This window comes from Saccopteryx leptura, chromosome 2, assembly GCF_036850995.1.
Source record: "Saccopteryx leptura isolate mSacLep1 chromosome 2, mSacLep1_pri_phased_curated, whole genome shotgun sequence".
NCBI classification, from domain to species: Eukaryota; Metazoa; Chordata; class Mammalia; order Chiroptera; family Emballonuridae; genus Saccopteryx; species Saccopteryx leptura.
In genome coordinates, this window is record NC_089504.1 from 98404264 (window position 1) to 98461918 (window position 57655).

Here is a 57655-nt window from a genome sequence, read left to right on the forward strand (position 1 = left end):
TGCTGGTCATTGCAGAGCTCAACCCACAACATGGAAGAGCAGCAGGCCGCTGACGGAGACCCCCACCCCTTTCCACCAGTTATGGGCAATTGGGCCACAGCACCGAGGTCCAGAGCAGGCTCAAAGTGAATGTGGCCACTTGGGTGTTTGGGGATCTAGGGCCCCTGGATGGCCAGAGAAGTACTTCTCCCCGTAAGCAATACAATATCCCACCGCAGCACATAATTTCAGACATGATATTGGGAGCATGATGCCCAAGTGGAAGAAACTGGCCAGGAGGACCTGGTGGCCAAGAAGGCAGAACCCACAGGTGTGAATGTGGGGGAAGTAGGGTGGTGGGGGGTGGGGATGTATGTGAACTGATGAGGAGGGGTCAGTGCCAGACACACAGGGAGCACGCACAGAGGCTGACCAGGAGCAGACAGGACTCAGACCACCCTTCTGCAGGACTGTGGGCCAGTAGGACATCCTGTGGTGGGTCCCATGCTATGTCTTCTGTGGAAGGCTCTGGCTGTGCTCTGTCTTTGGGGGCACATGGGGGATCTTTTCTCCTCTCACAACTCCAGCACCAGCCCAGGAGACAGAGCCAGCAGCTTCCACCTCCTCAGAAGAGCCAGACGCAGGGGAGGGCCTGTAGACCGCTCCAGACCTGGAGGGGTGTCGCCTGCAGTAGTCACTCCAGCTGCAGCTCTGGAGCCAGGTGGCCTGTGCAGCATCTGCCGAGTTACCCGAGGCCCCGCCACCGCCGACTGAAGAGCCCTCTGCAGAACCTGCCCTGGTTCCTGCGACAGAGCACCTGCTTCTGGACCACACACCAGGTCAGCTCAGGAGCTGTCTGCTCTCGAACCCGCACTCCTCTCATCAAAAGAATTGGTTTTATCCCCACTCTGTGACCATTCTCTTCACTTTTCTTTCATTGTGATGTTTTCCTTTCCTCCTCGGAAATAGGAACTGCACCAAATATTTTAAAATCTTGTACAGATTAGAACAAGAAAAGTGAAAAATGAGTAATGATCTGGGTTCTACCACAGGGAGCTTTGGAAATTCTGATGTGGAGTCATAGAAAATGTCAGCAACTCTGACTGGCAGCGTCCACCCCTAGAGAAATAAGGGTTTGGAAGAGCACATGCACAGGAATCCTACCTGCCAGACACCCACAGGTGCACACACTCACACATGTGAACACACACAGGCACACACCAATGCACACATGGGTGCGAGAAAACAGAAGCACACACGTGCACATGCCAACACTGTGTGCAGAATCCTGGAAAGAACAGGCACGGTGAGACCCCTGTATCAGGGCTCTCCTCCTGGGAAGGACTTTGTTCTTTATTTGTTTCTGAATTCCTTTAGAATTCAATATGATACTATAACTAACCTTTATTTTCCTTGTTATAAATTCTTTAACAATAAAAACTAAATAATGTACATTATAGATGAGTGATACACAGATAACACTGGACATATAACTTTAATATATTTAGAACTGGCACAGTCACACATGCATTACAACAAATTAGACATCACATCAAGGAGAAGGTCAGAGATTGTTGTCTCCACCCCACAAATGAGCATCATGCGTGGCTTGGTTGGTATCTCTAAGGGTCCGCTCTTCTCACTTGGTCCATTTTGTTTATGTTACAATCAGACTGATTTTCATAAATGACCCTTTACCAGGTGAAATCACAAGATCGTGCTCTAAGAGATGAGATCATGGATCCAGATGTTGGGCCACATGTCTCATGTGAGAGGACCCCTGATCCCTTTTTCTGTCAACACGTGGAGACCCCTGCCCCAACTCTAGCTGCTGTCCAGCTTCCATCATCCGTGTGGGCCAGGATTGGTGGGTCCCATCACTGTCCATGGAGAGTTTTGTTTTTCTCAGTTACTGGCTATTTCATCAGTGCTCTGATGGGCAGTCTTGAATATAGATCTTTGAGAAGCCGTGCAAGGATTTCTTTGGGATAACTCCCAAGGGCAGTGGTAGTCACCCTGGTCCCTACCGCCCACTAGTGGACGTTTCTGTTTTCATGGTTGGCAGTAGCAGAGCAACCAAAGAATAAATAAAAAGATACATTTAACTATAGTAAGTTGTGTTATAAAGATTTATTCTGCCAAAATTAGCAAAAATCTGAATTAAAGTACTTGGTAAGTGATCATTATTATATGCTTTAACTTGCTGTAACTCTGCTTTATAAATTTTATAAAGTTACTTCCCTACTTTATAAATCACCATTGCTGTGGAACCAGTGGGCGGTTAGAAAATTTTATTACTAACGGAGATACGAAAGTGGGCGGTAGGTATAAAAAGGTTGAATACTCCCCCCCTAGGGTGAGCACTGCCAGATGAAGTTGAGTACATGTGGAATTTGATGGGTCTTACACACTGTCCTCCCAGAAGAGGGGCCATTCTTACTTCTTTTCAGGGAGCTGTTGGCGCCTCTCCATCCTCACATTGTTCCTCAGGCTGGTCACCACCAGACCAGTAACCTTCAATCTGATGGGGACAGGGCCCTCCCACTAGCACTTACAGTGTGTGTGTCCTCATCAGGGTGGTGGGAAATATCTGACTTGCACTGGTGTGTGCACTGCGCCTTATTGAAAGTGCAGGTGTTTGCCCTCTGTCCCTTTAGAGGACACCAACTTTGCATCGACCAGCTGCCTCAGGAGTGGAGCAGCATCAGCCTGGCTTGTGGATGTCCCGGGTTTGGTTCCCAGTCAGGGTACACAGGAGAAGTGCCCATCAGCTTCTGCACCCTTCATCCTATTCTTCCTCTCTGTCTCCTTCCTCCCCTCCTGCATCCAAGGCTCCTATGGAGCAAAGTTTGCTCAGGCATTGAGGACGGCTCCATAGCATCCACCTCAGGCCCTAGAATGGCTCTCTTTGCAACGAAGCAATACCCCAGATGGGCAGAGCATCGCCCCCTGGTGGGCATGCTGGGTGGATCTCGGTCGGGTGCTTGTGGGAGTCTGTCTGACTGCCTCCCCACTTCTAACATCAGAAAAATAAAGAAAAAAATAATAAAAACAAGAAAGAAAGAAAATACTAAGTTTCAGAAGTTCATGCCCCGCAGGAATGTGAAACCACTCTCTGGCCTTGCCTTGTAAGGAATATTTTCCAGCTTGTGGTTTGACTTAGCAGATTTCTGCATTATTCTTGTGTTTGTTTTATGCCCAGGAAGGTCAAGCTGTCACCTGACTATGTTCTGGCCCTGGGATCACATTTAGCAGAGTGGTCGCTACCCATAGATAAAGCACAGACTTACTAAAAAGTTTTCCTTTTATATCTGTCTCTCTATTCGACCTGGGATTTCTATTTTTAATGACAAAAATGTTATTTCAGATAAAAACAAATAAGTATGGGAGCGCAATGAAACAGCACAATGGTAAGATTCCATTGATAGGAAATGTCTAGAATAGGTAAAGGAGCAGAGACAGAAAGCAGGTGAGGTTTTGCAGGGATAGGAGGAGTGAGTCTTTTTGGTGCAGGGTTTCCATTCAGGGCGATGGAACATTTTTCAACAAGTTAGAGGTGATGCTTGCACAGCATCATTAAGGGACTTCAAGCTGAGGAATGGCACAAATAAAAATCTAAATAATCACTTTTATTTTATTACTTATAATGAATTACTCTGTACAGAAAAAAGATATAAGCAGAACAAGAAAAATAACAAAATAAAAGAAAACAAAACAATTCCAAAAAAATTAATAATATAGAATACTCTGTAACGCCAGGGCAAAAATAAAAATTTAACGATAACAGAGAATAAAAGAAAACTATCCAAAAGGGGTGGGAAAATAGATTCTTCGGATGTGCTAGGGACAGCTGATTGGACAGGTGGCTCCTGAGCTGGCCCTGAGGTGTTGTGCAGGGACAGCTCTTCTCCTGTGGGCAGAGTCAAGGCAGGTTTGTCGGAGGCTTCTTCCGGCAGCTGATTTCCCGCCTCAGTGTGGTCAGGAGGCACAGTGGAGGCCGGCCCCAACTCCATAGCTGCACCTGGAAGAACTTCATAAGGTGAAATGGCCACTGGAGTCAGGCACCCGTCCAGATCTGGGTCGGCCTCCATGTCTGTTTGTGCAGCCGGCTCCTCCAGATGTTCCTCAGGTGGAGCAGGAGCCGGCTCTGCCTCCTGGGCTGGTGCTGGAGCTGCTAGAGGAGAAAAGATCACCCATGTGTGTGTATTTGCTTGTTTTCTCCAAAGGCAGAGCACAGCGAAGGCCAGGACCCACCACAGGATGTCCTGCCCACCAGCCATCCTGCACATGGGTGGTCTGAAGCCAGTCTTTGCTCCTGGCCAGCCTCTAGGAGTGCTCCCTGTGTGTCTGACACCGACCCTTCCCTTCCAACCCTCCCCCACCACCCCACCATGTCCTCAACCACCTTCTCACCCTTGACATCTCCTTCCTTGGGCTCCAGGGGGTTTGGCTCAGTTCGATTAACTTGGGCCCGCTGCTGCAGGCTGGATTCAGATGTTGTGAGCCAGGGTGCATGGAGCCTGGGCGGCTTAGGGGGAGGAGTCCTCTGGACCCTGGGTGTCATCAGGGGAGGAATCCTCGGGACTTTGGGTGTTGTAAGGGGAGACCTCCTGACCCTGGGTGACGTTGGGGAAGGAGACCTCCTGACCTTGGATGACGTTGGGGGAGGAGACCTACTGAGGTCATCCACAGGCCCCAGGTCCCCGGCCGCCCAGGTGGCCACACACTTTGCAGGCCTGAATTGATCTTCACTACTAGGGTGCACCTGACCCACAGTGCTGGAGATGATGTGAGGGTCTCCTTCCTCCAGCTGCTGCTCCTGAGTGTTTTTGAATGAGCTCTGCAATGACATGACCAGCAGCGGGTCAGGGTGCCTCAAGCCCAGCCTGGCCCTAGTCGCTGCTGCTTTTGCCCACTGCACCTTCTGCTCCCAAATCAGACCCAACGATGTTTGTGCTGACACCTCCTATCAGTGGAAATGAAATTCACCTCTCGGGCTCAAGATAAACCTGGGGCAGAGGGTGCCGCCCACACTTCCAATCCAAACAGGCAGCGGTGTGAATGTGCTGGTTCACAAGGCTTCTGACCCACGTGCTCTGCCCGTTCTTCCTAAGGGCAGGCTCCTCTGACATGAATCCCTCTTACACATATACATACACTCACACTCAAAACACACACACACACACACACACACACACACACACACACGTAGGGGACATAGACCTGCTCAGGTGAAATCACAGTGGTGGCCTGGCCCGGAAGCACCACCTCTGAGCCTCCATGGGTTATTTCTCGGTTCCTTCGAGAAAACGGCTACAGGCGTCTCGGCTGAGTCTGGACCCAGCGGCGTCCACGGCGGAAAAAACCATCAGGGCTGTTTCTTTGGTTGCCATGGCCTTGGGACCGGGGAAGACAACACAAGAACATATTCACTCAACTAAAGTCTCTGGCCAACTGAGCTGGCTAGTGGTTGTTCTAGAATGTGGTTCCCTGGTTACCAGGATTCTGAGTTCTGTTGGTCTGTTCCATCAGGTAGTGAGGACATTGTGTGGTGAGGTCATTGTCCTGGCCAGGAATGATGTCACTGCTCTTGTCTGAGGAGATGCTCCGGGTAGGGAATCAAGAGGCAGAGTCGACTCCTGCTACACTTGAGGGACACCTGGAGGAGCCATCTGCACAGAGAGACCTGGAGGCCGACACAGACTTGGAGGGGCGCCCGACTCCAGCGGACGTGCTTCCTCCAGCAGCCACTTCAGCTGCAGCTCTGGAGCCGGGTGGCCTGTGCAGCGTCTCCTGACCACACTGAGGACCCACCACTGCTGTTTCAAGAATGTTCTACTGAATCTGCCCTGGTTGTGGCGAGACAAAAGGGGTTGCCTCTGGGCAGCACATCTGGGCCAGCTCCAGAGATGCTTGTTCTTCATCCTGCTGACCCACCACATCAAAAGAATTTGATTCACTACCTCTCTTTGACAGTTTTCTTTTCTTTTAACGTTATGGGTTTTTTTTTCTCTGTGGCATGAGTCATGTTTTTATTAATTTAATTTTATTTGTAATTGTTCTGTATTTTTATTTTATTTTGTTATTGTTCTTTTTCTCTGTTTTTCCATAGCGTGATTTATTATAAGTAAAAAATAAAGGTGACTGCTTATTTTTAAAGTTGTGCCATTCCTCAATGTGAAGTCTCTTCAAAATGCTCTGCAAACATCACCACTATATTCTTGCAAAATGTCCCATCACCCCAAATGGAAACCCTGGACCAAAATGACACTCCCCACTCCTCTTGCCCTGGCAACCCCCCATCTGCTCTGTGTCTCCTCTCTGATACCTATTCTGGACTTTTCCTATCAATGAAGTATTACAATGGGTGTGTTTTGGGGTATACTGCCAAACCTTTTCTGTATATTTATTTGAAATTCTATTTTTGTTTAAAGGGAAAGCTCAGGTGAAATACTGACCGATAGAAAAAAGAAAAAAAAAACTCTTTTAGTAAATGTGTGCAGGGGTCTAGGGATAGAGACCACTGTGCTAAGTGTGACCACAAGACCTCTTGCCGGTCAGGCAAAGGCTGGCCCGTCCTGGACCTAAAACAAACACGAGAAAAAAAGCAGAAATCTGGAAAGACACACCACAAGTTAGAAAGCATTCCTCACAACTTAAGGCCAGAGAGAGGTTTCACATCCCTGTGGTGCAGAAACCTCGTGAAATTCACTGTTTTTTAGGGTCAGAAGGCAAACACATGTGCTTCCAGTGAGAGGCATTGCACACACCAGTGTGTTTCAGATAATGGCTGACCACTCAGTGGGGAAACACACCCTGTACACACTGGCAAGAGTGCACTGTCGCTATCAGCCTGGCAAGTTTCTAGTTTGGCAGCCAGCCTGAGGACAACAGGAGATTGTAGAGGCCCCAGTAGATCCCTTAGAGAATGGTAAAAGTCCCCTTCTCAGGGACAAGAATGTGGAGGCCCTGCCACAGTCTCACAGGTGCACACCTTCACCTGGCGGTGCCCATGCTAGAATAAGAAATTCTTGTACAATTTTTAAATATGCATTTTTGAGACATCTTATCAGAGCACTGAGGAAACAGGTAGGATTTGGGGAAAGAGAAGGAAAACAACTAACATTCATGGAGAGAGGATGGGATCTACCAGCCCTGGTCCACATGCACAAGGGAAGCTGAACAGCTGCTAAAGTGGGTGCAGGGTCTCTACATGCTGACAGAAAAGACCTCAGGGTTCCCCTCACATCAGCCACATGGAAACACTGTTTGCATTCAGTATCCCATCTGTTAGACTCCACATATGTGTTTTTAACCAGCAGATATACATGTGTGAAATGGCATAATACTGTATATAGAGAACCCTAAAGATTCCACCAAAAATCTACCAGAACTGATGCTGAATTCACTAAAGTAGCAGAATACAAAATAAATATGGAGAAATAAGTTGAATTTCTTCAATATACACCAATATACACAGTTGAATTATATACACCAATAATGAACTATCAGAAAGAGAAACTATTTAACCAGTAATGTAGAAGTTCAGAAATAGGTAAGACACTGAGGAAAGAAACTGACCTAGTGTTGGCCCGAAGTCTTAGTTGATTAAAGCATCTTCCAGAATCTTAGACATTGCCGCTTATCCTCGAACAAGGCATGTACAGGAACAGATTAATAATCTTTTTATTTTTTTATTTTTTTAAATTTTTTATAAAGGGATGAGAGAGGATATGTTAGAGGAGATGTAGGTGGAGGCCAGGACATGAAACCAGTAGTGAGGAATCATTTTTTATTTTTTATTTATTCATTTTTAGAGAGGAGAGAGAGAGAGAGACAGAGAGGGATAGAGAGGAGAGAGAGACAGAGAGAGAGAAGGGGGGAGGAGCTGGAAGCATCAACTCCCACATGTGCCTTGACCAGGCAAGCCCAGGGTTTTGAACCGGCGACCTCAGCATTTCCAGGTTGATGCTTTACCCCCTGCACCACCACAGGTCAGGCCGGATTAATGATCTTGTCTCTTTCTCTCCCTTCTTTTTCTCTCTAAAATCAATAAAGCAACTTTTTAAAAAAATTGACTAAGACACAAATAAGTAAAAACATATACCATGTTTACAGATAGGAAGAATCAACATGGTTAAAATGTCCATACTACTTAAATCAATCTATAGATTCAAAGCAATTCCTATCCAGATACCAATGGCATACCTCACAAAACTGAAACAAATATTACAAAATTTTACATGAAATCTCAAAAGACCTTGAAAAGCCACAGAAACCTTGGGAAAACAAAATTGCAAGAATCATGCTTCCTGAAATCAAATTAGAAAACAAAATCATAATAATTAATACAACATGGTATGGCAAAAGAATAGGCATATAGATCAATGGGAATCAAAAAAATAGAGAGCTCAAAAGTAAACCCATGCCATTATGGTCCATTAATATCTGACAAAGGAGAGAGATCAACAATACAATGGGGTAAAGATAATCTATTCAGTAAATGGTGCTGGAAAAATTGGACTGATAAACACAAAAAGTGGAAGTAGACCACCTTTTTATGCCATAAGCAGAAATAAATTCAAAATAGAAAAAAGAATTGTTGCATAAAAGTGGAAAAATTCTGGAAGAAAACATAGTAGTAAAATTTCTACATTACTCATAGCTATATTTTTTTTCTGGTATATCACTTAGGGCAAAGAAAAAAAATTAACAAATGAGACTATTTAAAATAAAAAGTTTTTTGTGAACAAAAAAACCCCCATCAACAACATGAAATGAAAACACACAGAATAGGAGAACATATTCACCAATGGAACATCTGTGGGGATTAATATCCAAATATTTTAAAGCTTTATTAAACTCAGCACCAAAGATGCAAACACTCCAATTTAAGAAATAAGCAAAAGACCTGAATAGATACTTCTCCAAAGACAATATACAACTGGCTAATAGACATGTAAAAATATGCTCAATGTCACTAATGACCAGAGAAAAACAAGTTGAAACCACAATGAGATACCACCTCACACCTGTCAGAATAACCATCATCAGTGTATCAACAAACAACAAGTGTTGACATGAATGTGGAGAAAAAGGAACCCTCGTTCACTCTTTAGTGGAATGCAGACTGGTGCAGCCACTGTGAAAAGCTGTATGGAGTTATCTTCAAAAATTAAAAATGAAACTGCCTGTTGACGCACCAATTTCTCTTCTGGGAATATATTCAAAAAAACAAAAAACACGAATTAAAAAGAATATATGGACCATTATCTCCATTGCAACATTATTTACAATAGATAAGATTGGGAAGCAGCTTAGTGCCCATCAGTAGATGAGTCGATAACCAGGCTTTTCTTTACATTTACACAATGTAAATCTACTTGGCCATAGAGAAAAATGAAATCATACATTTCGCATAGCATGTCGGCCTAGGGTATAATTCTAAGTGAAATAAGCCTGTCACAGAAAGACAAGTACCTTATGATTTCACTCATATGTGAAATCCAGTAAACAAAAAGAGTTAACAACCACAACAGAGACAGACAGACTCATAGACACAGAGAACACACTGACAGCAGTCAGAGGGAAAGAAGGCTGGGGAGCTGAGTAAAAAAGGTGAAGGGATTAAACAACAACAACAAAATTAAACTAAAAACTCATAGAGAAAGACAAGAGGAGAGTGGTTACCAGAGAGAAAGGGGTGTTGGGGGAAGAAGAGAGCCAAGGGGAGATACATGGCAAAGGAATAAGACTTGACTTGGGCTAGTGAACACACAGTACAATATATAGATGATGTATTACATAATTGTATACCTGAAACCTATATAATTTTATTGACCAATAACACCCCAATAAATTCAGTATGTACTTAAAAACACGTAAAAAATAAAAACTTTTGTACCTCAAAAGATACCATCTAGAAAGTGCAAAGTCAGCAGAGAAATGGGGTAAAATGATTGTAAGTCTTATACCTTGAAAGAAACTTTTATCTAAGATATTTAAAAAACACTGATTAGTCAAAAATAAATAACCAGCTTAATTTTAAAAACAAGTATTGGGGCTGAAAGAGAGCATAAAATTCACAATAGCCTGACCTGTGGTGGCACAGTAGATAAAGCGTCGACCTGGAAATGCTGAGGTTGCCGGTTCGAAACCCTGGGCTTGCCTGGTCAAGGTACATATGGGAGTTGATGCTTCCAGCTCCTCCCCCCTGTCTCTCTCTCTCTCTCTCTCTCTCTCTCTCTCTTTCTCTCTGACTCCCTCTCTCTCCTCTCTAAAAAAAAAAAAAAATTCACAATAAAACACAGAAAAATATGTTCAACACCATTAGTAATTAAGAAAATGCAAATTAAAAAATAAGGTGACACTTTTGCATATCCAATAAAATGGCTAATTATTTTAAAAACAGAAAATAAAAAGTTTTGGTCAGTGTTGTAATAGAAACTTTCAGCATATGTTGATTATGTAAAATGACACATTCCCTTTGGAAATCAGTTTGGACTTATGAACTGTTCTCCCCGTAAGTCTAGTACCCACCAAGCACCATAAATACTTAGTACAGTATTATTGACTATTTTCCCTGTGCAATAATTACAGCCCCATAAATATTTTGTAACTACCAATTTTTACTTCTTATTCCCTTCACTTTTTTCAGTCTCCCAAGCACCCTTCCATCGGGCAACAATCAGATTGTTCTCTACATCTATGAGCCTGCAAATGTCTAACCACTACTTGGCACACCTGAAATTAGAATAAGTGACTATTGAATGTAAACTGTAATTTAACTATAAAATTTAAAAAATGAACAAAAAGAACATTTTGTCAGTTCCCCAAAATGTTAAGCACACTGTTACCATGAGATTCAGCAATAACACTCCTAGGTATCTACCCAAGAGAAGTGAACAAATGTTCATAGAAGTACCACTAACAAAAAAATGAAAAAACAAAAATAGCTATTTGGATGAACAAAACATGATGTCCTCATACAGAAACATTATTTGACAGTTTATAATAATATCCTGCATTTTTTTTTTTTTTTTTTTGTATTTTTCCGAGGATGGAAACGGGGAGAGACAGTCAGACAGACTCTCGCATGCGCCCGACCTGGATCCACCGGGCACACCCACTAGGGGGCGACGCTCTGCCCACCAGGGGGCGATGCTCAGCTCCTCTGGGCCGTCACTCTGTTGCAACCAGAGGCACTCTAGTGCCTGGGGCAGAGGCCAAGGAGCCATCCCCAGCGCCCAGGCCATCTTTGCTCCAATGGAGCCTCGGCTGTGGGAGGGGAAGAGAGAGACAGAGAGGAAGGAGAGGGGGAGGGGTGGAGAAGCAGATGGGCGCTTCTCCTGTGTGCCCTGGCCGGGAATCGAACCCGGGACTTCTGCACGCCAGGCCGACGCTCTACCACTGAGCCAACCAGCCAGGGCTATCCTGCATATTTTTATTGCTCATAGTCACCCCAATAAACTCAACAAAAATTAAAAGGCATAGAAATATTATTTGGCAACAAAAGGAACGATGCATTGATCCAAGTTAAGCGTGGATTCACCTTGAAAACTTAATGCTAAGTGAAAGTGTCTACTCACAAAAGGTTGTATAATGTATGATTTAATTCATATTAAATATCCAGAATTTAGCAAATACATACAAAGACAAGGTAGATTAATCATTATCCGAGTCTGAGGAACAGGACACATAGTGAGTGAGTGCTAATGCACATGGTGTTTCTCTTTAGGGTAATGATGATATTTTATAATTAAAGAAAAGTGACAGCTTTATAAATCTGTAAATACACAAAAAACACTAAGTTCATCTTTTAAATGGCTAAATTTTATGGTGTACAAATCATCTTAATAAAGCTAAAATTTCCAAAGAAATCCCTATAAACTAAATATCTAGATAGATAGATATCATAATTTCTGTATTAAATGAAAATCACTATTTCTGTACTAAAACATCACTAATTGAAAGACAAACAACTGTTACAACTATTCACCCAGTTGCACAGTGCTGTGAGGGAGCTGTGAACAGGATATACAGGGCACAACATGTCACCCAGTGAAAGTAGAGAGAGGAAGTGGAAATGGTTTAGGGACTGAGTATGGAAGGATGAACTGTCATGAGCTAATGAAAGAAGAAAGCAGTGTGTATAGCAGCATGGTTTGAAAACGAGAAATGAACAATTTGGCAAAGAGGATTACAGAAAAGGTCGAATTTTATTAAGAAATGAGAAAATTCAGTGAAGAATTTTGATGAGAGGGTGATTCTACAAATACACTCTTTAAGAAAAAACGTCTCTTGAAGTACAGAACCTGGTAAAAACAGAGACAAGCAAGTAAGCAGCATCAAAGCTGTAGGACTTAGCATGAGGATTAGAAAAGCGAGAACTAAGACCTGTTGCTTTGAAACCTTTTTTACATTATGCTTCTTCCAATAACTTTTAGTTAATGTTCACTTTTCTAATGTGGATATTTATCCTTAGTTTCCCCAACTCCAGAGAAATATGCAGAATAAATAACCCAAAATACATTTAGTAAAAAATGTCACTATTTAGATTCTACTAGAATTCCTTTTAGAAATTTTCGGTTGAATACATTTTCCTTGCTCTAAAGATATTTCTTATGAGTGTGTATACCAGTTCAATTTTACTAAAGAAAAATTGTTTCTTTGATTAAAATGACATTTAGTTAAGACTTCTTTTCTTCACTATACATTTCTCTGTACTGGCAATAGCTGACATAATTTCCATAGTTAAATAGGAAATTTAAACCAGAGAATATACTGTCAGTAAAGATGAAAATAGATCATTATAAGATCTGAATGTGTTTAAAAAAGAATTTATGTCAGGGGTTGGACCCAGGGCTCTGACAGGCCCGCTACCCCTGGTGGATAACACCCAGGGCAGGAGCTGCTGTGGGGTGGGGAGCGGAGTGCGGGCGAATGAGAGAATGAGTTTCCAGTCACAACACAGGGATCACAACAAACACAACCACCATAGAGGCATTATGGCATTACCTCTCCCATCAGCCTAGCAGTCCCCGAGGAGACACACTGCCTGCTTACACAGAAACTAATTGAGACTGAAGCCCTTTGGGATATTTGAAGAAGAAAAAGAATTGCAGCATAGAATTTTAATTTTCGGATCGTTAAATAACCTGTTAAAAGGGTGGATACGAGAAATCAGTGTAAACAAGAATATTCCACAATCTGTAATAGAAAAGGTTGGAGGAAAATTTTATGCATTTGGATCCTACAGCTTAGGAGAACACCCAAAGGTGCCGACACCGATGCGTTGTGTGTTGCACCAAGACATGTAGACCAAAGTGACTTTTTCACCTCTTTCTATATGATAAGGTGAAATTGCAGAAGTAAAAGATGTAAGAGCTGTTGAAGGAGCATTTGTGCTAGTTATCAATTTGTGTTTTGATGGAATAGAGATTGTTATTTTATTTGCAAGATTAATACTGCAGACGATTCCAGAAGACTTGGATTTACGAGGTGACAGTCTGCTTAAAAATTTAGATATAAAATGGATAAGAAGTCATAACAATTGCAGGGTAACCAATGAAATTTTAACTGAATACCCAACATTGACAACTTCAGGTTAACTCTGAGAGCTATCAAACTGTGGGCTGAATGCCACCACATCTATTCCAATATACTTATATTAGGATTCCTCAGTGGTGTTTCTGGGGCTTTGCTTTAATTTGAAAAATTATTAACACATTGTTGACCGCTCATGAGTTAATTCCTGTTTGCACTTGCATTAGCCATTTCAACTTTTGAAATTCAGGGTAATCTAGGATTATTGTATTTGTGACTCTTCGCCCTGAGGGTGGAAATTTAAAAAAGAGGACACTGTTCTATATTCTCATGTGGACTCCCTATTTTTCACTCTCCTCCAGGTGTGAGACTGCAAAATCAAAGGTATGGTAAACAAAAACCATCAGTGTTGAGCCATCTAAACTTGAACTATCTTCTAAATGCTCGCAGTTTGAACATACATATCAAGAATATTGTAAAATCTTTCTTCGTTGTGTTCAATCTAACTAGAACTTGTAAAGTGTGTATTTCAAAAAGAAAGTCCAGTGGAACCAGATACATTTACAAAACGTGTTGCTTACCATTATACGTAGGTAATAGCTATACAGTATACCACACCAGAAAAAATTACAAAAATATATAATATGTATAAAATATAATATGTAGCAGATATGCACAAAATTTTATTTAAATTCATTATAAATAAAATGTACTGACGTTTATTTAGATTCTTTCATTTTCATACACAATTATGAAAAAATAGCTGGTGACATGAGATAACTTCTGCATAAAATTGCTGGTCAACAATGTGTTAAGTTGCATATTTACAGAGGAAACAAAGAGGGTCTGACTAAAATTTATTTAGGATAATAGAAGTGTAAATTTTTCAAATGGTTTCAATTCCCTGCTTACTTTACAGCTGCTTATGATATAATCTTAATTTTCCAAAGAAAATGTTTTTTAACAAGAATATGATATTATATTATTAAAAATTAACTTGAAGGAATGTTTCACATCTTTCATATTTATTTTATATAACAAATGAGTCCTTTATTCAATCTTTTTGTTTTGTCTTTCTTCAGATCACTAGCAATTATGTAAATTTGAAAGTACTGCTGAATATATGAAAGTATATGTGTTGGAAATACATGATAGAATTCTCAAAAAACAAGTACCTTTTTAAGTACTGCATATACAACAATATAGCACATTGAAAATGCTAAAAAAAAATGATATGCAAAGCCACATGCACCCTCTTGTTTATTGCAGCATCTTTCACATTGGCCAAGACATGGAAACATTCAAAATGTCCCTTTACAGATGATTGGATAAAGAAGAAGTGATACATATATACAATGGAATACTACTTAGTCATAAGAAATAATGGCATATTGCCATTTATGGCAACCTGGATGGACCTTGAGAACATTGCTCTGAGTGAAACAAGCAAATCAGGAAAAGCTAAGAACTATATGATTTCACACATAGGTAGGATAAAAAACTGGGACTTGTGGACATAATAAAAGTGAAGTAGATACCAGGGAGAGAGGATTGGGTGGGAGGGTAAGGTGGAACAAATATATGGTGACAAAAATGATTTGAATTTTGGTGATGGATATACAACACAATCAACAGTTCAAATACAATGGAGATGTTCACCTGAAACCTATGTTCTTTTATTGATCAATGTGACCCCATTACATTTAATTTCTAAATAAAAAATAAAATACTACAATTAAGAAAATTACCCTACCAATATATTGCATATATCTAGTGCAAATATTTCTTTTAAACAGATAAACAAAGATATTCTTAAGAAAAAAAAGCTGAGTGACCTTGTTCCCAACAAATTGAGCTTGAACTACAAGAATACTAAAAGCATTTGGAAGTGAAATATATAACAGTTGAGATAATAATAAAAAAGGGTAATAAATAATCATCTTTTATTGTTTGAGATGAGATAAAAATAGAAGTTTACAATAAGTCAGCAATAATTTAATGAATTTTGAAATTTTAAGAGAAACCATTTAAAAAAAGATATAATCAAAATGACAATATAGATGGTCAAATAGAATATTAAATAAAAATTTTATTAACATAAGAGCATACAAAAAAGAAGAAAATAAGAAATGAAGAACACAGTAACGTCAGCATGGGCAACCTCAGTGGAAATCTGAGAGGTTGCATGTGACCCTGAGGTGGCCATTGAGATCTGAGCTGAAGGAGGCAATCCCAAAATTGGTCCAAACAGGCATGTGGGCATGCGTGAGCCAAACCAGGGCAGCAGTGGTAGCGGAGGTGGACTGGAGCCAGCAGCACCTGAGCTCAAAAGCCCTGGGCAGCAACAGCAGCTTTGGCTGTTAGAGAGACCATAAAATGAAAGCTAAAATGTTTCAATAGAAAAACACTTGAAGCGAAGAAGTAGGCCACATCTAATACCATAACTAATCACTGAATTACAATACTGAGCTAAACAAGTAGCCAGCAATAAAAGACAACAGAAAATGGATTTTAGGGGAACTTAAACTTTTAAAGTAACTTCTCCCAGGCCAAGAGTAGATAAAAGCAAGCATAGGAGTGCAGCTGATATTGACAACAGCACCTGGACCCAGCAGAGGCAGCCACAAGATCTGGATAACCTGTAGCTCCAAAAAGGTTGATAAGAACCAGTCATAGGCAGTGACTCCCACTGACCTGCCCCAGGCCCCAACCAGGGAAGTCCAGGGCAACACAGACAAAATGGGAAGACAGAGAAGTGCAATTCAAACGACTCAAACAAAGAGCTGTATGAGATGGATATAAGCAAACTTCCAGAGGCAGAGTTTAGAATAATGATTATTAGAATATGAAAGACTTTAGAACAACAGTGGATGGTCACAGTGAGCACATAAATAAAGAAATAACAAGTATTAAAAAGGACATTGAAATAATAAAGAACTATTCAGAAATGACAAATACAATATGTGAAATGAACACTATACTAGAAGCAATTAAAAGCAGGCTGGATGAAACAGAGGAACGAATCAGCAATTTAGAAGACAAGGTAAATGAAAACACAGAGGCAGAGCAGCTAAAAGAAAAGAGAATGAAAAAATCTAAGGAAACTCTAAGAGAGCTTTGTGATAACCTAAAGAAAAACAACACCTGCATCATAGGAGTTCCTGAAGAAGAAGAGAAAGAACAACGGTTAGAAACCTTGTTCAATTAAATTATAGCCGAAAACTTCCCTAAATCAATGCAAGAAAAAGTCACACAAGTTAAAGAAGCACAGACAACTCCATTAAAGAGAAACACAGAGAAATATACACCAAGACACATCATAATTAAAATAGCAAAGCTAAGAGATAAAGAGAAAATATTAAAAGCTGCTAGAGAAAAAAAGGCTATCACCTACAAAGTAGCCCCCATAAGAATGACGTCTTACTTCTCAACTGAAACACTTGAGGTCAGTAGGGAATGGCAAGAAATATTCAAAATAATGCAGAACAAGAACCTACAACCAAGAATACTTTATCCAACAAGGCTATCATTTAAAATTGAAGGAGAAATAAAAAGCTTCCCAGATCAAAAAAAATCAAGGAATACATTACAACCAAACTAAGGCTGCAAGAAATGTTAAGGGGCCTGTTGTAAACAGAGCAAAGGGGGAAAAGAATACAGCAAAAGAGGAATATAGCTTTAAAGAATGAAATGGCAATAAACAACTACATATCAATCATAATCTTAACTGTAAATGGAATAAATGATCTAATCAAAAGACATAGAATAGCTGCATGGATAAGAAGACAGGTCCTTACATATGCTGTCTACAAGAGACACACCTCAAGACAAAAGATACACATAGACTAAAGGAAAAAGGAAGGTAAAAAATATTTCATGCAAATGAAAATGAAAAAAAAGCTGGGTAGTAATAGTTATATCAGACAAAATAAACTTGAAAACAAAGGCTATAGTAAGAGATAAAGAAGGTCACTACATAAAAATAAAGGAAGAAATCCAACAGGAAGATATAACCATCATGAATATCTATGCACCTAATATAGGAGCACCTAAATATATAAAGCAGACTTTGATGAATATAAAGGGCAAGATCAACAGCAATACTATAATAGTAGGAGATTTCAATACCCCACAAACATCACTGGATAGATCCTGAAGAAAAAAAATTAACAAAGAAACAGTAGACTTAAAGAAGACACTAGATCAACTTGATTTAATAGATATCTTTAGATCTTTTTACCCTAAAGCAACAGAATATACATTCTTTTCAAGTACTCAGGGAATATTCTCTAGGATATACTACAAATTTAAGAAGACTGAAATCATAATGAGTACCTTCTCTGATCACAACGGCATGAAACTAGAAATGAACCAAAACAGAAAAACTGAAAAATACTCAAACACTTGGAAACTAAATAGCATGTTATTAAATAACAAATGGATTAACAATGAGATCAAAGAAGAAATTAAAAATTTCCTAGAAACGAATGATAATGAACATAAAACAACTCAAAGTTTATGAAACACAGCAAAAGCAGTCATGAGAGGGAAGTTCATAGCATTACAGGCATTCCTTAAGAAGCTTGAAAAAGCTCAAATAAACAACCTAATCCTTCATCTAAAACAACTAGAAAAAGAACAGCAAGTAAAGCCCAGAGGAAACAGAAGGAAAGAAATAATAAAGACCAGAGTGGAAATAAATGACATAGTCTAAAGAGACAATATAGAGGATCAATGAAACCAAGAGCTGGTTCTTTGAAAGGATAAACAATTCGATGAACCTTTAATGAGACTCACCAAGAAAAGAGAGAGAGAGGACTTAAATAAATAAAATTAGAAATGAGAGTGGAGAAATAACAACTTACACAACAAAAATACAAAATATTGTAAGAAAATACTATGAAGATCTTTATGCCAAAAAAATTAAACAACCTAGGTGAAATGGCCAAGTTCCTTGAAACATATAATCTTCCAAAAATCAATCTGGAAGAATCAGAATATCTAAACGGACCAATTACAACAAATGAGATCAAAACAGTTATCAAAAAGCTCCCAAAAAACAAAAGCCCTGGGCCCGATGGCTTTACTGGTGAATTCTACCAAATATTCAAAGAACTACCTCCTATCCTTCTCAAATTATTTCAAAAAATTCAAGAGGAAGAAACATTTCCAAGTTTATTTATGAGGCAAACAATTCTTATTTCAAATCTAGGCAAAGACAACACAAAGAAAGAACATTATAGGTCAATATTCCTGATGAATTTAGATGCTAAAATCCTCAACAAAATATTAGCAAACCAGACCCAGCAATGCATAAAAAAAATCATACATCATGATCAAGTGAGACTTATTTTGGGGAGGCAAAAATGGTACAACATTCGTAAATCAATCAATGTGATTCACCACATAAACAAAAGGAAGGAGAAAAACCACATGGTAATTTCAATATATGCAGAAAAAGCATTTGATAAAATCCAGCACCCATTTATGATCAAAACTCTCAGCAAAATGGGAATACAGGGAACATACTTCAACATGATAAAGGCCATTTATGACAAACCCACAGCCAACATCATAATTAATGGACACAAATTAAAAGCAATCCCCCTAAAATCAGGAAAAAAGCAGGGGTGCCCCATTCACCACTTTTATTCAACATAGTACTGGAAGTCCTAGCTAAGGCAATCAGACAAGAAGACAAAATAAAAGGCATCCAAATTGAAAGAGAAGAAGTAAAACTATTATTATTTGCAGATGATATGATATTGTATATAGAAAACACTAACATCTCAGTCAAAAAACCACTGGACCTGATAAATGAATTCAGCAAGGTGGCAGGATATAAAATTAATAATCAGAAATCAGAAGCATTTTTATACACAAACAATGAAATGTCAGAAAGAGAAATTAAGGAAACAATCCCCTTCACTATTGCAACAAAATAAAATAAGTATCTAGGAGTAAATTTAACCAAGGAGCTTAAAGACTTGTACTCAGAAAATTATTAAACATTGATAAAAGAAATCAAGGAAGATACAAACAAGTGGAAAGTATATACCGTGTATATGGTTAGGAAGAATAAACATCATTAAAATGTCTATATTACCCAAAGCAATTTATAAATTTAATACAATTCCAATTAAAATACCAATGACATGCTTCAAAGATATAGATCACATATTCCAAAAATTTATATGGAACCAAAAAAACAAAAACAAAAACACAAATAGCCTCAGCAAGGTTGAAAAAGAAGAATAAAGTGGGAGGTATCACAATTCCTGATATCAAGTTATACTACAAGGCCATTGTACTCAAAATAGCTTGGTACTGGCATAAGAACAGGCATATAAATCAATGGAACAGAACAAAGAACCCAGAAATAAACCTACATTTTTATGGACAATTGATATTTGATAGAGGAAGTAAGAGCATACAATGGAGTAAAGACAGTCTCTTTAACAAATGGTGTTGGGAAAACTGGACAGCTATCTACAAAATTATGAAACTAGTCACCAACTTAAACCATGCACAAAAATAAACTCATAATTAATAAAGTACGAAAATGTAAGTCATAAAACCATAAGCATCTTAGAAGAAAACATAGGCAGTAAGATCACTGACATCTATCGCATCAATATATTTGCTAATTTATCTCCACAGGCAAGTAAAATAAAAGACTGGATAAACAAAAGGGACTATATCAAACTAAAAAGCTTTTGCACAGCTAAAGAGATTATGAACAGTATAAAACGACAAACCACACAATGGGAGAACATATTCGACAATATGTCTGATAAGGGGTTAATAACCGAAATTTATACAGAACTTGTAAAACTCAACACCAAGAAGACAAACAATCCAATCAGAAAATGGGCAAAAGAAATGAATAGACACTTCTCCAAAAAGGATATACAGCTGGCCAATAGTCAGATGAAAAAATGTTTAACATCACTAATCATTAGAGAAATGCAAATTAAAACCACAATGAGATACTACCTCACACCAGTCAGAATGGCGCTCATTAACAAAACAACACACAACAGGTGCTGGCAAGGATGTGGAGAAAGTGGAACCCTCCTGCACTGCTGGTGGGAATGCAGACTGGTGCAGCCTCTGTGGAAAACAGTATGAAGATTTTTCAAAAAATTAGAAATTGAACTGCCCTTTGGCTGAGCCATCCCACTTATAGGTATATATCCCAAGGACACCATATCAACAACTGAAAAGACGAAATGGACCCCTATGTTCATGGCAGCATTGTCCACAATAGTGAAGATCTGGAAACAGCCCAAGTGTCCAACATTGGTAGAGAGGATTAAAAAGCAGTGGTACAATGGAATACTATGGGGTCATGAAAAAGAGGGAAATATTACATTTTCAACAATATGTATGGACCTGGAAACTATTATGTTGAGTAAAATAAGCCAGGCAGAGAAAAAAAATATCATATGACCTCACTCATTTGAGGAATCCAAGGAAAAATGTGAACTGAGGAATGGAATTAAACCTGAAGGGAAGTGGGGAAGGATCTGTTGGGAGGGGGGTAAGGGCAATGTTGAGGGAAATTCGGGGGAGAGGGATGCTTTTGGGGAGACACTAGAATCTATGTAAACACAATAAATAAATAAATAAATAAATAAATATTAAGAAAATAAGAAATGAAGAACAGATATGACAGATAGAAAGCTAAAGGGATTAGGCAAATAAATTATAGACACAGACATTAGTATGGGGATCACAAGAGGAAAAGGGAGTGGTGAGGGGGTATAGAAGAGAGTTAGGGGGCAATAAATGATGATGGAGGGAGACCTGACTTGAGGTGCTGAACACACAATACCATACACAGATGATATGTGATTAGATAATTATATACCCGAAAGCTATATAATTTTATTAACCAGTATCACACCAAAATATTCAATAAAGATTAAAAATAAATAAGTAAATTAGTAAAAATGAACAACAAATATCATGATGGAAGATGAAAATTATCAATAATAACAGTAAATGTGAATGGATTAAGGATCCAACTGAAAGACATAGACAGAATAAAAAGAAAGGAAGAGAAAAAGAAACCTAATCTGATCTTTAGAAGAAACAACTTTTAAAACTAAGTTAAAATTAAAATATTAATTAAAAAATCACACCTTAATTGACCCAAGAGAAGGTAGTATGACTATGTTCACATTGAACTGAGTAAATTTTATGACATGGTCAAAATATGAGCAGTCATTAAAAACACATTTTAAATACAAAACCGAAAATAATGAAAATAATATAATAGTAAAGTATAGTGCTTGCTTCAGCAGCACAAATCCTAAAATTGGAACAGTACAGAGAAGATTAGCATGGCCCCTGTGCAAGGATGACACTCAAATTTCTGATGCATTCCATAATTTTTATCTTACCTTTTGCAATGGCATGGATGGACCTGAAGACTATTATACTAAGTAAAATAATTCAGGCAGAGAAAGACATATATCATGTGATCTCACTTAAATGTGGAATCTAAGAAACAAAGTGAACTAAGGAACAAAATAGAAGCAGAGGCAGGGTCACAGGGACCAGAGGGACAACTGTCAGAGGGAAGTGGGATGAGGGGATGGGATCAGAGAAGGTGAAGGGATTAGTGAAATTATATATACATGACACAGAGATACAGATGACAGGACAACAAATCTCAGAGAGAAAGGGGGTGGGAGTTAGGAGTAGGTGGGGAAAAGGGGTGTAAATAGGAACAAGAGGAAGGAGGGTGAGGGTGATGTATTCAGTGGGACACTTGAATCTACGTTAACACAATAAATTAAAATTAATAAAAAATAATTTATATATATATAAATTATTGGTATATATATATATACCAAAAATAAACTGGACATAAGGGAGACATTTAAGGCAAGAATTATTATAAATGATAAAGCAGACATTTTACAATGACAAAATAGTCAACAGAATGAAATGACTATCTTAAATTTGTAGACATATAGCATAACTTTAAAGTTTATTAATTAAAAACTAACACTAATAGAAAAAAAGAAAAAAGAAAACTCACTGAGATTTTTAACATTCTTTTGTTGGTGGATTAAAAATTGATAATTAGAAAGATTTTAACATTTTATTTTATTTTTTAATAGTTTTATTTAGACAATTAATTTTAATGGCATGACATTGGTCAACTAGAGCACATAGATTTAGCAAAATGATTTATTATGTATATATAATATATATTCCTCACAAAAATTAGGGGATATTTCAAAATGAGTATGAAGCAATTAAAAAAAAACATTTGACTTTTTTTATTAAACAAGAACATCAGAAAAACAAATGACAAGTCAAAGGAAGTTGTTTGATTATGCAAATGAGTTGTAAAACCAACTTTTATTTCATTGGTGAAAATGTACTACACAAAAGGCTGAAAGTACTGGGGTATCTGCACATTCCCTGATCCCCTAATTTTTGTGAGCAGTTGTATATAATATATAAATATATATGTAATTCCACACACATAACTGTAAAACACACATTTTTTTTATGCAATAACAAAAAAGTAAAATAAATTATATTATGGACCATAAAATAATTATTAATAACTTTTTCTTAGAAACTAACATAGTATATGTTTTCTAATTATTGTAGAAATAAAATAACACTCAATATGTTAGCTTATCAAAAAACCTTCAAATATTTATTAATGGAACAAATAACTAATACATAATTCATAAGATAAAGTATAATTATAATAAATATTCAAAAATATTTTGAAATGAAAATAATAAAATTGTGAAATAACAAAATTTGTGTGACACGGATAAAGTAATTCTGAGGGATAAATTTAATACTCTAAAATACACATATCAAACAAAAGGAAACTTTAAATATAATGATTCAAGCTTTCAACAATAAAACAAAAATTATGAAATTGACCTACAAAGTCAAGGTTTTTATAACACTGCAAGAAAAAATATTATTATAAAAGTGTTTTCACCCCTCTGAAAAGTGCAAGTACAATTATATATTCATATGAGAAAAGAAAAACAAGGAAGAATAAAACTTGACTGATGCATCATAGAATTATGCATTTGAAAACTATATAATTATATTTTTAGTTTTATTAATGTCACCCCCGTAAAGTTGTTAAAAATAAAAAAATACTAATTCTAATTTACACTGTATAAAAAATTTAACTTGAGGTTGATTAGGTTTATTATCTTAATATAAAAACTAAAGCAATTCATATTTTCAGGAAAATGCAACATTGTAATTTCTTCATAAACATGGAGTAACATAATATATAAAATATATTTTAAAAATTAGTAAACATAAAGCAATAATCACAAAAATATAATTATACAGTAGATTCATTAAAATGAAGAACTTTTCACTGGAGGTATCACGTCCCTAGATTCAAAATTATGCTACAAAGCTGAAATAATCAAAACAGCATGATACAGTCACAAAAACAAACAAACAAACAAACAACACATAGATACCAATGGAATGAAATGCAGAGCTGCGAATTAAGTCCTCACTCATATAGTCAATTAATCTAGTAGATAAGAATATACAATGGAGAAATGACAGTCCCTTTAATAAGTAGTGTTGAGAAAATTAGACAGATATGCAAAAAATGAAACTAGGCCACTCTTACACCATATACAAAAGTAAACTTAAAGTGAATTAAAGACTTAATTTTAATTTCTCAAACCATAAAATTCCTAAAGAAAAATATAAGAAGGAAAATAAAATATAAGAAAAATATAAGAAGAAAAAATAAAAATTCTTAAAGAAAAATATTCTGAGATTGCTCTCAGTAATATTTTTGTGGATATGTCTTCATAATTATAGGAAACAAAAGCAAAAATAAACATGGAATTATATTAAACTAAAACGTTTCTGCACAGCAAAGATAAACATCAACAAAACAAAAAGACAAGTTATTGAATGGGAAAAGATATTCTCAAATGATACATATAACAAAAGGTTACCTAGTTATTCAAAATATGTACAGAACTTAACAACTCAATAACAGCAACAAATAAACAAATCCAATTAAAAATGGAGAGAAGACACAAATTGACCTTTCTCCAAAAAACACATTTAGATTAATGGCCAATAGACATATAAAAAGATGCTCAATGATACTAATCATAAGAAGAAAGCAAAACAAAAGCACAATGAAATAACACTTCATACCTGTCAGAATGGCTAGTATCAAAAAGTCAACAAATAACATGTTGTAGTGAATGTGAAGAAAAGGGAACCCTCATGCTGTTGGTGGGTTTGTAAATTGGTAGAGTGAATATGGAAAACAGTATGCAGATTCCTCTAAAAACTAAAAATAAAACAACCATAAAAACCCAATAACTCTACTTTTGAGTATTGAAGAGATCCAAAAAGATATATGCACCTTTACGTTCATTGAAACATCAGTTACAACAGCCATGATGTGAAAGCAACCTAGGTGTTCATTGATTGATGATTGGATAAAGAAGATGTGACATATATACGGATAGAAAAGATACCTATAGCCTGACCAGGCGGTGCCACAGTGGATAGAACATCGAACTGGGATACGGAAGACCCAGGTTCGAGACCCCAAAGTCGCCAGCTTGAGCACAGGCTCATCTGGTTTGAGCAAAGCTCACCAGCTTGGACCCAAGGTCGCTGACTCAGGGTTACTTGGTCTGCTGAAGGCCCGCGGTCAAGGCACATATAAAAAAGCAATCAATGAACAAATAAGGTGTAAAAAAAAAAGAAGATACACACACACACGCATACAGACATAGGTGCACACACACACAAATGGACTATTATTAAGCCATAAAAATAATGAAATCTTGCCACATGTGAAACACGAATGGACCTAGAGGGTAGTATGCTAAGTGAAATAAGTCAGACAGAACAGGACAAATAATGTTTGATCTTTTTTCACTTATATGTGAAACCTAAAACAAAATGTAACAAAAGAAAATCAGACTCACCGAAATAGAGATTAAATTGATGGTAACCAGAGGGGAGGAGGAGGAGGAAATGGATGCAAAAGGTGAAGGCAAATATAGTTAATATTGCGATAAATATGCACAGTAACAAGTAATTAGGAGACTGTGTTGATTACATCTTAAGGTACATATTCTGAATCATTCTATTGTACACCAGAAACTAATATAATATTTTATACCAATATTATATTTGAAGAAGGAAACGTCAAAAGATATCATCTTTAAAGTCAGTAGGTGATTCAAAGAAAAGAAAATATTCTGGATAAATACATCTAAAAGTAATTTGTATACAGAATATATAAAAACACTACAAATCAGTAAAAAAACCAAAAATACTGTTTAAAGGTGGAGAAATTCTCATACAAACACTTTACAAATGAGAACATAAAGATAATTAGTAGGCATATAAAAAGATAGCCAACATCATTAATCATCAGGGAAGGGAAGAGTAAAAGTACAATGAGATTACAGAACACACCCCTCAGAATGACTAAAATTAATAACTGAAAATATGATGTATTAATAATAAAATTGTGTTAATAGAACCCTCATACATTGTCAATGAGATTACTAATTTGTTGATTAGTTTTGGAAAACTTCATAACAACATCTACTAAAGCTAAACATATCCCTGATGACTCAGATGCCACTTCAATAAAAATTAGTATAAAAATAAAGCAATAGATATTTACACAGATATTTACAACATTTTTATTCATAACAAGTAAACATTAGAAAGAAGCCAGATATGCTATGGAAGACAATTTATAACATAGTGGCAATGGCTTTCTATTACACAACAGTAAAAAAATGAAGTCTCCTCGTACAATTTACAATACGGCTGACTCTCAAAAGTATCATGTTGAACAAAAGATAAAAAACAGGAAAGAATGCATGGAGTGTTCATACTTTTATTTGAATTTCAATTAAAACAAAATAGCATACAATGATAAAGGTAAGCATAGTAGTTATAGTAGTTTACTGATAGATTGAAAAAATCTTCAGTGGTGGTGAAATTATTGTTTATTTTTTAAATAAAACTAAACATTAAAGCAAAATAAACATATTACTTTAACATTAAAAGTCTATTAACATTTGGCCCTGGCAGGTTGCTCAGTGGTAGAGCGTCGGCCTGGCATGCAGGAGTCCCGGGTTTGGTTCCCGACCAGGGCACACAGGAACGGAGCCCATCTGCTTCTCCACCCCTCCCCCTCTCCTTCCTCTCTGTCTCTCTCTTCCCCTCCGGCAGCCAAGGCTCCATTGGAGCAGAGTTGGCCCAGGTGCTGAGGATGGCTCCATGGCCTCTGCCTCAGGCGCTACAATGGCTCTGGGCGCAACAGAGCAACGCCCCAGATGGGCACAGCATCGCCCCCTGATGGGCATGCCGGGTGGATCCCGGTTGGGCGCATGCGGGAGTCTGTCTGACTGCCTCCCCGTTTCCAACTTCAGAAAAAAAAAAACAAAGTCTATGAACATTAAAGTATAAAAACTAATCAAATATATGACTATATAAATTAGTGAAATTTTTAATTATATTAGAAAAAATAAAGGTCCCTTTTCCAATAGCAACAATAACTCTAAGGTACCTAGGGTAAATATAAATAGCATCTCTGGACTTTCTGAAAAAAGTTACAAAGCAATATTAAAAAACATAAAAACAGCCCTGGCCGGTTGGCTCAGCGGTAGAGCGTCGGCCTGGCGTGCGGGGGACCTGGGTTCGATTCCTGGCCAGGGCACATAGGAGAAGCGCCCATTTGCTTCTCCACCCCCCTCCCCTCCTTCCTCTCTGTCTCTCTCTTCCCCTCCCGCAGCCAAGGCTCCATTGGAGCAAAGATGGCCCGGGCGCTGGGGTTGGCTCCTTGGCCTCTGCCCCAGGTGCTAGAGTGGCTCTGGTCGCGGCAGAGCGACTCCCTGGAGGGGCAAAGCTTCTCCCCCTGGTGGGCAGAGCATCACCCCCTGGTGGGCGTGCCGGGTGGATCCCGGTCGGGGAGCATGCGGGAGTCTGTCTGACTGTCTCTCCCCCTTTTCAGCTTCAGAAAAATACAAAATAAAAAAAACAAAACAACAACAACAACAACAACAAAACACATAAAAACATAATGCTAATGAATAAGTAGATGCTATATGTTTATGGATGGGAGGATACAGTACCTAAAAGATAATATATCTTTCAAAAATTAATCTAGGTTTTTAATGCAGTTAGAATTAAATGCCCCGGAGCTGTTCATGAAATTCAAAAGGGATTGGTAGCATTCCTTATTAGTTAGAAATAAACTTTAAGAAATAAACACTCTTTAATACTGCACTTACACAGACTAATACAAATGAACATAAAAACACATAAACAGACACAATAGTATATAATAATTTGTTATGACAAAATCTCTATCAATCAAAAGATGGCAAATAGACTACTGAATACCAAAACAAGAAAAACAAACATAATTCTTAGGTTATCTCAAGAAAATAAACTAATATATTAAAGTTACTAACTTGTCCTCTTAAAAGATAATATAAACACAAATATAAACAAAAATTAATGCCACAATGCAAATGAATAACAAAAGTCAAATGTCCAAAATATATGTTTTAAAAAGGAAACCCCTATAAAATATTGAGAAATTAGCACAAGTAATGAATAGCCAGTACAAAAGATAAAGCCTACGTGGTCAATAAATAGAAGAAATGTTGTTATTTTTAGTACTCATATGTGAAAGCAACTGAAAACAGCATTGACATTCCCCGTGCCAGATCAACTAATGTTAAATATTCATAGAATATGCAATGTAGATAAAGATGTGGAAGGTAAGACATTTTCATTCACTTGGTTAGCAATGTTGCTAATCAACATCACTGGAAATAATCTGTTTCAAGGGGATGAAGCCATGAAAATTTATCCATATGTTGTCTGGTTTGTGACTGGCCTAGATATCTGCTACTAAAGAGTCAGAAAATAACAGGAGAGCACTAAATGGACAGAAAAAAAAGCAGAGAAATGTTATAAAAATGATTGTTCCTAGTCTACCAAGTATCCTCAGTGTGGACACCTGGATTATGTGGAGGCTTCAAGTGGAGAAGGACATACACTAAATTATTTTATAAATCTGGTCATGTGGCTTCCCCTCATTACAAAACAGAAGTGCAACAATGGTACCTGATGTCCTTTCTAGAAATTATTTGCCTTAGATCACTGTAGATAGAGTTTTACCTGTTGAAGTGGAAAAGAGAGAATTATGTATTAGCAAACTGGAGCTTTCAGATTGTAGTTGAAGGGACATTCTTAAAAGCAGTTGGCTTTAAGCACTTTTTCTCTGTATATACCTGAGCTTCAAGGGTACAGAGAAAATGACTCCGGAGTACACTGAAGGCATCCAGCTCAGAGGTGATATGATATCCAAAGCTCATGACTCTCCAATGGGCTTTGGTTCGAGATGTGTGATTTCTAGCTTTTTTTTTGTTTTTTGTTTTTTTTTTTTGTATTTTTCTGAAGCTGGAAACCAGAAGAGACAGTCAGACAGACTCCCACATGCGCCCGACCGGGATCCACCCGGCACGCCCACCAGGGGGCGACGCTCTGCCCACCAGGAGGCGATGCTCTGCCCCTCCGGGGCATCGCTCTGCCACGACCAGAGCCACTCTAGCGCCTGGGGCAGAGGCCAAGGAGCCATCCCCAGCGCCCGGGCCATCTTTGCTCCAATGGAGCCTCGCTGCGGGAGGGGAAGAGAGAGACAGAGAGGAAGGAGAGGGGGAGGGGTGGAGAAGCAGATGGGCGCTTCTCCTGTGTGCCCTGGCTGGGAATAGAACCCGGGACTTCTGCATGCCAGGCCGACGCTCTACCACTGATCCAACCGGCCAGGGCTCTAGCTTTTTTTATATTAGATTTCAATGTGTTCTTTTATTTTAATATAAAACTGCAATGCAAACAACTGTGATAACCACCTGTTCATATTTATATAATGCCAAAAATAAGACATTTGGAGGTAGAGGATATAAGGAGGATAAATGGTGATAGACAAAGACTTGAATTGAAAGAGTGAACATAGAATATGATGTAGAAAGATGTGTTGTAGAATTGGGCACCTTAAACCTGTTTAATTATGTTAACCAGTGTCACCCAAAGAAAATTTGATAAAAAAACAAGAAACTTAGGCTCAAGTTCTTCGAGCCAAGTGATTGAGTGGCTGAAACTAGAGAGATGATCACCTAATAGTCAGTCCTATGTCCATTACAGAAAAAAATCAGTGCTCTGTGTAGAGTGGAATGAGCAGTGGGTCATACTTGCGCATCTGTGCTCCATATGTGCTTGATCCTGAGAACGTATATGTAGGGAGAAGGTGCTGTAGAGGAAACACACGGGGACACGGACACCCAGACCTTAGTTAAGTCTTGCAGACTGTTCCTGTGTATTAGCTGTGATTTATAATTTTAATTAAAGTGATAATTTTGAAAAACATTGGGGTGAAATGAAGCTAAACAAAATGGTTTCTAATATATATTTTTACTTCATAGATTTCAACCTTTGACTTTCTTAGAGCCTTAAGGCTCATTGCTAATGTTCTCTCCTCACTATTCCCCTTCCTCACTGGGTCAGAGTGCTGTACTTGCAGAACCTAATGTCATTCTATTGAAGGCTTTTTACTTCCACAAACTATATCTACTGACTGGAAGTTTTCGCTGGGATGAACATCCCCATAAAACTACCTCCTTCCTATTATTTTTTTAAGTTAAATGCATTGGGATGACAATGGTTAATAGAATTCTATTGGTTTCAACTGTACAATTCTATAATATATCATGTATACGTTGTGTGTTTACCACCCAAAGTCAAATCTCCTTTCATCACCATATATTTGGCCCCCTTTACACTTGACCACCGCCTCCCCAATGCCCTTCCCCTCTGATTACCACCACACTACTGTGTGCGTCTATGAGTGTCTGTTGCTGTTTGTTTTATGTGTTCATTTGTTGTTTTCAGTTTTATTTTCCACATGAGTAAAATCATATGGTTTTCGACATTTTCCATCTGACTTATTTCACTTAGCATGATTCATCCGTTTTGAAGCACATGGCAGTGTTTCATCTTTTCTTATGGCTGAATAGTATTCCGTTGTCTGTAAATATCACATCTTTCTTTTTTTTTCTCCCTGCATTTTTTAGGTCGGAAATTTATATTTAATTTACTTTAATTGGACTTATTGTGGTGACAGTGGTGAACAAAACTACATAGGTTTCAGGTATATGATCCTACAGTACATCGCCTGTACTTTGCACTGTGTGTTCACCACATCCAGTCAAGTCTCCTTCCATCACCAACCACACATCTTTTACCCTCATGTACCACTCCCAATTCTTTTCCTCTTGGAATTACCATACTGTTGTCTGTGTTCATCAGGTTTTTTTCTTTGCTTAATCCCTTCACCTTTCTCATCCAGTCAGCCAAACCTTTCCCTCCTGACTGCAGTCAGGCTGTTCTGTGTATCTATCAGTCTTTTTCTATTTTGTTTGTTAGCTTATTTTATTCATTAGATTCCACATATAAGTGAAATCATGTGGTACTTCTTTTACTCTGGCAGGCTTATGTCACTTAACATACTGTCTCCAGGTCTGCCCATGCTGTTGCATGATTTAAAATTTCCTTTCTTTTCATGGCCAAGTAGTATTCCATTGTGTAAATATACCAGACTTGTGTAAATATACCAGAACTACTCGTCTACAGATGAGCATTTGGGCTCCTTCCATATCTTGGCTATTGTAAATAACACTGCAATAAATATAGAGGTTCATATATATATTTTTAGGTGAGAGGAGGGGAGAAAGTGAGACAGAATCCCACATACATCTGTATTGAAATACAGCCAGCAACCTCGTCTGAGACTAATGCTCAGTACAAAGATATTTCTAGCACCTGAGGCTGATGGCACCAAGCTATCGTCAGCACCTGGTGACACACTCAAACTAATCCAGCTACTGGCTGCAGGAGGGGAAGAGGGAGAGAAAGGGGAGAGAGAAGGGGAGAGAAGCAGATGGTCGCTTCTCCTGTGTGCCCTGACCAGGCATCAAACCAGGGATGTCCATATGCCAGGCTGACACTCTATCCACTGAGCCACTGACTAGGGCCTCATATAGTCTTTTAAATTTGAGTTTTAGGTTTCCTTTCTTATATATATTATCGGAAGATAAATTGCTGGGTGATAAGGAAATTTCATTTTTAATATGTTTAGGTAACTGCATGCTGCTTTCTACAATTTTAATTCCCAGCAACAGTGTGTAAGGGTTCCCTTTTCTCCACATCTTTGCTATAAGTTGTTGTTTGTGAATTTATTTATGATAGTCATTCAAACAGAAATGAGGGGGTGTCTTATCCAAAATTAGGTAAAGATACTACAAAGAAAGAAAATTATAGACCAATATCCCTGATGAATGTAAATGCTAAAACTCTCAACAAAGATCCAGATCCAGCAATACATAAAAAAGGTTAAACATCATGAGCAAGTGGGATTTACTCTGGGATACAAAGTTGGTACAACATCCACAATCAACAAATGAGATACACCACATAAACAAAATGATGGATAAAAAACAAATGGCCATATCATTAGATGTAGAAAATGAATTTGAAAAAAAAAATCCAGTCCTCCAAATAACTCTCAGTAAAGTGGGAATAGAAGGAACATACTTCAACATAATAAAGACCATATATGACAAACCTGTAAGTCAACACCATACTTAATGCGGTTAAACTACAAGTGTTTTCGTTAAGATTGGGAACAAGATGAAAATGTGTGTTATCACCACTCCTATTCAACATAGTTCTGGAAGTCCTAGACATGACAATCATAAAATATAAAAAAATAAAAGGCATTTAAATTGGAAAGGAAGAAGTAAAACTGTCACTACTAGTGGATGACATGATACTGTATATAGAGAACCCCAAATATTCCACCAAAAAAATATTAAAACCAATAAATAAATTCAGTAATATAGTAAGATACACAATATATATCCAGAAATTGATATTTTATAAACCAATAATAAACCATCAAAAGGAAAATAAGATAATTCCATTCACAATTGCATAAAAAAATACCTAAAAAGAAAGTTAACCAAGGATGTTAAATACTTGTATTCAAAAAATTATGACACTGGGCCCTGGCCGGCTGGCTCAGTGGTAGAGCGTCAGCCTGGTGTGCGGATTTTCCGGGTTTGATTCCCAGCCAGGGCACACAGGAGAAGCACCCATCTGCTTCTCCACTCCTCCCCCTCTCCTTCCTCTCTGTCTCTCTCTTCCCCTCCCACAGCCAAGGCTCCATTGGAGCAAAGATGGCCCGGGTGCTGGGGATGGCTCCATGGCCTTTGCCTCAGGCACTAGACTGGCTCTGGTTGCGACAGACTAACGCCCCGGATGGGCAGAGCATCTCCCCCTGGTGGGCATGCCAGGTGGATCCCTGTCGGGCGCATGTGAGAGTCTGTCTGACTGCCTCATTTCCAGCTTCAGAAAAGTACCAAAAAAAAAAAATTATGACACTGAAGAAAGATATTTAGATAGATACAAATAAGTGGAAGTATATGCTGTGTTCATGGACAGGAAGAATTAACATCACTAAAATCCTAAAATATCTATATTATGCAAAGCAATCTATAGATTCAACACAATTCCTATTAGGACACCAATGGTGTATTTCACAGAAATGCAAATTGTATGACATCTTTATCCAATCATCTATCAAAAAACCAGTAGTTTCCATGTCTTGGCTTCCATGAATACTGCTACAATGAACATAGATATGCACATATTTTTAAAAATATATTTTTAAAACATTTATACGTAGATACCTAAAAGGGGTGTTGTTGGGTCTTATGGTAACTCTTAGATTTTTGAGGAACCTCCACAATTGTATTTCTTACTGGTTGTACCAGTTTATATTCCCATAAGTAATGAATGAGAGTTCCTTTTTCTTTATAGCCTCTCCAACACTTTGTTGTACCTCTTTGTGATTTTGATTTGCATTTCCCCTAATAGCTAGTGAAGTTGAGCATCTTTTCATATATCTGCTAGTCATTCGTATGTCTTTTTGGGAAAAGTGTCTGTTCAGATCCTCTGCCCAATTTTAATTATATTGTTTGTTGTTGTTGTTGATGTTGTTGTTCAGTGGCATGAATTCTTTATATATTTTGGATATTTACATTTTATAGAAATATACTCCTCCATACAGTTGTTGTCTTTTTGTTTTGTTGTGGTTTCTTCTAATGTGCAGAATCTAGTTCCATTCAAACATTTATCTTTTATCCATTCTTTAAGAAAGAAGTTAAGAGTTTCTTTCTAGAAACTTTAACTAGTCTTTTTTAGACTTTCATTTATTTTGCTCCCTTTGCACTGTGTGTACTGCCTTTTCATGTAATTTTTATTAATGTAAATGATTTATGAACATTTTCATGTCTCTTATTAAGCAGAGAGCTAAGGGAGATACCAAGCATCGTATGGTACTTTGTGTGCATGCATCAAAAAATTTTAAATGGATATATGAAAAAAACAGATAAAAATAGTGTGGATGATAAAATGGGTAAAAAATAAGGAAAATTACTATTTATGTAATAATAAAATGAGACTGGCTATTGACTAAGTTTTAAAGATGTAAAATCAGGGCCCAGGCCATTTGGCTTAGTGGTAGAGCATCGGCCCTGCTTGCGGAAGTCTTGGGTTCAATTTCTGGCCAGAGCACTCAGGAGAAGTGCTCAACTGCTTCTCCACCCTTCCCCCCTCTCCTTTCTCTCTACCTCTCTCTTGTCCTCCCACAGCCAAGGCTCCATTGGAGCAAAGTTGGCCCAAGTACTGAAGATGGCTTCATAGCCTCCACCTCAGGACCTAGAATGGCTGCTCTGGTAGCAACAGAGCAACACCTCAGATGGGCAGAGCATCACCGGCTAGTGGGCATGCCGGGTGGATCCTGGTCGGGTGCTTGCGTGAGTCTGTCTCTCTGCCTCCTCGCTTCTCACATCAGAAAAATACAAAAACAAACAAACAAACAAATAAACAAATAAATAAAGATGGAAAGTTAGTTTTGGTTTTGTCATAGTGATCAATAATAGAGACTTAAAAACATTCATATCAGACACATTTGGTATTGTATGAAATAATCACTCATTACATAAATGTACAATAAAACGACATATACGTGAATTCATATACTTATAAATTATGAAGATCTGTTGAATAAAAATACTTAAAAATATGCCCAGAATTAGGCTCTCCCAGATCAAATCGATCTCTGACCACATTGTTCTTATCCATAGATGGTATAAAATTGACAAGAAAAATTTTGATGTAAATCAGAAAAAGATTACACAAACAGATTTTTTCATTGTAACAACAGTAACAGGTGGTGTGTCTCTACTAGCATCTCAGACAGTCTCCCTACCTTCTGTGTGTCTCTACTCCAGACCCTTGTGCCCATTTCTATTAGAATAAACATATTTGGCTGAGAGCAATTATAGGATCACTTCAACACACCTATTTTTTTAAATAAGTGTACAGTAAGTAAGGTCTCACTTAGCATCCACAATAAAGTCTCAGAGGCTGTGACTTTAAGTGAAGTAAATTATAAGGAAAAAAAATTTATCATGATCTGATAGATATAAATAAGAGTTAAGTTCTTTTGGCATATTTTTGGTCAGAAAACATTACCAAACTTCTAAGCAAAAGCCCAAAATAGTTATATTAAACACCAAAATAAATGTGAGTTCTACATACATTTAAAAATAGTCCATTAAAGAAAGCTGATAATGATTTTCTCACCTCCTTATTCTAGTTCAGGGTCATAGTAGCCACAGCCTTTCCTGGCTGCTCAGAATGCAAGGTGGGACCCTAAGCTGGACAGGACATCCTTCTAAGACAGGGCACATCACATGAGCACTCACACTCACATAGACTGCAACAATTTAGACACACCAATTTACCTCACAGTGCATATCCTTGGAATGTGGGAGGAAACCGGGTATCTAAAGTACACACAGACCTTTCAAAAACATTCAAAACCCACACCGACAGTGGCCCCACCCAGAAACTGATTTTTCTCATCAACATTACAATGAAATGACACTGAAGGAAATGACAGTATTTGAGGGTCTACGGTATCTCTCAGTGACCATTATTTCCAAGGATGAATTACTTAAATCACATTACTGTCTAAGCACATTTTTTCTTGCCCTTTCTGTAGACTCGGTAAATTTAATTCTTATTTTAGATTTAATTATTTAAATTTCTCTCCCAAGTACTGTTGAAAAAGCCCTCCTATGTGTATTTATTTGCTGTTTTGCATAATAAACTCTACTAAAGTTATGGATTACACTATAGCCATGTTTGATAAGACAATCAAGTCACCTATTTTCAGATATATTATAGGTCACTGGTCAAAAGTTCAATAAAAATTACATGGACGCTTTGCATAGTTCCCCACAGAGAATGGTCAGGCCCTATCAATTGTCCAGAAGAAGTACATCTTGCAGGTTATGCACTGCTGCACATTTTCTTTCATGGAAATCAATAGTTGTCTGTGGGATATTGGATTTGAGATTACATATATTTAGATAATAATTGTTTGAGTAGAATTATGCAAAGAGCTAAACTGTTTTCTGAATCAATCAACACCTAGATTGCTAGTCCAGTTATTTATTGATCTTTGAGTAAATTTTTCCATATCATGAAGAGAAAAATATTAAAATATAATGATTATCTTGACAATGCTCCCAGGACACGTTTACTGTCCTGTCAATGATGAACAGAAATCAAATATGTTTGAGAGATGTAATTGCCTCTAACTGATTTTACAATTTATCATATTTATTATGTAGCATCCTAAGTATATCATACATATTTCAATAAAGACATTTGATTTTGTGCTCCTTTATAAAACACATACAATTAGGATTACATTTTTAAAAAGCTTAATATTAACAGGCTTTCATTTTTTTTAGCATGTACGATAAATGAGAAGGTGACTTTTAAATCATATATATCAACTAAAATTCTGATATTAACCAGGTGGACAAGAAGTGAGCCCATAGAAATCTAAAAATCTTAAATTTTTTATTTCCCAAGGTTATACAGGACCTTTATAAGTTACAGCAATGCATGGGAAATAAGTGTAATCATGAACATAAAACCAGACATTTATGTATATGCTTTTATAATTACTATTTATTTCTAACTTATCCAACCCATATAGCCATGTGAGCTTGGTAAACCCTGAAAATAGTGCAACTGAGTGACATTAAAGGGAGCAAAGATGCATGTTTAGGAAATAGTTTTTGTCCAAACAAATCTCATTTTTCTATGGTCAAAGATTTTTTAAGATAGGTAAATCATTTTATGTACAGTGTCTATGACAATTTAATATGTTACTGTTTATTGGGAGCAACTGAATGTGAGTTAAGGCAAAAAAGAAGAATGTTCTAAGATAATTTGATTTTTGGTGTCCCTTTCAAGGATCAGTTCACTGGACTAGGGTTCCATGAAAAACATTTTGGCATACATGACCAAGGTTAGTTAGAGATGTGTAAGGTGTGAAAGGAACAGTTTTATAACTTACAATGAAAATCATACTCAGTGTAGTTGGTTGTGTATATAGAGCTATACAAAGACAGAAAATAGAGTCAACTGTGAGAGTGAATAAGAGAATGAGAAAAAGCAAAGGAATTAAAGACATAAGCTTGATGGAACCAAAGAAATTATGTAATCCAAAATGAATGTTAAGTGTACGATGAACAGCACAAGGAAAGCAGACATACATAGGTCAGTATATAAGATTTATACTGGGCTTACTTTAACAAGTAAACTAAACCCTCTGATCTCCATTTCCTTCTCAGTAAAATAGGATTATATTACAAAGGTTAAACAAAATAATATACGCCATAGTTTGGCACATGGTAGTTGGCCAATAAAATGATTCTATTATAGATATTTTTTAATGTGCACTATTAAAAGACAATGACCCTGGCCAGTTAGCTCAGTTGGTTTCAGCATTGTTTGGAAACACAGAGGTTTCAGGTTTAATGGCCAGTCAGGGCACATATAGGAAGTGACCGCTGATTACAGAACTAAGTGGAACAAGAAACGAATGCTTCGCTCCCTCTTTCTTTCTCTCCCTCTTCCTCTTTCTCCCACCCCCTTTCTGTCTCTGAAATCATTCAATAAACATAAAATAAAATAAAATGGCAATGATTACTCTCTGACTTAAGAATATGTATTATTTTCAACTAATCTTTCTAAGAACATGTATTCTTAAAACGGAAACTACATGCCCACGGAAGAGCAAAAGGTGATAGATAAGAGGCTCCCCAAATTTTATAAGGAAGGCATTTTTTCTGGACATAATATCATTATGTATTTAATAAAAAGGGAACATAATGAGAAACCACAGATATAGTTAAATGTGGTTTTGTTAGAGGCTTAAGTTGTTTTAATTTTGTCTGCTCCTACAACATTTCCTAATAAAACTTTTAGTACTTTAGTAATAATCACTAATTAGAAGTAGATAATCCTACTTTATATGGTTGCAATAAACTAATATGAAAATTCAAAAGAAAAGAAGTAATATAAATGACACAATCATATGAACACCAAGTGAGTCTCCTGTGAACATCTATTTTATCTGAGTAATTAATTCTCAGAGCCATTGCTCTCCTCTCCTAATTCCTTAATGCTTGCTTTCTGTAATGATTTTGCACCTCTAATTTTACCTTTCTTTTACTGTGTCTCAAACAGGTTTAAATATAATAGAAATGATATATTCATAAATCAAAACTTTTTTAAAAAATTAGAGGTAATTAACATATAGAATATTCCTTTTGCTTAAAGCATCATTTTTTTTCTGCAAACTTTATGAGCTTTAAAGGAGGCCATTAGTTTATTAGTTTTTATTATTATTTTAGTGTATAAAGATGTTATTAAATCATAAATAGAGAGCAGATTGGCAGCTGTTGGGGGGGTGGGCCTTGTGAGGTAGCTGGAGGGACTGAGCAAAAAAGGACAAGAGGAAACATTCATGGACACGACAACAGTGTGGTAATTGCCTGAAGGGTAAGTGGAGTGGGGAAGGGTACAGGAGGGATAAATGGTGATGGACGGAGACTTGACTTGGGGGGGGGGGTGAACACACAATACAGTGTATAGAGATGTGTAGATTTGTGCACCTGAAACCTGTATGATTTTGATATCTAGTGTCACTACAATAAATTCAATTTTTAAAATGGTCAAAAAGTCAATGCACTGCTCAAATCCCTGTTGCTCTCTTCCTTGCACTCCAGCTATATTACCCTTCTTTTGTGCAGTCCATTGCCTTGAAAATAATCTCTTTGAAACCAATAGCACATCTGTTGTCCATAGCGTCCTGTATTTGACCTTCATACTATGGATCACAGTGCCTAATTACCTTTGAGATCATTGGAATGGTTACTTTATTCCACTAAAGTACATCTCATGACAGTAGACAAAGGCAAATACTAGTCAATAACATAGTTTAGATAATTATTATAATTATCTTACAATAGATTGATCAAATCTATTATATCCTTAAAGATTATAGAAATTTTATAGTGTTGATAATAGGTAATAAAGGAAACATTTAATTTATCATTTAATATAATCCATGTTTTTGGTTTTATTCCCATTTTTATAGTTCTTGGTTCTTTTGCCTTATTTCTTTGAGGTTTTGATTCTCTTAAAACTGAAATTCCCAGATCCACACCATATGTTTGACACCATGCAATGAAAAAAGACCATCAGAAAGGGCTTCTTAAAAGTACAAGGACTATGACCTTTACTTATATAAAAAAGAATTCTACTTTCATCTCAAGGTCTCCAAATCTTGACAGAAATATTCTCTACCTGTCATTTATCTCTCCTCCTTAAGTAAATTAAGTTATTGCTGTGACTGCTGAGGACTGTCATTTCTTTTTTATAATAAGCATGTATTGGATCAAGATTTAAAAAAACTGGTTTTGTCTGACCTTCCAGGTAGATAATATATTTGAAGAAGTCCTCGCATAGAGAGGCACAGAATTCTGCATGCCAGTGAGTTCATATGAGATACTGATATTGGCTCTGTTGCTTTACTAATTTTTAAGATACTTTTACAAGATATTTTAAAAAGTGTGAATGAAGATAAACTTGCATAGTAAAGGTAAAACTTGCATAGTATCACATCAGAATACCAAATTTATTTTACAATTTATAATGAATTACCAAGCTTTCCTTCAACATTAAAAATATATTTCTGTGAATAAAATAATTAGGCTCCAGGGAGAAAAGTATTTTTTTAATTTTAATACTTTTACTTCTATTCAACTTATTAGGGTGACATTGGTTAATAAAATTGTATAAGTTTGAAGAGAAAGTAAAATTTAAGAAAAAATTTTTAAATGTTTATTCTTCAACCACATACACATACACACACACACACACACACACACACACACACACATAGTTTCATGTTTGCTTAGATTAATGAATACCTGGAAAAATATATAATAATTATATAAGATATACTATAGATACATAAGTACTATTTGGTAATTTAATTTACATATATATAGATACAATATTTAATATATATGCATATATATAATATATACCATATATATATAGCATATATACACACACATGCACACTATCAACATTTTGTTTCAGGTTTTTAGAAGTATATAAATGAAAGATTAATATACCAATTGATTATCTGACAGTATGTCATAATGAAAAGGATAGGAAAGGGGAAGTGGGAGGTCAGCACTGAGTAGGAAAGGGGCCACCAATGACAGAGAAGGAAATCTTTCTTCATGTCTTTGGTATTGTCTTTAGATTATAGCCATTGAGTGAGTGTTTACTGTTGTTTCATTTGGTTTTACTTTTCATTTCCTTAATAACAAAGACTATTTTTTAAGTTATTATATAGTTAATTTACACTATAGAATGCAAGCTGTTTTAGAGCAGGGACCATGACAGTGATTAAATGCATCTATGTAATACACAGAAATTAAAGTCATTCATATAAGTATGGTAATTTTTTTAATACTTTCAAATTTATAGTCAGCAAATTAAAAGAGGGTCAAAATATGTGCAAGTTTATTTATTTATAAGTTGTAAAATGTGAACCATATCTAAATTAAAATGTTAATGAAATATCTCAATCATATTCTATTTTGTTAGTTTGCCTACATATCATATAAACCAGGGGTCCCCAAACTTTTTACACAGGGGGCCAGTTCACTGTCCCTCAGACTGTTGGAGGGCCAGACTATAAAAAAAATATGAACAAATCCCTGTGCACATTGCACATATCTTATTTTAAAGTAAAAAAACAAAACGGGAACAAATACAATATTTAAAATAAAGAACGAGTAAATTTAAATCAACAAACTGACTAGTATTTCAGTAGGAACTATGCTCCTCTCACTGACCACCAATGAAAGAGGTGCCCCTTCTGGAAGTGCGGTAGGGGCCGGATAAATGGCCTCAGGGGGCCGCATGCGGCCCATGGGTTTATATTATAAACCATGGAATAAAAGGTTTAAAAATCAAATTCTACCATTTATTCAGTTCAGGTGTATCTTCATCAGGCTATGCAGACTGTGTGAACATTTACTGACAGTGAGTTCATCACTTACTACTTATCTACATCACATATTCTATTGAACTCCTTTTCACGGCACTGAAAAGTGACTCCTTGTAAATTCCCGTGTCTTATATCTCTCTTACAATAAGACAAGTTTCTAAATTAATGCACAGACTTTCAGATGTGAGTATCTATTTCTCCAAGTTCCTCTTTTCCAGATTCTTAAATCATGTTTCATCTGGCAAAGTCTCTAAACAGCTTGTCCTGTTTGCCACTGCAAAACTCATTGTACATTATAAAAAAAAATGATGAGATATAGTAACTATTTCTGTAAATTATACTCAGAAGAACATATTAAGACTGATAATAAAACAATAACTACCATTTTAAAAATCTACTAACTATCTGCAATACACTGTGCCAAATATACTGCTCACAAAAATTAGGGAAAATTTCAAAATTAATACAAAGCAATAAAATATCCCTCAATTTTTGTGAGCAGTATAGTTAATATATATATATATATATATATATATATATATATATATATATATTAGATCATTATTTGTATCTATTGTTATTCTCATTTTACAAATAAAAACACTGAGGTCTGAGAAAGCAAGAAAATCATACAAGATCTAACAATTGTAAGAAAAGCATTTGAATTTTTATTCAGGTGAATCTGATTCCAAAGTCTTTTGTTCTTCTCTTCACCTGAACACTAGGCTTTTCTTTACTCTTAGACATGGACAAGAATGTGATGGTAATAGGCAGTGGGGTGAAGGGGGCGGAGGGGGCAAGGAAGGAGAGGGAGGGGGTAGGGGGAGGGTAGGGGCACAAAGAATATCAGATAGAAGGTGACAGAAGACAATTTGACTTTGGGTGAGGGGTATGCAGCATAATCAAAGGTCAAAATAATCTGGAGATGTTTTCTCGGAACATATGTACCCTGATTTTTCAATGTCACTGCATTAAAATTAATAAAAATAAGATTAAAAAATAAAATAATATAAAATTAATTACTGCTTTCCACACCACATTGGCGCACGTGAATTTATCAAAATCAGTGGGAGACATTCTAAATAGAAATCAATTTTGAAACCAAACTTGTAACATATCCTGAATCTCATGTAGAGAGCCTTTTCCCTGCAGATTAAAAATCACTTTATTTTCAGCAAAATGTTTTCATGTGAAAAATATTGAAAACAAAGGAGATTTGTTTTTGTCATTTTGTCCATTATCTTAGTTTTAATAATCATCTCTGTTTGTATGTAGAAATGGTAAAGTCTTTATAAGATTCACAGTAGGTGATTCTTGCCAAAAATAAAATACAAGTGACCCAGGCGCGGGAGTGGGGGATGGGGGGCTTGGCAGAGCACGGAAAGCACTGCCTGAGCGGACCCTAGCAGCAGTCCTGGGGTTCAGGTTGTGGCCGGTCTTCGCATGTGTTCGGGATGGTGCTGGGTGTTTGCGCTGGGCGGCGATGGATGCACGTGCTCAGGCAGTGCTGGGCGCGCATGCTCGGCCACTTCTAGAACTCTTCGCAGGACAGTTAAGCCCTGATGTCGTTAGCCTTGGGTAACGTAACTCTAAAATGACTTAGAGTTTCATTGGAACGGGAGATTTCCCCGGTAACATGGCGCGGGTTTCCAGAGTCGTAAAGCACCTGGAGTTAGGGCAGAATCTCAGGTATGTGCGCCTTAGCAAGCAGCGCCACAAGGACATATGGAGAGCTGCTTCCCCGACACACCTGCTCAAACACCCCACCCCACCCCTGGGCACCTGCACCCAGGCTGGGCCAGCTACCTGGTGCACAAGGCCAAGCAGCGGCTAGCACTTCAGCTCTGGGCGCAGGAGCTCAATGCGGAGCGCCACCCACCTGGGACACACACGGTGGAGAACGAGGTGGATCTGGACTGCCCCGCAGGCCTGACCCTCAAGCAGGGGACCTAAGGCTGCGAGTGCCAGGACTGTCTGCCTTGGACACCACTGGAGGCTGCGGGCCTGGCCAGGCTGCACGTTTGTCATAATGACAAGGGGCAGGCGCAGCTGCGAGCTGGGCTGCCACCTGCCAGTGCAACCTGCGGACTTCCAGAAACCCTCTCTCCCTGTCTCAGCTTCATTGATGGGTTGCACTTACACCCCCCTACCCATCTTGAGAAGTAATTTGTCAACACTAACAGTTTCTGCAGTTGGGGTTCATGGCCTATCCAGGAGGTCAGAAAGGGTGAGCCCAGCAGCAGCATAGAAAGATGTTTATGCACCTGCTTCTGCCTGGACCTTGAGGTGCCTATTGAGAACCCTCTCCCTACTGACCCAAGTATGCAGAGGACTTGCCAGGGCACGTTGACATCAGAACTCAGACTTCCCAAACCACTTGGTGGAAGAAAAGGAGCTGCAGGGCTGGGGACTGGTTATGCTCACATGGAGGCCATGCCTCCAAGAAGAAGATGCGCACATGCCACTGGAGGGAGAGCAGATGGCCTTGGCTCACAGGTCAATGAAAGGACGGCAGTCCAGACTGTCCAAGCCCTTTAGTTGGACTGGCATGGAGCTCTGCCTTTGAGGTGCATAGAAGAAGAAGGTGCTATGGGCCCTGTTGGCGTGTGATAACTGACGGGACTACACAGCACAGGAACCGAGGCCTAGGTAGGCTGTAGACAGCACTTAGGACAGAAATGTGCATAGACGGGGTGGTGATGAAATGTCAGGCACCAAGCGGAGCACTTTGTCCATGTGGGTTGTCTGAGGGAAGCCTTGAAACCCAGGTAGTTGGATCCTAGACAGGGGCCCATGTGCTGTCTCAGAAGTTTACTGCCCACAGATCTACAGGAGATGAAGGCTCTGGTGGTGCCTCACGCCTTGCTTCTTCTGTGAGGTCCTCACCAAGAAGCCTGCTCTGACTACTTGTGCTCAGAGTGCCCCCTGTGAGACCGTGTGCCTTGCCAGCTGATCTGTGTGGCTGTCTGTGTGCCCGTGCCTCCTGTGCTGAGATCAGCTCATGGTGTGATTCAGTGACCATGAAGTCTGCAAATAGTGACAGTGTTCTTCAAATAGAGAGAACCCTGTTGATTGCTCTCAGGTGTAAGTGCACGTTTACGATGTGGAATTGGACACACATATCATCTGAGGCAACATACGAGATGCGTGTGCACTGACTGATGGGAACGCTGCTTCCGTACACAACACTCATTGTAGTTTTGCTCAGCTTATTGAACCTTGAATTGCTAGTGAGGGAGAACACATTCCCACGTCACAGCAAAGAGCTATTCTCGATGTACATTTGTCTTATCATTTCAACATTAATTCAAAAAAATAAATTGTAATCACTCAGTTCAGTCCTTTTAAAATCGTCACCATAAACAGGAGATTTTACTCTTTGTAAAGGATTACCAGTATAAATTTGTCCTAACTTGGCCCCAGTTTGTTCTGATCTTTGGAACTTCTCTGCATAAGCTACAGTACAAAACAAAGTACAATTCAATAGAGTTCCAGTCAACAGTCATATATATTCCACCGTTTTGCAATTCAGTTACATTGAAAGGGAACAAGTTAGACAAACAGTTATAACTCTGTAAATGATGAAAAAGCGGAGTACATTTTAAGTTAAAATAAATAAGCCAAAAAGATTGTCGTCAGCTTGGCACTCTAAGAGAAAGTACAGTTACACTTTTGAACTGACCGATAATCCACCTGATGTAAGCAAGGACAAGCTTGGCAGCTCTCGGAGATGGATGTTAGCAATGCAAGGACAAGGAGTTGCTTTTGAGCAGCAAGAAATATGTATGTCCTGTCACCAGAGTGCAGCCTTTGGAAAGTGCTTAAGGCCCCTGTTCTCCCACCAGCACAGGCTCAGAGCCAGGAGTGCTGTGCTAGTCCCCGCTGCTTCTCCAGAGCCTGAGAAAGGCAGAGGAAGGGGACACCAGAGAACAGGAATTGTCCTCGCTGTCTCCATCCCAGCTTCATGAGGGTGCAGGAGGATGGTAAGGCAGGTGTCTCCTGTTCCCAGCAAGAGAGCCAGGGCAAGAGCCCTCCCCCCTCTGCACTCAGGGCCAGCACCTATCGCAAAGGCCCCTCCCCACTCTGTGTCCCTTCCTGGAGATGAGAGCATTTCATTATCTGGAAATCCCTCCCCTATAGCCCACAAGTTCTAGGCAGAGAGAAGGTAGAAAGGAGAGGCCAGGCTGAGCCAGATCCTGGTGGGATCTTGTAGTTTTGCTCATCTCGATGACTCCCAAATGCTCTCGTTTGCAGTAATGATCAATTATGGAAACAAGGTGTGGAGGGACAGTGGGTGAGGGTGGGCACTCCTTACTGCGGTCACTCTCCCAATGGCCCTGTTCCTTCTAGAAGACAAAGCAGGCGCTTTTGAAGTGTGGACCCTGATCACTTCTCTTTCCCCTGCAGGGCACCCAGACAGAGGCCACCAGCTCTCATGAGTAAGAAATTTTATTCATGGAAACTATGAAATTTGTGGAGAAGACATTAGAAAATAGAAAGTGTGCTACCAGGAGAAGAATGTTCCTGCCTGTTAAGCTCCGGTGTTGTTTTGGAGAAAATACTCTTACTGGAGGAGACGTGAAAGGCACACCCTGGTTGACCAGAGGAGGGACAGCATGTAGGGTAACGATGTAGGTGGTCTGAGACCTCTGCTACCTTCATCCCATGTTGGGAGGGTCTACCTGGAAACCCTGGCTTTGTGGGTGAGAAGGCCCACTTGCTGATACTGTCATTGGTCGACCCACTCTTGTTAGGAATTTTTTTGTGGCAATTGGGCATGACTTGCTGAGTATAGGCCAAATCTTCCATCACTCTTCTCTGCTGTGGAGAAGAGAGAGCCTTGTGGTAAGAGGAAAACCCACCTACTGGGGCCTGAAACTGTGTTTTGTGCTGATTTGGCTCCTTGGCATGAAATTCTTGGGGAAGTCCTAATTTCTCCACCAGGATCTGTCTGATAGCTGTCACCACGGCCTGGCCTTCTTTGTGTTCTCCTGGGCTGGGTCTCTATCATCCTCCCTCTTATCAGGGAGAAGAGACATCTTGCCTTGGCTCTCACATGGACATTTAACTTTTGATACCCTGGGCACCTGCTGCCCCTGACTGCTCTGTGCATTCCATATGAGGTCATGTGGCACTTGGGCAGCTGGCACGTCCACACTGGTACTCTCCCTCTGGGAACTGGTCAGTGAACTGTGAGAAGCCAAGATGTGTGCAGCAAGAAGCACATCAGTTTGAGGGTCTTGGAGGAGCATGCTGGTGCCAGAGTCATTGAAGAGCACGCCGGTGGCATAATCTTGCAGGAGGACTTCAGTGTGATTGTCTGGAAGGAGCACGCCCGCGGCCCAGCCTTGAAACTGGTTCTCTGACTCTACCTTCCCTTGGGGCTCCATCTTAGTGGAAATCATTGTTTTCCGGAATAGCTCTTTTGCGTCTCAGGCCACTGACTTTGTAGGTGGTGAGGAGATTTCATGACGGCCTGGACCCCCGGGCCCCCTCATACTCATATTTATGGTTCTGGGAGAAGCCAGCACACCAGGACCCACAGTGACTTCCCAAGGAGGGGCCTCCTCAGCCTGCACCACATCCCTGGCCTTGTCAGCCCCTGATGATTGAGACCCTAAGTTTCCTTCCAGTACTGAAGCCCTATGGTAGGGGTCTTTTGAATTCTGAGACTCTCTTCCTTCCCATGGCTCATTTTTAGCTACTGCTGAGCTTGGCTTTGATCCCCGACTCCTTTCCTCACCCTCCACGACAGCCCCAGTCTGCTGGGTTTTTCCCATGAGGCCGAGTGTGGGGGACTGAGAAGGTGGCCTGTTCTGCTGTTCAGTCAGAGGGGCCTCTGAGGACCCATGGCCAAAACCAGAAGGTGTCCCTCCCGTGGCTTTCTGGATTTCCTCAACCTCAGGTGAGGTGGTGGGGAGGGGTCCTGCCCAGGTGAGAAATGACTCAGTGGTTATCACCTTCTCTCCCCATAAGGGCTGAGGACGTTTTCCCAAGAGCTTGGTGAAGTTGGATTTTGAGTGGACCCCAGACACACAGACATCTGGAGAAGAGGAGTGGGACAGTGGAAGGGGCTGATGTTGACCTTCACGTAGCTCGAGATTTAGAGGACCAACATCCCAGAAGGGCAGGCCCCATTTACGTCTCACACAAAAGCTTATACTATGTGATTCCAGAACCTAACATGTGGACTGAGGAAAGAAAGCTCACAGGAGCTGTTCACCCTTCAAGGGTCAGCTGCAGTTTTTTTTTTTTACTGTGGCACAAGGAAAAAGTAAGCCAGGATCAATGCACCCTCACAGGGTTCAACCCCTGTGTCATCTGTTCTAACTTCCTGCCCAAATGGGCCTGTAAGAGTGCTTCTAGAGGTTTCTTATTTGGGTCTCTGTGTAAGCAAGTTCCTGGGTCACTCTTTGGAGGCTTCCCGTGACGCTCTGACTTGTTGGAGTTCATTTCCAGAAACTCCACTGCAAACTTGGCTGGGCCTCTGGTGGGACCTTTCAGGGTCATCCCCACACATTGCCATAGACCCCTGCTGAGGACCTGCCCTGATTGGTTCATGTGAGACCTTCTCTGGATACTGGGCTCCATCTTCTGTGAGTCCTGTGCCTGACTCACCCCTGGGCATTGGCCCTGGGCCTGCATCAGTTTCAGAGACACCTGGACCCTGAAGTCTGGGCCATCCTGCTGTTTGTCCTTGAAGATCCTCTTGTGAAGATGTTGCTTCTGATGATGAGGGCTGTTCAACTCTCTGTGAGGAATGGACACTGACCTGTGGCCATGGGAGGTCCCGCTACCCTGGGGAAGGCTGGGCGTGGGGTGTCTAAAGCCTCCCTGAGTTGTTCCAGTGACAGAGGGTGACACCTTTGCCCTGTGCAGTTGTTTTTTCAGCAAAGGTGGTTCCAGATGCTGAATTTCTTTTGGAACAAATACCTGTGCTTTATTTTGGGGTCTAGGGATAGATACCTCAGAGGTTCTCATCTGGGGTGCAGAAGAAGGTGGTCGGATTGGAGGGGAGGATATGAGATGGGTCTGGGTCTGGATCTGAGCTGGAGGTGGGGGTTGGGACCGCGTCAAGTGTCCATTGAATGGTTGTGGGTGGGCCCCAGGGGGCGGTAAGGCTGGGGCCTGGGAAAGACCTGAAGATGTTCCAGGCTGACCTGGAACTAGAACTGGAACATTTTTACAGAGCCCATTGAATACCTTTGAAATAGGCTCTAGGAAAAAAGAGCCTTTGGGTAACCAGTATGTAGCTTCCAGGGACTCGCTGTGCAGAGAGGGGAGGCCCCAGAAGTGTTAGGCTGTATCTCTGCTGTAGATGGTCACACAGGAAATTAGATGTGAGGACTGCTGAGCACCGGGCACCGGCTCTTGTTTGTCCTTCATGCTCCTGAAGGGCAGGGAGGTTGTGGTGTCCTGCTCAGCACCCAGCTATTTCCACATGTTCCCCAAAGAATTCAGGTGGCTGTCCAAGCTCTTAGGATTTGAAAATGGCCCCTTCTTTTCTTTCTCCTCCCACAACTTCAGTTGTGCTTTTATGGTGAGCAGTACCTACAGCATCTTCTGGACTTCATGGTGGACAAAGGAGAGGATACCATTCTCTACCTACTTATCTGTGGGGTCTTCCCAGAATGAGAACCTGGGTGGGTGGTGGGATGGCTGATCTTGCTGGGATTCAGGCTGTGACAAGGAGGGGAAGAACAAGGCCTTGCTAGTCACCCTCTGCCTGGACAGGGACTTAGTGGGACAGGCTGAGCAGCTGGCTGAGGTGGCTGGGATGGGAGACAGCAGAAAGGTGTTCTCTGGACGTTGGCTTGTCACCTCAGTGCCCAGGGGCATTCCCTCCAAGTCACGTTGGTCTGTTGAGCAGGTGGAGCCCAGAGGTAGAGGACACAGGGTAGGAGGAGCTGGGGAAGCCACCGGGGATACGAGGGGCACGGCCTCTTTCACAGGCACCGGGCAGGTACCGCGGGTTACCTCGGGCTCTTTTGTGCACGCCTCACCGGGAAGGTCTTGATCTGAGCGCTGACAAGAGCTGTCTGTGTGAGGAGGTCTCCCTAAGTGGCTGCAGGAGACAGAGGCACAGGCTGCAGCCAGGGGCAGAGGATCTGGAGGCTCTCCAGTGGTGGGCATCTGGGGCCCAGTGTCACCCACGGACCCCTATCGAACTTCCCAGTGCTCACCCCAGGGCTCTAGCCACACCCCTCCCATTTGCCTCTCACCTCCACCACTTCCCCCCAGGTCAGTCTAAGGCTGCCTGCAGCCCTGGGGTCACATGGTAGGTTTGGAAGGGAGGAGGACAAAGCATAGAAGGGGAAGATCCTTTACCTTCCAAGAATGGACATCAGGTTCCAAACCTCTTCCAGTTCTAGCAGGCAATCTCTGCAGGCTGGGAATTAGGCAACAGGTCACATGGTGAAGCAGTTCTGGGGTCTTACCAGGGCCTGAGTCAATGGCCCTTCAGTGCAGATGCGTGGGAGAGTGGACCCTGGAACCCAAGCCTCATGGTCCAGGTCACATGATTCCTGACACTGATGGCAAAGCTCATGACAAAGCAGTTGTATAATTTACAAAGTGGTCTCAATCCACTCCCGCGTGTGGCTTCACTTCATCCCCACTGGGGAGTTAGGATGGGGGCAGGGTTTACCTCACAGTGGAATCTGAGAGAGGGTAAACAGTGTTGATGTAGGACAGCCCAGAGGCCCCTGCTGGGACACCCCTGTAGGGAAACACCCATTTCCAGGCCTCTAGGCTTCATTCCAAGCCGGGGTCAGGTGAAATCAGGGTTGTTTCTTCCCAGGAGCCTCCAGTACTGAGGGCTCTGTGTCCTGAGGGATGGACTTTGCCGCTGTTTTCCTTGGGGACCTGGCCCTCGTCCTCAGGGACAGGAGAGGTGGAGACCAACTCTCAGGTGTAGGGCTGAGGGACAGAAGCTCACCTTTCAAAGCTTCATTTTTTTCCTGCTGCTTCTCCTGCACCTGGTCTCCCCTGGATGCTGAGAGACAAGAGAGAACGAGGAGTGGCACCCCATCCTCCCTCTCCTCTTTCTTCTCTCCAGACAAGCTGCGGACACTCCATGCTTATGAACAATATAATTTTCTACCTTTAACTAATGGGACTCCCTGTTTCTCCTATTACCTCTTTTTTCTTTTTCAAGTGAGCATACAGGAATTAGAAAGATAGATTCCCACATGCGTACCAATTGAGTTCACCTGGCAACCCCTGTCAGGGGCCAATGATCTGCCCATCTGAGGCTGTGGTCACATCTGAGCTAGTTTTAGTACCTGAGGGGGAAGTTCGAGGAACCATCCTGAGAGCACGGGGCTGATGCACTCCAACCAATGTAGCCATGGCTGAGGGAGGGGAAGGAAGAGAAAGAGACAGAGACAGAGACAGAATGGGAAAGCGGTGTGGTGGAGAAGCAGATGGTTGCTTCTCCTGTGTTCCCTGACAGGGAATAGAACCCAGGACATCCACACACTGGGCTGACGTTATACCACTGAGCCAACTGGACAGGGCTTGGTGTTTCTTCTTTTAGTTTTGAAGTAGATTAATAGTATTTCTGTTTTTTCTTCTGTGAAAAGGTAAAGAAAGATTTTTCTATATGAGGCTGACCATACATTTCTCCTGTCTCTGTTCCTCTACTCAAGTCTGACCTCCAGGCCCATCTGTGCTCCCTCAGGTAGGACTCTGCTTCCTGAGGCCACCACCCCACCCATCCTCCACTCAGAGGCTCCCAGGGTCTCTGCTCTGTCCCGGGGATCATCCCCAGCAGAGGAGAGGGTGGCCAGAGACACCTGCTGTGGAAAGGCAGCAGGTGAACCAGGGCTTTGGATCTGTCCCCACAGAGATCCACTTTTTTTTTTTTTTTTTTTAATTTTCCTGAAGTTGGAAACGGGGAGGCAGTCAGACATACTCCTGGATGCGCCTGACCGGGATCTATCCAGCATGCCCACCAGGGGGCGATGCTCTGCTCATCTGGGGCATCACTCTGTTGTGACCAGAGCCATTCTAGCGCCTGAGGCAGAGGTCATGGAACCACCCTCAGCGCCTGGGCAAACTTTGCTACAGTGGAGCCTTGGCTGCGGGAGGGGAAGAGAGAGACAGAGAAGAAGAAGAGGGGGAGGGGTGGAGAAGCAGTTGGGCGCCTCTCCTGTGTGCCCTGGCCGGGAATCGAACCTGGGACTCCTGCTCGCCAGGCCGACGCTCTACCAACGAGCCAACCAGCCAGCGCCAGATCCAATTCTTATCATTGTGTTTTTGTGATAGGGAAGCTTAAAAGTTAAATATTTGACTTCAAATATAGTAGCTTATCAGTTGTAATGAATAGGGGATTGTAAGGGTTAGGAAATAGTTAATCTGCTTGCTATTTTCTTGTCATGGCTCCCTGGCCTTTACTTGCAAATGCAGTGAAAAGTTTACCTTTGCAGGACTGTCAGGGAAAGGTTACATTGGGGAGGGACCTACTAATTAGGGAAATTTAGATCACAATAGTTATTTGTAAAAGCCTAGCCACAGGATTTACTTGAAAATTCAAGGCCTATAAATTAATTTGAAATTTAGTTCACCAATCTTAAATCTTGACTTTGTATCCCAGGAAAACAGGGAGGTTTTCACAGTTAATTCCCAGATGCAAATGGTCTTGGAGGCCTCAGGTACCACTCACTGTTCCTGGAGACACCTGCCGCCGGCTGCCTTGAAGAGTTACCAGGGCACTACATAGGACCATGCTGATTGAGCCTGTGTTACATCAGGAAAACTTGAAGAGGAGACATTTTTGCTGCTGAACCCCCACCTCCCACACCTTGTTACATGACTAACTACACGGGCTTTTAACTTTCTTTCCTTTTTCCCCTGAACCCTATTAAACTAGCAACATCAAGAGAATGTTAAGGCAGCTTTGTGGGCAGGACTACCCTGCCCTCTGAGGGTACTGGTATTTCTGAATTCAAGATACTCTTATAAACTCAGTCTGGTGCATCTCTTTGATTGCGATCAACTGCCCTGAACCAGGTTTGTTTTAGTAACATTCAACCAATGGTTCCTAAAGCCCTGCCCACACCTGGACACCTGGACGGACATTTCTGAATTTTCTCTGATATTCAAAAGAAATACTCAGACCTACTGCCCAACCAGGCTTGTTCCTAGAGGATGATGTTCTAGTCTTTCCAGAGAACAGTCGTTCTATCTTCTATCTCAGGAGTCTCTCTAGGTCACGCAGAGAGGTGGAAATAAGAATAGAAAAAAGATAACCTGTGTTGGGTCTGGGCCAAGGGTCTCTTACCTCCCTGATGTTTCTATGTCTCCTAGTTGGTGGTGAGGATGGATTACCGTTGACCCAGGAGAGTAAGTAGAGTAGCAGCAGTCCACACAAGATGGCAACACTGGTGTCAATGAACCAAAAATGGAAGCTATTACAGGTAGCAATAATGCTCTTCAGAGAAAAGAGAGGGCTCTTCATCATCTGAATCACAATGCTGCCTTCAGGCAACTGAGCACTGGGCGGGGTTCGTGGCCTAAAGGCCCAGGACAGCATCACTGACCTGTTGTCTTGTCACAAAGGGTTGCTGAGGCAGAGAGGAGGCATTAAGAGGAGGGGAAGAAACTCTGCCCCTCCCCCATCCAGCCCAAAGCTATCTCTACCCTTCTCTGTGCCTTCCACAACCACAGCCTCTCACTTCTGTTAGAGATATACTTACTCCACTTTTTGTTCAGTCCACTGGATCTCAGATAATCTCTGGTTCCTGTAATAGTTGTATTTGGGTTTTTTCAGCTCATAACTAAGAAATCTGGGGTTGTCTCTGGAAGTTTGGGTAATTCTCAGGTGTTTTTACTCTCTGAATACCTTCCGTATGCAACACCATCTTGGCTCCATATGTTTTTACTTAGCACGAAGCAAGACGTAGAACATACATTTTTTATGCTAATTTAGCTGTGTATATTTTGAAAACATTAAAAATTTTTATTTTCGTTACTCTTCACTATCTTCAGCAAACAAGTCTCAAAATTTAATAATTACTCAAAAGTTTCAAAGCTAAATAAATATAAAACATATTGAAACAGTTTAACTTTAAATGTTTTTTAATAATTTCTAACATTTTTACCTTTGAAATTAATAAACGTTAACCTACACAGAAACATATGAAATTTGCTATACACACACATTCTTTTAAAAAAAATCAATCCAGCACTTAAATCTAAGAATTAAGCTTTTCTTCAGGTCTGAACGCTCTGTTCAGTAATTTTTGTAAGTGAGACTGTATGCAGCCAATAATGTCTGTCTTTGTTTTTCTGGGAATATCTTGATTTTGCCCTAAGTTTTGAAGAATGGATTTGCTAGACATGGAATCCTTGGCTGACATTTTCTTTTATTTCACTTCTTTGAAAATGTCACCCATAGCCTTTCCTTTATTGTTTCTGACTGGAGGTCAGTGATTCACCGTATTCTGGATGCTTGCCTTCAAAGAGCGGAGTTTTCTCCTGCTACTGCCATGAGTTTCCATTTGTTTTTCCAGTTTCACTGTGATGTGCTTAAGAGTGGATCTGCTTTATTTTTTTTTTAGGGTTTTTTTTTTTTTTGTATCTTTCTGAAGCTGGAAACAGGGAGAGACATTCAGACAGACTCCCGCATGCGCCCGACCGGGATCCACCTGGCACGCCCACCAGGGGACGCTCTGCCCACCAGGGGGCGATGCTCTGCCCCTCCGGGGCGTCGCTCTGCCACGACCAGAGCCACTCTAGCACCTGGGGCAGAGGCCAAGGAGCCATCCCCAGCGCCCGGGCCATCTTTGCTCCAATAGAGCCTTGGCTGCGGGAGGGGAAGAAGGAGACAGAGAGGAAGGAGGGGGGGGTGTGTGGAGAAGCAAATGGGTGCTTCTCTTATGTGCCCTGGCCGGGAATCAAACCCGGGTCCCCCGCACGCCAGGCCGACGCTCTACCACTGAGCCAAACGGCCAGGGCCTTATTTTTTAAATTTATTAGAGGGAAACACAGAATTTTTAGATTATTTTTTTTATATAGATTAGATGTTTCCAGTCATATTTCTGGATTTTTCTTCCTCTTTTCTTTTCCATTTTTGTTTTTAACTCTCCACGTATCAACAGTGTGTATTTAATGGTAGCACACAGGTCATTTCTCTTCTAAGTTTTCACTTTGTTTCTCAGCTCTTATAATTTCTATTAGTCCATCTTTAAGTTCACTGATTCTTTCTTCTGCCATCTTAAGTGTATTGGTGAACCTCTCTAATTAATTTTTTACTTAACTCATGGTGGATTTCAATTCCATATTAAAAAGTGACCTTGGCTTTCAGTGTAGCCATGAATTCACATATGCACAATATCAATTTCCCCCACCACTTTGCATGCAACCCACTCCACGCCTCTCACTCTCTCATTTTTAATTCCATGTTGCAGCTCATTATCATGAGCCTGACTTGGGAAAAGGAGGGGCAGCCAGGATCTATTGGAGGCACCAGGGGGTGCTTTAAACATTGTAGAACATGGTTTGCTAAGCAGTGTAGTAAGTGACACAGCATGTTTTCATGTATCCCTGTCCATAACTTCTCCCTTGTTTGAAGAAGGTTGTGAAAATCTGGTCACATAGTCGGAGCTACTGCATAGGAGACAGAAAGTGGATCTATCGTATTGTCTCCTTTCAAGGCGAGGACCATGAACTACACATTTTATTTTTAGAAATCCATTGAAATCACATACCTAGCAAATGTTCTATATAAAAAAATTTTATAAGTAGTGTTTACTCTGGAGAAACAGAATATTAATATCACACTATGTTTTTCTATGTTGCTAAATAGTAATTAATGGGATGGTGGTGAGGGGGCTTCACTTCATAATGGAGAAAGCAGAATTTTCTAATATCTAGCCCCAATGGCGAGTGTTAATTGTATGTTATTCTTTTTCTACTTGGAAGTTAAACTTGGGGAATTACTATCTTTTAACAATTGGAATATGCATATTTAATTAGTACTCTAGAAATCCAACTCTCTGGGGGAAAACCATTTTAACCAGTTTTGAGTATATAGTAAATACTCAACAAATAATTTACTGATTGTTAAATTATGTTCTTTGGCAAAGGTTTAAATATCTACATTTATAGGTATTTTAATTTATTTAGTAGATATTAACTACTTTGTGTTTCACTTTGTGTTTCATTATTTAAATACCATCATAAATGATATTAAAAGATCATAGTATTCCTTTATCTCTACTTAATACATAAGGAATTCTATGTACAGAGTACATAGTATACTATGTATATAGTACTATGTATACATTTGCACATTTAAAAAATATTTTATGAGAAAAACAATATAATTTCATAATTAAAATTTCATTCAACTTTTTTTTATCTTGTCTTTTTTTTTTATTAAATTTAATGCAGTGACATTGATAAATCAGGGTACATATGTTGAGAGAAAATATCTCTAGATTATTTTGACATTTGATTGTGCTGTATACCCCTCCCACAAAGTTAAATTGTCTTCTGTCACCTTCTGTCTGGTTTTCTTTGTTCCCCTCCCCTCCCCTAACCCCTCTCTCCTTCTTCACCCCATCCCCCCTCCCCCAACCCCCCACCCCTGTTGCCATCAAATTCTTGTTCATGTCTCTGAGTCTCATTTTTATGTCCCTTCTATGTATGGATTCATCTTAGTTTTTTTTCTGATTTACTTATTTCACTCCGTATAATGTTGTCAAGGTCCATCCATGTTATTGTAAATGGTCCGATGTCATCATTTCTTATGGCTGAGTAGTATTTCATAGTATATATGTACCAAAACTTTTTAATCCACTCGTCCTCTGACGGACACTTGGGCTGTTTCCAGATCTTCGCTATTGTGAACAATGCTGCCACAAACATGCGGGTGCATTTCTCCTTTTCGAGCCATTCTATGGTGTCCTTGGGGTATATTCCTAAAAGTGGGATAGCTGGGTCAAAAGGCAGTTCGATTTTCAGTTTTTTGAGGAATCTCCATACTGTTTTCCACAGTAGCTGCACCAGTCTGCATTCCCACCAGCAGTGCAGGAGGGTTCCCTTTTCTCCACATCCTCGCCAGCACTTATTCTGTGTTGTTTTGTTGATGAGCACCATTCTAACCTGTGTGAGTTGATATCCGATTGTGGTTTTATTTTGCATTTCTCTAATGAATAGTGATGTTGAGCATTTTTTCATATGCCTATTGGCCATCTGTATGTCCTCTTTGGAGAAGTGTCTATTCATCTCTTTTGCCCATTTTTGGATTGGGTTGTTCGTCTTCCTGGTGTTGAGTTTTACAAGTTCTTTATAAATTTTGGTTATTAACCCCTTATCAGATGTATTGTCAAATATGTTCTCCCATTGTGTAGTTTGTCTTTTTATTCTGTTCTTGTTGTCTTTAGCTGAGAAAAAGCTTTTTAGTTTGATATAGTCCCATTTGTTTATCCTGTCTTTTATTTCACTTCCCCGTGGAGATAAATCAGCAAATATATTGCTCCGAGAGATGTCCGAGAGCTTACTGACTATGTTTTCTTCTAAGATGCCTATGGTTTCACGGCCTACATTCAAGTCTTTTATCCATTTTGAGTTTATTTTTGTAAGTAGTGTAAGCTGGTGATCTAGTTTCATTTTTTTGCAGGTAGCTGTCCAATTTTCCCAACACCATTTGTTAAAGAGGCTGTCTTTACTCCATTGTATTTCCTTACCTCCTTTGTCAAATATCAGTTGTCCATAGAACTGTGGGTTTATTTCTGGGTTCTCTGTTCTGTTCCATTGATCTATATGCCTGTTCTTATGCCAGTACCAGGCTGTTTTGAGTACAATGGCCTTGTAGTATAACTTGATATCAGGAAGTGTGATACCTCCCACTTTATTCTTCTTTTTTAAGATTGCTGAGGCTATTCATGTCCTCTTTTGGTTCCATATAAATTTTTGGAATATGTGTTCTATATCTTTGAAGTATGTCATTGGTATTTTAATTGGTATTGCATTGAATTTATAGATTGCTTTGGGTAATATAGACATTTTAATGATGTTTATTCTTCCTAACCATGAGCAGGGTATATGCTTCCACTTGTTTGTATCTTCCTTGATTTCTTTTATCAATGCTTTGTAATTTTCCGAGTACAAGTCTTTAGTCTCCTTAGTTAAGTTTACTCCTAGGTACTTTATTTTTTTGGTTGTAATTGTGAAGGGGATTGTTTCCTTAATTTCTCTTTCTGACTGTTCATTGTTGGTGTATAAAAATGCTTCTGATTTCTGAGTATTGATTTTGTATCCTGCCACTTTGCTGAATTTATTTATCAGGTCCAGTAGTTTTTTGACTGAGACTTTAGGGTTTTCTATATACAATATCATATCATCTGCAAATAATGATAGTTTTACTTCTTCTTTTCCAACTTGAATGCCTTTTATTTCTTCTTCTTGTCTGATTGCTGTGGCTAGGACTTCCAGGACTATGTTAAATAAGAGTGGTGAAAGGGAGCACCCCTGCCTACTTCCTGATCTTAAGGGTATTGCTTTTAATTTTTTCCCATT

At 39.6% G+C, this 57655-nt stretch overlaps 1 protein-coding gene, 1 non-coding gene and 1 pseudogene across 2 annotated transcripts; 2 read left to right on the forward strand and 1 right to left on the reverse strand.

The window, feature by feature from the left end:
* Positions 1-3630: 3630 nt before the first annotated feature.
* LOC136391455 (uncharacterized) lies at positions 3631-4831 on the reverse strand. The gene is made up of 3 exons (XM_066363138.1): positions 4393-4831; positions 3782-4153; positions 3631-3635 (listed from the first exon to the last, which is right to left on the reverse strand). The coding sequence occupies exons 1-3, from the start codon at positions 4829-4831 to the stop codon at positions 3631-3633; spliced, it is 816 nt and encodes a 271-aa protein (XP_066219235.1).
* A 428-nt stretch (positions 4832-5259) lies between these two features.
* Positions 5260-13687, forward strand: LOC136391456 (poly(A) polymerase alpha pseudogene; annotated as a pseudogene).
* Positions 13688-21817: 8130 nt separating this feature from the next.
* Positions 21818-21924, forward strand: LOC136396464 (U6 spliceosomal RNA). Its single transcript, XR_010749751.1, has one exon. It is a non-coding gene; the product is annotated as a U6 spliceosomal RNA (small nuclear RNA).
* Positions 21925-57655: the final 35731 nt, after the last annotated feature.

What these genes read in the sequence shown, in the direction of transcription:
- LOC136391455 (XM_066363138.1), bottom strand. Translation starts at nt 4,831, where the DNA reads ATGTCATTGCAGAGCTCATTCAAAAACACTCAGGAGCAGCAGCTGGAG. An exon ending in CAAGGAAGGAGATGTCAAGG is followed by an intron (nt 4,154 to 4,392) that starts GTGAGAAGGTGG and finishes TTTCTCCTCTAG; the next exon opens with CAGCTCCAGCACCAGCCCAG.